This window comes from Sphaeramia orbicularis, chromosome 18 (assembly GCF_902148855.1).
Source record: "Sphaeramia orbicularis chromosome 18, fSphaOr1.1, whole genome shotgun sequence".
Lineage (NCBI taxonomy): Eukaryota > Metazoa > Chordata > Actinopteri > Kurtiformes > Apogonidae > Sphaeramia > Sphaeramia orbicularis.
Window position 1 is genome coordinate 8,150,686 of NC_043974.1, and position 66,585 is coordinate 8,217,270.

General features: G+C 37.8%; 3 protein-coding genes and 2 non-coding genes across 6 annotated transcripts in view; all 5 read right to left on the reverse strand.

Annotated features, from left to right (window-relative positions):
- nhsl2 (NHS-like 2) overlaps positions 1–9,818 on the reverse strand; it is a 231,429-nt gene extending 221,611 nt beyond the window's left edge. For both annotated transcript variants that reach the window (XM_030162051.1, XM_030162050.1), the window contains exon 1: positions 9,459–9,818. In XM_030162051.1, the coding sequence (XP_030017911.1) occupies positions 9,459–9,747 (289 nt within the window). In that variant the 5' untranslated portion in view covers positions 9,748–9,818. The remainder of the gene's footprint in view (positions 1–9,458) is intronic.
- An 18,228-nt stretch (positions 9,819–28,046) lies between these two features.
- On the reverse strand, positions 28,047–36,100 carry rps4x (ribosomal protein S4 X-linked). Its single transcript, XM_030162537.1, has 7 exons — positions 36,037–36,100; positions 35,379–35,456; positions 33,542–33,722; positions 31,006–31,103; positions 30,745–30,916; positions 30,174–30,331; positions 28,047–28,199 (listed from the first exon to the last, which is right to left on the reverse strand). The coding sequence occupies exons 1-7, from the start codon at positions 36,037–36,039 to the stop codon at positions 28,098–28,100; spliced, it is 792 nt and encodes a 263-aa protein (XP_030018397.1). The 5' UTR covers positions 36,040–36,100; the 3' UTR covers positions 28,047–28,097.
- Positions 29,908–29,978, reverse strand: LOC115439114 (small nucleolar RNA SNORD61). Its single transcript, XR_003938207.1, has one exon. It is a non-coding gene; the product is annotated as a small nucleolar RNA SNORD61 (small nucleolar RNA).
- On the reverse strand, positions 33,290–33,365 carry LOC115439113 (small nucleolar RNA SNORD61). Its single transcript, XR_003938206.1, has one exon. It is a non-coding gene; the product is annotated as a small nucleolar RNA SNORD61 (small nucleolar RNA).
- A 9,213-nt stretch (positions 36,101–45,313) lies between the features above and the next one.
- Positions 45,314–59,112, reverse strand: cited1 (Cbp/p300-interacting transactivator, with Glu/Asp-rich carboxy-terminal domain, 1). The gene is made up of 2 exons (XM_030162719.1): positions 58,835–59,112; positions 45,314–48,757 (listed from the first exon to the last, which is right to left on the reverse strand). The coding sequence occupies exon 2, from the start codon at positions 48,736–48,738 to the stop codon at positions 48,169–48,171; it is 570 nt and encodes a 189-aa protein (XP_030018579.1). The 5' UTR covers positions 48,739–48,757; positions 58,835–59,112; the 3' UTR covers positions 45,314–48,168.
- Between the last annotated feature and the right edge of the window lie 7,473 nt (positions 59,113–66,585).

Here is a 66,585-nt window from a genome sequence, read left to right on the forward strand (position 1 = left end):
ATATCTCTGAAAACCAGCTCCAAAATAGCATTTATAGGAAGTTTTTTTTTTTTCTTTTTGGCCTTCCGCATGTCACTGTCTGTCAAACGTATGCTGGAGGATGAAGAAGAAAGAAAATAAAGTAAAAAAGAGGGAGAAGGGGAATTTCAGAGGGGCCAACAGGGAGGGACACTGAGTCATGAGGTTGACGTCTACTCGTGGGAACGAAAGAGGTCAGAGGGAATTAGGAGGAGAAGGAGAGGGGAGTCTAAGCCTTGTTAAACCATCTGATTTCATAACAGGCTCTGGAATGACATCCATAGTTAACACAGAAAGATCAACAGGACATCACTGTGCTGTGGATTATCCTGCATTTTTACTGGCCTTTGGCAGCCCATACAGGTGTAGAACATGGCACTGATGGACATTTACTTCAGGATTGATGTAAAAGAGCAACTTTTGAAAAGTTAGACAGATGTCCCTTCAACCCTTAAAGTTCTAAATCTATTTTTGTGGTGATTTTCTAGTGAATGTTTCTTTACCTTACCTAAGTTATTTATCACCATTTATTATAATACCATTCACTGTGATTTACATTCACTGTGATTTACGTTTTTTAATGTAGATGTCCATAAAAGGTCAGAGTATATTCAAAGTTTATTATATCAGGCTATATGGGTTTTACTGGTGAATCAATGTTGCAGATGATGACAGTATTTCCATGTTCATGAAGTCTCTGAACATCCAAATGGGTCATATCTGATGCTGCTGAAAAGGTGAGAAACTGCAATGTACCAGAATTATTTACATGTATTGATAGGATTAGTGATTTTTAGTTCAATAAATTTAAATAATAATAATAAATTTAGTAGATGCTTTTGATCACCAGCGGCTGTTTGGGTCTTTTCTGAGGTAATTCTGAGGTAAATCATAATGTGAAATTGATGTAGGCCTACATATGTTAAAGTTGTTCTTAAAAACAGCCAACCTTGTATAGAAATGTTTTTGAAATGATAGTTATGATGCTCCTACTCCAAACTTCCTGTCTAATATGGAAAGCAAAGGCACTATATTTAACTTTTTCTGCACAAGAAAATCGCCTTGTTTCTCAGATTTGACATGAAAGTCTAAAATACTCCCAAAATACAATTTCAAATAAAGCCGTATTTTCTGCTGAAATCATTCCAGTTTTAGGAGCATCTTTTGGACATAAATCCAGAGTGCATCTCAGTTTTGTGTTCTGTTGTTGTTGTTGTTGTTTTCTTGCCTGGTTTGGCTAGAAACACGCTTTTGGGTAAATATCACAAATCTGACCTTTTCAAGACAGTGTTTGAAAGAATGAAAGTGGTAAAACATTCTGCTACAGGTGGAGAACTTATTTTAACAAAGAAGTAAAACGGCATGAGTATATCACAGTATGAGCTGCTGTATGTAAACAGGAATATTAATAGAATATTTTCACACATTTTCAATAGTCATATAAAAATCTTGATAGTAGGACTGGGTGATGTGATCAAACCAAATCACAACCTTTCTTACCTTCCTATAAAATGGCAGCCACAGGTTTCCCCCTTGTTTCCTCTAGTTTCTGGAGGCTGAAATGTGTGAGTTACGTATTTTTACTGTTGATATCTGACAAGAACAACAGATACTTTTTCTTAAATGTGCATAAATCTGTGATGGCTGCAGTCTTTCCATTAATTACCTAGACCATGCAGGCATCATTTGTTTTTCCGAAGTTTTATAATGAACCAAAAATGGTCAGGCCTCTGTGTAAATCAGACTGGGTATCTGTAGCTGTACCAGCTGCTCATATATTTACAGTAATGTTTTATTGTCTGAAGTCATTATTTCACCAGTTATATTTTTGAGCAGCAGTAAAGAAAAAAAAAAAACCCAAAAAACACAACCTATGGGAGTTAAATTACACTAAACAAGCAGCTAGACCCTCACAAATCACTATAAATTAACTTAGCAATGCTAAACAACTGAAAATGTAGCACTCTTTGCAAAATACACTGATAAAACTTTTTCTAATGGGTATAAAAATTTAGAAGTTACAAAATTCAGCAAAAACTGTAGTATGGTGTACATGTTAACATAGTCAGTGATGCAAGTCCTCTACAAAGACGTATGGATCAAGTACCTTTTTCAAGCCCTTGATGTACATCAGAAACAGAACCAACAGCTAAACCTACAAGTATGGTCTCTACATACTCAATATTTGATGCAAATATAAACTTTTTAGAGTGCATGCAGTTATGTTTACTCCTGTTTATCCTCTCTTCTGTTTATTATTGAATGCTGCTCAGAATGTCTGACAAAGTGTGACCTGCAGAGGGATAAATACCTGTTTAGAGCTGTTGAATATTAGCAAAAAGTGTCCATATGTGCATGTCTGCATAAATGTTTGTGTGAATGTTCTTCATTGTGTGAATGAAGTCACATGTGTATGACCAAACAAAGCCATGCTGGGATTCTCCACAGTTCTGTTAAAATAATACAACTCTACTGTGATTTGGATAATTGCATGTTTGTGAGGCTGACACTCCTCTCTGGGGCCTCGACCTTTAGCATGTTCGGCTCAAGGCCACACCCTACAATGTGATGTCACAGCAGGTGTATTGGCTTTGACAGCGAAGGGAAAACACCTGCTGTGAGATCACTCATTGGGATGTGGCCATAAGTTAAATGTTGTTCAAAATGAGCACAGAGAGCATAGAAAAGGCTGATATTTCTTTCCGTTTGTTTCTCTATGGATTACAGTCAAACTCTCCTGCTCCCACTTAAAGCGAACTGTTCAGCTCCAGTCTTCATCCCGTCAGATTGACTAAAGACTACTTTGTTACAATAAACTGCAGCGAAATCAGCCCATAAAATCACACTCGAGCCAAAGGAGGAATGTAGTTTCCCAGAGTTAAGTTGGAAAAAGGCACAAAAAGAAAACACAAAACCCTGGTTCCCATTCACATACTTGGGATACTCCTGCCCCATTTTGGGTCAACAGCAGCCAGCTGAAAATGGCAGGAAATGAACCCCGTGTGAGAATGAGAAACAGAAATGTGTAGAGGAGGTGTTGCAGAGGGCAAACTCCTTCAGTTCAGGACCTTCTGAGTGACGACTTCCAGTGGAAAGAGCTCACACACAGGCGTGTTATCGAGCAGGGGGACGACGGATGTGCTCTTCCTGCATCAGGGTGACCCACAGGACGCTGGTGCCAAAGCCTCTGATGCTCTGGACGAAGTCCTGGGAGCCACAACTCGGACTCCTGAACAAACTTAACAACGGGTGGAAAAACTCTTCTCATCCAAGGCTGGAACATGTTCACTGAGGTCTTATGCAACTCTGACCAAGTAACTAAACTATAATAGGATGTTTTTTATACATATACATATATATATATATATATATATATATATGTGTGTGTGTGTGTGTGTGTGTGTGTGTGTGTATGTATGTATATATATATACACACACACACACATACATATATTTATTTATGTGTATGTGTGTTTTTTTTCACCCTTCTGAGGGGTGTATTTTTTTTTCAGCAATTGCTACAAAGATTATATTATTATTAATAATTGTCCATGAATCCTGCATATTCTCACTTTTATTGAAAGACATATGATCAATGGAAAATTTGTTGACACTATATGAACGTAATTAATGAGACAAATGAGACCCTTTATACCTACAGCTTGTAGGACTTTGCATATCTTGATCTGAAATATTATTATAATAAAAATGCATTGTCAGTAATTAAAAATTATAACTATAAACCCGAAATTTCAGTTTTTTCTTCCTGAGTGAGAGTTGAAGAAACCACACTGTTACATGTGGCTTAAAATGATTATTTATGGTCAAAACATGACAAATATTTCTGAAAATTAGAGATAGAACATTTAATACAATGATAATGATAAAAAAAAATCAATATTGTATTAAATTAAGTAAAATTTTAAAGGACGTTTTAAGTGCTTTACATGACAAAGTAAACAATATTTACCCTAACGATGAAATTCATTCATTCATTTTCCAAATCATTTAAATCTCTAGAGGGTTGCAAGGGTGCTGGAGCATATCCCAGCTACAAACGGGTGGAGGCTGGGTTCACCCTGGACATGTCACCAGTTCCTCACAGGGCTGACATATACAGACACACAACTATGATATTTACTGCAATATCATATTATATCATGACATTTGTCAGTATGGGTTTGTAGTCCAGGCCCCTGTTAGAAAGAACACTGAACTCAATATGTCTCAATGCTTTTGTCCATATAGTATAGTTTAATGTAAATGCATGGAATGTAAATCACAGAACCATGATAGTAAATAATGAATATCCAAAGTTCAGATGCATTTCCAAACACTGCCTCCTTGGGTCCTGAACAGATAATCACATCCTTCAATACTGAGATGTACTACAAATGACACACAACCTGCCATGTAACAGGTGTGTTGTACCATCAACATATGACCGACTGAATAGAGCTGTGCAATAAAATGTAAAAATGTACAAATTTTAATATGATGTTCTTTGTCTTATCGTCTGTTGCTAATCACACTATTTTTACAACTATATTTTTATGCCGTTTTTTATCTAAATGATATCAGTAGATGGTCAAGTGATTTATTTGCATATGTTTTTCATTTTTGTGTTAAGATTAAAATATTTGAGAGTTTTGATAGATAACAAAATTAAAGTAAGGTGGTGAAATTCAGAATAAATTGATGATATTCCACCTTTTCCCGTGGATCTTTTAGGGTTGCACTGATCTGATATAAGGATTAGATATCAGCTCCGATATCAACATTTTAGCTGGATCGGGAATCGGTAAAAGCAATCAATCCTTAAGACCAATCCTTGGGGGGAATAAATTGGGGGGGGCAGTCTGTTACATACCTCACAACAAGTACATGCAGACCATACGACAGTAGAAAGTGAAACTTTATTCCTCCTAGCCTCCTGCTGTTGTGCTGCTCATTTTCCTTTTCCATACCTTCGTAAACTTTAATTTGAGGGGGCAGGACATTTGTTTAGGGGGGTATTGCCCGCCCCTAGAACCAGGCCCGCTTACCACAACAGCAACGTTTCCACTGGAAAGGTTTTGCCGTGGCACACTATTGGCACCTGTAACCTTGTGTGTACCTCATGAAATTAGAGAGAGAGAGAGAGAGGTGTAAGGGACAGACATTTATGGACACTTAATGGCCAACGTCAGCACTGTAGATCATATTGTGAGATATGCACGGGGTACTTATTGAATATGTATGGATAAGTATGAATAAGTAGGACAGAAACTGGCTGACCTGTGCACGCACCAAGTGATCAGTTCCACAGGAAACACTGCACCAGGTAAGGTTTGTAGCTTCTTAAATCAACAATGATATTGGATCAGTATTGGGTATCGACCAATGCGCAAGGTCCCAGCATCTGTATCAGCATCGGAACTGAAAAAGTTGTATCGGTGCATCCCTATGACCTTTATTAATGGAGGTCAACACTTACCTTCACGAATGAAATATCATATATTCAGGTTTTTCTGCAGAAAAATCTAACTGAATCCAACATCACATGTTAGTATTTTGAGAAATTCACAAATTCTCTTCTGGAGGACCTTTTGTCTCAAAAGACAAAAACACAGAAAACCTGTTACATTTTGTTTGTTTCAATAAAAAGACAGCGAATGCCCTGAAAGAAATGACAGGAAATCAATCAGCGTGGTCTGAAATGAAGATAAAGACAGGTTCTAAAGCTACTGTAACTTTGGTTGACAAGGAATTGGGTCAAGAATACTAAATAAATCCTGACATTACATTGTTTATGCCTTATTATTCTCTCTTTTCTGTAGATCAACATCTTTCATGTTTGTTGTGACAGTAGGAGGCAAAAAGGGAGAACGAGCGAGGATGATGATGAGAGATGAAGGCCCAGGCCGCCTCTATTGATTATTTAGCCGTGTGCTTCTGCCCACATACCAGTGATACTGTACATGCAACTGCCTAGAGCCCACACAGAATTTAGAAAAGACAGAAATGAGTGGGGATCTGTGCATCTTGCATATAGGAACACAGATAAATACATGATCACACACACACACACACACACATACAATCCAACAAGTTAGTTCCTTTCTGTAAAGTAAACTAAAGGACGACGGGCTACATTTTATCTGTCTTCCTCTCCTCTCTCCAGCGCTACATCTGGTCTGTGTTTAGAGGGACTTTCTCTCTTATCATATTGTACGTGCTCACACACACACACACACACACACACACACACAGAGCTGACAGCCTCATAAACTCGTGTTCAGTTCGCCTTATTCATTTGCTCACTCTTGGGCTGTAATGCAAACAAAGAAGGAGCAAACGGGCTGCAGGGAGTCTGTGCAAAGCTCGCATAGAAAACCTGGCTGCAAATCTCCCATCATGCATCTCCAAACCTAACTATGCATGTGTCCTGATTGCACTAATGTTAGAATGAGTATATGCACTCAGGATTTGGGACAAAAGCATCCATGCAAATATCATGCACAACCACAAATCTGCTCTGAAACTTCAAACAAGGCAGATGGCTGCAAAGAAGTGACATCGACAACACCTCAGTCTGATGATTCAGTCTTTCTTTCTTTTTATTTTTTTTGAGCTGATTAAAAAAGTGAATCTCCCCTTGGGGATCAGTGCAGTTCATCTGTGTCTGTGTCTGTCTACTGTAGTAGTGCACATATGATAAGATTCACCATGGAGTTCTTCATTTTGTAAAATTTGTAATCAATTTGCTGACACTCAAGGGTCACCTGCCATCCTGGAAAATCCATGAAAACATACAAAACTGCTGAAGTTACAGGTCTGTGAGCATCTCCTAAAACAGCCTCTCACACTAGAGGATCTGACTGATGGAGAGTGCCTCCAAAAGAGTGTGGACTGTAGTTAGAATAACTGTCAAACTGCTGCCAAACCCTACACCACTTGGGAGCAGGTCTTTTTGGACCCTGGACCTTTGGAGCATGAGATGGCTCACACCCGGCATGGACGTTTCGAACCCCGGGATAAAGACGTTTCGAGTTTTCTTATACATATATAGAATATCTTCTTTTAAACTAATTAATGTAAACATCATCTTATTAAAAATTATAGAAGTGCATGTTAGGTTTCTAACCAACTCCTTATTCAACCTTAATAAAATTATTAATATTTTATTTTCCCATGACAAATTTGACACTGTATCATGATTGAAATCCAACCTCAATTTGTTGAAAAGATGAATAGTTTCATTAGTTTGCCCCCCAGTAACTTTGAAAATAGCATTTCACATATCATTTGTAGTGTAGATCTTGTGATCTTGAAATGAATATAATTTATCTTACACATACAGTATTTCGAATATCTTCTTCTAAACTAATTAATGTAAACATTAATATACTGGGGGAGGAGTTTCAAATGTGCTATGCAATGAAGCATCAAAATCAATGTAATATTGTATAGCTGAGTGACAGAGTTTTGGGGGGAGGGCTTCGAGAGATTACCCCTTGCCACCCTCACCAGATGATTAGAAACCATGCTAATTATACCCAGTGGGTTTGTGAAGTGACACATCTTGACGGGGAGGCGAAACGTCCAGACTTCAGGTGCGAACGGGAGGAGGTGAACTGCCTGGGTGCGAAACGTCTGGCAACCCGCTCCTTCACCTCCTCACTCAAGATTCGACTCCTGTACAAAATGTAAAACTGTTAAAGAAAACATCACCTACATTGGGCAATTTTTTTTTTTTTAATTAACTCTCTCAGAGATTAAATGTTCCATCACCTGGAAAACAAATGACAAAAGTGCTGATTAGTTGATGTTTTCAATGTATGTGATGAGGTGTTATTACACATATATATTGGTTTATGTACGTTTATATAATAGATTTATTAATCTTTCACTAGAAAGAACCTGAAAAGTGAATGTATTGTAATGTATAGGCAGTGTTTTGAAGTAGTTCTGGTAGATCTTGAGACAAACATTCCTTTTGAGTAAAACCCATTCTCTCATTAATTCTAAGACTTTCACAATTTGAGCTCAGACTGTATCTTTGGAAACTACAGTCAACCAACGTTTTGTCTTAATTTTCCCTTATTAATAACTCAAACTTGGTAAAGTTTCACTACTTTTATTCTGGGGGCATTTTACTTGTAGATCAGTGTATCGGCTGATACCCAGGGGGTCACCTGCCACCTTTGAAAACATACAAAAACTTCTCAATTTACAGGTCAGCAACCCAACCTACACATCTACTGAAACCATCTTTCATACAAGAGTGATGGAGAGTGGACAATTAGAATAAAAGTAAAACTAGCTCCAAACCCTGTGCAGCTTCTGATTTGACTCCTGTACAGACGTCACCTATAGGTGCCCTTTTCTTGTAAAGTGGCAGCAGATGCTTAGCTGGCTGTTTGAGTTTCTGATCCTCACTCTGACCTTGAGTAGGACTCATCAATGTCTGATAGTGTCTGCAGAAAATGACAATAACAACACTAAAGCAACTTCTTTGAAAGTACATCAGCATTAAGACCAACTGCAGGCAAGCTCACAGGATAACTGCACTTTTTAAGCACTTCACCAGGATGTCATCCTTTGGAAGTTTTCTTTCTACTTCTGTTCTTTACTGTAACCTGTAAGTTTTCAAACTGCACGGAGGTGGCAGAGTGAGAGCATCATCTTCAGTCTAAACTTAGATGTCTTCACCCACAAAAACCTGACTTTAATTCCAAATCTGAAACACCCAGGCGCAGATATAAATACAAAAGCAGGAGCAGTAAAAGGAGGAGGTGGAGGGCATAATGACAGGTAGAAAGACAGTACTCCAAAAAACACGCATGACATCTCTGCAGTTACACCACGCTCACATTCCACTCTCCACACCCACAGTATGACGCCTTCAGGAGCGTCATGTAAACTTAGACATGCAGCTTTCCAAAGTCCCAGCTAAACTTTGAAACCTAAAACACACAACTCATTTATCATCTTACACTAGTCTTACATCAGTTATTGGCATGTTTGTGTGCTCTACACCCTCTTGAATGTCACACTCTGCTATGCACTCAAGTTTCACATTGACTTTCACACTTTTATCAGCAAATCTTCACAGTTTTCATGTGTTAAACCAGTAGATTTCCTGCAGGTCACCTCTATGCCAGCTGACAACAAGGACCCCTCCAGTAATAAACCTCTCACTTACTCACAAGCACAGTGCAGTGATGACAACAACTACTTGCAGTCACAGTGAGTCATGAACATTAATCTTTAACCATCACAAGGCAGAAAAAAAACACATCATTCTGGAAAAAGCAGCTTATTGGCCAAAGTTTGACACCACTGACTTCACTCACACCAGATTAAGGAAGATGCTCTCACTCTGGAGCTGAAATCTGGCTTCAGGTGTGTTTTTATTTATAATCTGAGCTGGGGGGTTTTAAGTGCATGGATCTTACTTCTTGGTGGAGGTCTGCTGACCATCACGGCGACGTGCCTCTGCAGCCGGACCACTCTGCCTTCCAGCGCTCCGGACCGGTGGCAGATGGACACCAGCTCTCCTTCCAGCTCCTCCAGGATGCTCACCGAGTGCCGGGACAGATCCGAGAGCTGCCTGAGCACCGAGCACAGGGTGAAGCCGCACACGTCCGCCAAGTCACCGAAAATCTCCGCCGCCTGTGGACGCAGCCTCCTGCCGTCAGGTTTGCACACATCTTTCGGAAGTATCGTCCGTTTGCAAAAAGGCATGATTCCTTCCCAAAAAATAAAAAAATAAAAAAATCACAAACTCCGCAGATAGTCAAGTTATATCCCTATAATCCGTCTCCCTTCGTCTGGCGCACAAACGCATGCTATGGATCCTCCTGGAGGAAAAACTCCGCTGCTGTTGGAGAGGCTTGGAGCGAGTTGCGCGTCGTGCGCCCTCATTGTTTTTGACTGTGAGGTTTTCTTTTTTTTTCTGGGTGAAGAGAGGAGTCTCAGCTGCTCCGAGGACTGGTATCAAATTTGACTGTACATAACACACAAAACATCCGGTTCACACTTTCAAAATCAAAAGCCAAATAACGACATTAAAGTGTAATAGAGAAATTATAGTTTAACGTTTATGCTTATTATTGCGCAAGAGCCAGATTAGGTTGGAAATGCATATTCATGTCCATTAACTCAAATTGCTTTAAATTCTTCTTGAAATATTCTTTTCATCCGTAGATTAACTACACACTTTAAATCTGAACACTTCAGGATCATCCCGCCTCTCTCTGTAAATGACGGAAGATCTATGTCTATCTGTTATTTACAGCTTTTAAGTCATCACCACACTCCTTATTTAGCACATCATGCAGAATTCAGCTCATTTTGAAGTAATCCACTGTCTCTGATATGGGCTTTTACTTTGAAGCGACATCTCCAAACGTCAGGTTTTATTCTGGTTTACTTGACGCCGCGGCGCAGAGCGCAACAGTCTGGTGTTTCCCAGAGAGACAGAAGGAAACCTGGCTGACAGGAGGAGGAAGAGGAGGAAGAAGAAGGAGAGGAGGGAAGGTAAGAGCAAGAAGAGGAAGACTGGGAAATGAGGTCCAGAAGAAAAGGAGAGGCAGGCAAAGTGATGGTGGCACTATCTGGGAAAGTTTTATGGTTTGTACCGTGACCCTTGGATCCAGTCTTAATGCTATTTAAATATTGCAAATATAATTCTTATACTGTACATATGTGCATCCAGCCCTGTAAGATAAGTCTAACATAAAGTCTTGTCTAAGCAGAAATGATTTAATGCCTTTATTACTTATGTACGTACTGTGGAATGGGATCTTCAACAATCACATTATGTGTGAGGTTGGTATTTTTTGCCCTGGTGTTCATGGAGAAACTGCAGCAAAGGTAAACATATTCATATATTTTAGGGTTTGTGGGTCTGTACAGTTAATGGCCAATGTTTAGGTTAATAATGAGGACATATTTTGATGTCTGTCTATGGATAAACTTTGCAACAAATGTACAATAACATAAAACTCTTATGTTATTTTACAAAAAATAACATGACTAAAATTGATTGCAAAAATGACATTTTTTTTTTTTTTTTTTTAATGAATTAGCAAAAGAGGAAAGAAAAAGAAATTGTTTAGAGCATGTTAGTAAAAGAATAGCTCATCACATTAAGAGGAAAGAAAGAAAGAAAGAAAGAAAGATGTCAGCTGGCTTATTTGGTGCAAAAACGAGGCTGCCTCGAACAAGTGGGTTTAGAAAGAAAGAAGAAAAAGTAGGAGACACAAATTCCTGAGTCACATAAGAAATTAACCAAGACAACACGGAGCTTGAGTCTTTCTTCGTAAACTCTAGCAAAGGAAGACAGGTCCAGGCCTTCCTTCAGTCCACAAACAGATTTCCAGATTGGGACAGCAGCACTTGAATACATATTACACAACTGAAATCATACAATGTGACTGTTTCTGTGTGGGACATTTTAGTTTTGCAACAGGGAAACCTCCAACCTCCAAACCTCAGAATATGTACCTGTAATAAATGTGATTATAACTGTTAAGGTTAAACTGTTAACTGTTAAACTAAAATACCAAATATTGTTTTCTGTTTGATATTGTATCTTTCAGTTTATGACTTTATGTAATTAATTCCATTTGATAATATGACTTTGGGCTCTGCTGGTGACCTTATCACTTATTCCAGGATTTTATAGATAAATGGGTTAATAGGGTGCATCATTCCTCCCAGGACAGTAACTGAGCCTAAAAAAAACCCCACTAAACCCAAGCAATTTGTATCTGTTTTATCCTAAATTTAAGATGCCCTATAACACAGGTCTGCAGTATCATTCATCATGCACAGTAATATGTTACATAATTTTACTTTTAATGCAGGTTGAATTAGTCCAGAGGTGAGTGTTGTTGAGTGTCAAGATCTTAAACAGTGGATAAGTAGATAACAAACCAGACACTTAGCTAATTTATGATCTTAATTCAAGAGGCATTCAGGTTTACTTTTACTCACACTTACTTCCTGCAAAATCCTACTCACTCACACTGACTGCAGACAAAACTTTATCTAGTCTATAGCAACATTATCAAATAACTCTTAGCCTACATCCCATGTTCAATCAGAATCATTTTTAGAGCTTACCTGAAGTCTTAAAGGTCCATTTGTGTCTCCTTCCATTACCCTGCAGCATCTGTGCTTGATGTCTCTGTTTCCTAAGAAAAATGTGGGAAAAATAAAGCACAGATGAATGAGATTCACAAAATCATACAGTTAATATGGTCCCATTTATGTTTGAGAGCAATGTTAAATAATGAATGGATGCAGTCTCATGAGACAAACTTGTTATGATGTGTACTAAATAAACTGAAGACCAAATCAAGCAGCAACCTCTGAAGCTTAAAAGTGTGGACAATACAGAGTATCAAACCCTGCAGTTCCTTGAATGGCCACTAGACGTTACATCCAAAGGTAGATCAATATCCTTAAATATGTTTAAAGCCTGACACACAAAAACAACTGTAGCTTGCATCGCCAATTTCCATATCCATGACAAAATACAATGGGTGAATCTTTATATAACTCACCTGTTTGTGTCATATTACGACTTAATGTTATGCATAATTTATAGTTTGGCTGGCATGGTATGTTTGTTTGACTGGATTGATTTATTGATTGATTTAATTGTTGAATTAAGTATATTTTCCCTTCACCGGCAGCTCTACTGCATCATGCTTAAGAAGTTACTCTTATAAGAGGTTTACCAATAGTTTGTGACACTCAGCTTGTTAGTCTAATGTAGCTACATTAGCTGACGTTAGCATTTATTCATTTATTTATTTATTTATTTATTTATTTATTTATTTATTTATTTTTATTGCACAATGAACAATTGAACAGTATGTATACATAATAATATTGCATTAAAATATCAACATCAAATATTTCACATTTCACAAAATATTTTACATTTTCAATATATAGATACAAATGTAAGTAAAAATAAAAAATAACAGTAAATCAAAATAAAAAAGCTTGAGGTATAAAAATAGAAATTATATAAATGAAATAAGATTATATGTTTGACAGTCTTTTTTATTTTACTTGCTTTAGAGTTTATAATTGTTCAGATTATCTAAATAATTGGGGGGGGGGGGAGTGCTTTAAAAACAATAATATTTGGATGCTGGTGTGCAAATTTAGTGCAATGAATGTGAAATTTGGCAAATATTACTAAAAGGTTAATGATATATCTTTTGTCTGGATTTATTTTATCAATTTGTTTTGAGTTACCCAACACACAAGGACCTCATAGTATTTTAAAGTTGTAATACCACTGACAGCCACTAGATGGGTCTTTCTATGATGAGTTTACCTGTTATATCCATGCAGCACAGGTTTCCCCCACCATTAAAAACTGGTACATACAGGTTAATTCTCCTGTCGGGGCCCCCAATCTTGGTGCTGATGTAGATCTCGAGTTTCGTCCTAAAGTGCCTTCAGTGGCAGCTCACTGCTCCTCATGTGTGCTATGTGCTAAAGCTAATGCTAATGCTAGGTGCTATGTATGTACTAGAACTGGTAAAATGCAGATTCCAAATTTCCCTACAGGGATAATAAAGCAAGTTAACTTTTTAACCTTTAAACTTTAGATGCTTTCGCTCCCTCAGACTTAAACTCAACTTCCCTCAAAAAACACCAAGTTAATCATTTTTTTCTAGGACACATTCATGTCTCATTGGTTATATTTGGACCTTCTAATAAGTGATCTGATACATATAAAGTTTGCCTCCATTAATGAGGGGCAGCTCCTTTGCAGTTGTTGTTAAAAGGTTAAACTAACAGCTAATGGCTTAAAATAAATATTTGGGACTTTTCATAACTTATAATCAACTTCCATTAGAACCTTATGATGAAAATTTTATTTATTTTTTAATCCAAATACTCTGCAAGTAATTCATACACAAGGCTAAATCATTTTTAAAACAGTGGACCACTAATGTTTCTTACCTATTTCAATATTCCTTATAATTACCATTTTTTTAGTCCATGAGTCAATATACAGAAAAACAGACTGTAAAAACGTACACAAATTTGTCATTTTATCCCCAGTAAGTTTAAAGCCAAACTTTTCACTAACATTATACTGTATTTTATTGTTGTTGCTTTATCTTGTTGATTAGACTACAAGTCAGCTTTCCCATGTGGGACACTACAATGAACAGGACAGGGTGTGTGTTGTGTGTTAATTTGTAATTGTCTTACTATCTGTCCCTACCATCCATGTAAATCTATTTCTTACCTGCACTAAATAACATTGTTGCTATTTGTAATTTACTTGATGTTTTTTTGTATGTTGTGTAACTTTGTACTACTCCTGTACTACAAATAATCCTACTTCATGTTGCACTGCATTTATCTGACGGCTTTTCTTCAGTCGAGCTGCCCAAGGAGCGTTTTGTTTTCCTCCTTTTTAGGAGAGTCCCTAAACACACCCTTGATCTGAGCCAAATCTCTCTGGTAAACCACCATCACCGACATCTCACAGTCGATTCTTTTTCCTTCCCACAATGTGACAACAAGTGCACACGGCAGAAAAGTAACAAAAGAAAAGCAGTCGGAGTGTTTATTTAACAAAAGTAACCTCTCATGCACATAACGTGGCATCCCACCATGCATCTCTTTCAGTTTTCACCCACCTCTGGTTTTGTTTGTTGTCATGTTTATCCTCATCTCTTTGCTTTCAGATTTCAGTCAGAAATATTTCAAAAATCACCTCAGCTCAAAGAGTTCAGTTTGGAGTCCCATTCATAATTTAACGTGAAAACGTACGGTATATGTACATGAATGTACACAGATTAATGTTACACACATTGACCCATGAATTGTCTCACATTGACACATGAAGACTGATGGGCTGCCAGGTGGAACAATGTGTTTATTTTTGCTTCTTTGGCTCTTTGGATCAACTTGCATAAGATATTGATCAGAAATTGAGCCCCCTGCTGCAAACAATATCAACTCGATAGGCTTTCTCTTTTGTTTTTACGGATTTCACACAATCAGGGTAGCTCTGACCTTTGACCCTAGTACTATCTACCTACTAACCTAAACACTTGCTTCTTAATGTGTGTTAGAGTTCATCTTATCAGTCTGGGCCAACATTTTTGGGAAGAAACCCAGCTCAACAAGTTATACAGCTGCTTTATAATGATTAAATGACTCAATCAATTACAAAAAAATGCTTATTGTGACATACAGCTCAGAAGAGATGAGGACAAAAAGGCAGAAAATGTCTATATGCTCACTTTTCTGCACTGGAACCATTACTTACTCCTTTAAGCTTTAAAGCTTTCACAAAAACATGTAAAATATTTGCCTTTATTTTGTTCAGCTGTATGTTAGTTTCATCTTAAATTTTAAGTAAGTTAGTAACTTGGATACAAATGTGTTGAAAACTGCAGTGCACATATTGTTTGTAGATGTTATTTGACTTTTTGTTGGTGTTTATATATTACTTTATATGTATTTTTATACTTATTATTATTATTATTATTATTATTATTATTATTATTATTATTATTATACTTATTATTTCTATAAAGACATTTTTATATATCCTTTTACTTTTATACTTTTTGTGGTTGTTGTTTCAGCTGGCTCTGGGATAAAGTTTTTTTATTGTCATTTTCAGACATGTCTTTTTCAACTTTTTACTATTTGTTTTTTTTTTCACTTATTCAAACAATCATATTGAAGGATGAAGAAAATAATGGCTAATAGCTTAATAATGGCTAATAACTTAATTGATTCCAAAAATAATCGATAGTTGCAGCTTTATTATAATGAAATAACAGAGGCAGAACATAAAGGCCTGGAAAATTCAACATTGTGCTGCATAAATACTGGTATTTCTTCAAACAAATATTAATCAATCAAATTTTATTTATATAGCACCAAATCATAACAAAAGTTATCTCATGACACTTGAAGCAAACTAACAGAATTCTCTGGGAGCAAACATTTTTGACTGGTGACAGTGGTGAGGAAAAAGTTCCTTTTAACAGGCAGAAACCTCAAGCAGACCCTGACTTCTGGAGGATGGCCGGTTGAGGTTAAAGAGAGAGGGTAGAGGAGGAGAAAAAGAGAGAGAGAGAGAGGGAGACTGGGGAGAGGGGGAGAGGGGGAGAAGAGAGGATATGATTTGTGCTTCTTACAGATCAGAAAAAAAGTACTCTATTTCTAATGTCATCCTCTCAGCAAAAAGTTGCTTTTCTTTCCCAAAACCAGGGCAGACCTAAATCTTTTACAGTGACCCCCTCCAGCTGCACAGATCTGATCCTGCAGCTCCAGCTCAATTTATTGCAGAATGACGTTTTCAACATACGCCTCTACAACACTTTCCAGGGCTCTCCACTTTCTCTGGAGCCCTGTGAAAACTCCCCGTTTCTCTTCTCCAGGCTTGCGGTCCCTCCTCCACCCCCACTCCCCCCACACACACACTCACTTCCCCAAAAAGAAAAAACACACATCTGGTCCTCAGAGCGCGCCCCGGGCCCCTTTTGTAACCCCTCACAGACGTGAACTTGGCCTACCTAAATGTTTTTGTTCATGCAGTCTGTGTCTGTCTTATAGAGAGGGGGGTCAGGGAGGGAGAAAGCAAAGGAATTTCAACATAAACTGCCCTTTTATTGACACAATTGAAAACATCAACATGAACAACTTGCAAGAGCGAGGGAGCGTTCATGTGTGTGCAGGAATGTGAATATAAACCGTACAGCGAGGAAGAAGAGGAAGGGAGAGGCCACATTACATCATCTCACCGTAGGGTCACGCTAATCATATCAGCAGTTGCTAATTAGTTGCCATGTCAACCAATATGTAAACCAATCAATTAACAGTCAGCCAGTTTTAACCGGTTGCTAAAAGCCCGCCTTCAGCCTGTGACCTTTAATGTCAACCATCCAGTCAGCCAATCAGCCGCCAGTCAGTCAGCCAGTCAATCACATGGAAGCAATTGATTAGAAACAGCTGTCCTCGCCCAGCCTGCCTCCCTCCTCTTCCTCCTCCTCCTCCTCCTCCTCAGATGACTGAGTTCATTGTTTCGGCAGCTCGGCCCATTTTCTGTACTCGCTCAAGGAGCACACTGCAAATTTACCTCCATTACTCTGTCCGCCTCACTCCACCTTGTCGTCTGTGTCTCATTTTTCTGTCAGGATGCGGTTCATCACTCTGATCAGCATGGCAGCGTGGGCTTTGGATGAGTTAGGAAGCATATACTGACCCAAACAGGTGATGTTCAACAGGAATTTACTCATGGATGGATGGATGGATAAATGGATGGCTCTAGAGCAGTAAAATACAGCATACACATGACTGCATCAATAAAATAAACCCAAAAGTGGGATCAATTAAAGTTAAACAGTGATAGGAATCATTTTACTGCACTTTTTATACTTCAGGTATATTTTACTAATAACCCTTACATACTTTTATTTAAGTTAACAACCTCTTTAGCCCTATCGGCCCACCTGCGGGCAGAAAAAATTATATTAATATTCATCTACTATAAAAATATAATACATCAGGACAATGGATGTGTTTTTTCAACTTTTGCTCAAAGTTTAGACCCTAATGTTAATAAAAGTACATCAAAAGTGTATTTTAGTGCAAACTTTAATGTTCAAACATGATTTTTAATCTTTGCGGGGTGAAATATACGCTGTTAAAAATCTCTGACACGATCAATTAATTTATGCATATCATCGTCAATCCAGCCGAAAAAAAACAGGATAAAAAATTCTAATTTCTCTTTTAGTTTGTTACAGTTTACTCATAGGTCATAGGTTACTAGGCATAGTAATAGATACAATATTTTAGACAATGGGAATAGATTCTGTGAGGTCTCTAAATGTCCATAGACACCAAGAACATCCATATATCCATATGAACCTTATTATTGTGAAGTAATTCTTCATTTTCTTTGGGTATGTCTTTTTAGGCGTTTTTCCCCTGAAAATATGGTCAGGGTTAAACAGGTTAAGTAAAGTTTTGAGAGCAGACCCTGTAGTGTTTTCAAAATGTGCAAGTTTTGGCCTCTACTGAAGACTTCTTCCATGAATACAGGAAGTATCTACTGGGCATGTCTGGGCATGGGTAATAATAATAATAATAATAATAATAATAATAATAATAAAAAAATAAAAATAATAATAACACATCTGTTTTTATAGATTATATATAGATGTATATATTTTTTTAAAGTCACACACATGTTTTTATTTTATTTTATTTTATTTTTTTTTTTGGGGGGGGGGGTTGTGTCCATAATTGTAGATGTAGTCATTCTTCATTTTTTGCCAAGATCTTGTATTGATGATGGACCACTGTGTAAGGTCTCTTCCATCACATGCTAAAAGTTCTCAATGGGGTCCAGGTCTGGACTCTGGTGAACAGTCCATGTATGAAAATTATGTCTCATGGTCCCCGAACCACTCTGTCACAATCTGATCCTGATGAATCCTGGTATTGTCATCTTGGAATACATCCTTATCATCAGCAAAGAAAAAAAATCCACTAAAGTTCAGACCTATTCATTCAGTATATTCAGGTTCTGCTCACCTCATTTTATGACCTCGTGATCCTGGACCAGACCAACTGAAGCAACCCTAGATCATAACACTGCCCCCACGGGCTTGTACTGCAGGCACTAGGCATGATGGGTAATCACTCTGGAACAGGGTTAGTCTGGACTCATCAGATCATATGCCCTATTTCCATTGAAACACAGTCCAATCTTTATGCTCTCCTTTAAACAGAAAAAAAAAACTTTTTTTCCATCCATCATCAGCTTGTACCTTTTTGCTTCATTGCACTTGTCATCTGCAGAACCAGATCCTCAATGAAAGCTGGACTATGGGGCAACCCTAAGATGGTTTGAGATCACTTCTATACATAAACAAACCTATTTTCCTTCACTGGGATTTTCAGTTTCACCATGTACAGGGGTTGGACAAAATAATGGAAACACCTTCACCTCAAGATGATAATGCCCCAATCCATACAGCTAGAATTGTTAAAGAATGGCATGAGGAACATTCTAATGAAGTTGAGCATCTCGTATGGCCGGCACAGTCCCCAGACCTCAACATTATTGAGCATTTATGGTCAGTTTTAGAGATTCAAGTAAGACGTCGATTTCCACCGCCATCGTCTCTAAAAGAGTTGGAGGGTATTCTAACTGAAGAATGGCTTAAAATTCCTTTGGAAACAATTCACAAGTTGTATGAATCAATACCTCGGAGAATTGAGGCTGTAATTGCCGCAAAAGGCGGACCTACACCAAAATAAATTATATTTTGTTGATTTTTTAAGGTGTTTCCATTATTTTGTCCAACCCCTGTAGAAAGATGCCTGTGGAGAGACTGACGATGTCAAGATGTTTTCAAATTCATCTGCTAAAAGGGGAAAATCAGAGTTTGGAAACACAAATAGACAAACACCGCTTTTTACCTAAATGTACAATGTATTTGCTAATTATACTTCTATATGTCTGTTGTGTGTTATGTTTTGAAAGTTGGTTATTGATTGGCTTTAATTTTAGCAATAAGTTTTCTAAGTAGGAATTCCGGTTTATGTTCTTTGTTAAACTGAGTCGAACCTGTTAAATAAATACATTGAAATTCACAGATCTTGGAGCAACTTGTGATCTAGTATGGAACTTTTACAAGTGCCATGTGGAAACCTACAGCCATTACTTCACTGCAAATGGACTAACAGCATCTGGTTTGGTGCAGTTCTACTTTTGAAGTGAACAATATTTGCATATTGATGGATTCTGGATTTTCACCGAGTAAGGAAGATGAGAAGATGTCAGTTTCAAAACTTTTTGCTTTTGGAAAAAAAAACAAAAGTAGGAACACCACAGCGTATATTTTGATGCCTTCATGATATGATGATGATCTTCAATAATTAGAATTAATCTTATGGCAGATTTAAGCTGTTATGAAGCTATACTCTCAAGAAAGGTGGATAAAATGAGGGCAAAAAACGTGACACTTATTACATTAAAAAGCCAAACTAATGTGCAGGATAAAGCATCATTAGATAATTTACTGTGACTGAATCCCTGTTGCTCCTCTGTTGTGACATCCGTCTATAAATCCTTCCTGCTCCATGTTTAATCTTCTCTAAGATCATTTGAAATATTCGTTCTCAGTTCTCTGAGCGCATGTTTTTTTTCTCCATATTTGTCTCTGCAGCTCATATTTCCTTTGCTTTTCTCACCATCCAGCCGAACACACTTCAAAGCCTCTGCATGGGCGCCGTGCATGTGTGTGTGTATCCAATGCGATTGTTGCTCTGCTCACAAGGGGATGCAGAACAGGGTTGGAGCAAAGCATGCGCCTGGCCAGCTTCACATTTCACATGTTTAAAGACTCTGTTTGCACAAATGTGTTCATGTATGCGTGTATGTGTAGTGGAGTTATTTGATTAAGAACTGGTCCAAGGCCTGTAAAAATGGGGACAACGCTTCCACTTCATATTTGCTGCTGAGCTACAAACATAAACACTGCTGTGTCAATTCAGATCCATTCGTGTTGCAGGCCCAACTTGAGGCGTCAAGGTCAAAGTTCATCCTCATACCAGGCCGGGTCAGATGATTTCTGTAATATTTGTCACAAAAATGGGAGAAGTTTGCACAGCATTACAATCCAGTTGGATAATCTCTCTTTTTCAACGTTCACTGTGTGATATTTAGTGACATCTACTGGTCAAGTTGCAGATTGCAACTGAGTGAATACCCCTCTCACCTTCCCCTAAAGTGGCCACATGAAAAACAACAGGCCCTCGCTTCGAGCCAGTGGTTTTTTTAGTACAATCTGGACTTAAATCTCAATTCTCAGGTTGAAGGTTGTTTACTCCTCCCTTCTCCGACCACAGATGTGAGGAAAGGGGGCAAGGAAAGGAGACAGGAACCAAGGAAACAAGCATCACTCCTCACCAAGTCATCATTTTCCATTGACACTGGTTAGAGATACCATGTGAAACAACTGTCTGTTACTTTGTTAAACTGTACCACTGTGTTTTATGATCTCGGTACGATAAGTGTTCATGTAAACTTTTAACCCTTACCTACTGATCTAAAATGTCTAACAACATTTGAACCTCTAATCCTATTGATAAAAGAATAAAAGAATTCAGGGAAAATGCAGTTTGTCAGCAGAATCAGATGCATCTTATTTGGATGTTCTGGTGCTCTGTAATGAATATGGAATCACCAGTAAAACCCATGTAGTTTGACAAGTAACAGTGGTTTTTATGTTCAGCTAATGATATATTTTGCTTTTACCTCAATTTTCTCTGATCTGATATACTAACCTTTGCATTTACTCTGAGCTTTTATAAACATCTACATCAGTATTTTTCAACCTTGGGGTCGGGACCTCACGTGGAGTTGCCTGGAATTCAAGTGGGGTCGCCGGAAATTTATAGTAACTGATAAAAATGAAAAAAAAACAAAAACAAAAAAAACCAACTTACTAATAAAAAACTAGAAGCACTCGGAGAGCGCAGACCTCCGCCAAGGCTGATCAGTGGCCCCCCCCGTGGGCCCCCCCCCACGCCAAGGAGGTTATGTTTTTGCCAGGGTTTGTTTGTTTGTTTGTTTGTCTGTTTGTCTGTCCGTTAGCGTGCAACATAACTCAAAAAGTTATGGACAGATTTTGATGAAATTTTCAGGGTTTGTTGGAAATGGGCCCCCCCACCCCCGATCACCACCAAAATTTAATAATTTCTTCCTTATCCCATTTCCAACAAACCCTGAAAATTTCATCAAAATCTGTCCATAACTTTTTGAGTAATGTTGCACACTAACGGACAGACAAACAGACAGACAAACCCTGGCAAAAACATAACCACCTTGGCGGAGGTAAAAATATATGGTGAGTTGAGAGAGTTAATCACAATACATAAAAGACATGACAAACTCTGAAGCTGAAACTGAAGCACTGTGGTACTGTTTATCTTTCAAATGTTCATTGTGGCTGGTTTAAGATGCTGCAGCTCTTTCATAATTCATAATTAGAGTTATTGTTTGTTCAGTATTAATTGTCAGCCTTGTAAATACAAACTGGACTGCAGTAATCTTAACCTGGCTTTTCAGCCTTCATCCATAATAATATACATTATATAGCCTAAATGTCATCTAAAATTAACATTTATTTGCAACATAGTATAGCAAACTATTACATGATCAAAAACAAATTAATTTTAGCAAAAAAAAAAAAAGTCTTCATTTTGAATGTCTGGGGTTACTAGAAATTTGGGATGTTAAAATGGGATCACGAGCCAAAAAAACGTTAGGAACCACTGATCTACATGATCAGTATATCAAATAAAGGAAAATAACTGATTTTTAATAAACTATGCAAAATACAGAAGGATATATCATAATAAATGTAGAGAAAAATGTATTTGGAAGTCACCACAAAAATACTGTAGTTTGAGGTTTAGGTTAATTCAATTCACAGCATGTTATAATATGTCACTACATAATGTAAAGGGGTCAGATTTACTTTTTAATACACAAGTATGATCAGGCAGGAATCCACAGAATGTATCATATGATCATGTTAAATTTCCACTCCTTCTTCAAGGAACTATATGTAGTATTTCTACTTTTAAATATTGAACGATGTCCTAAAATTGTCACTAGAGTGTTTAGAAGTCAGAGCACTGAAGTTATTGAAAAAGATGTCAATTTATTGTTTTTTAAAGATAACTATTGAATCTATTCATAGCTGGTCCAGAGGATTTATGTGACCACTAGAGGGTGTAGTGTGTCATTCTGCTGGTTCCCATGACGAGGAAAATTAACACCACAGGACCTTTGACCAAAGCATCAGAAAGTGACCAGATGGGATGAGAACCACAAAGAAACAGCTTTTAGAGTCAAAGAAAGTGACTATCACTGTTGTTTTCTCCACTGGACGCAGCTCTAAATGAAAAGAATGGAGTTAGATCTTGTTTCTTCAACATGGGTGGATTTGATTGATGGCTTATGACGGTATACAGTCGTTATGTGATGTTATTATCTTTTCTAAGTTAGCCTTTTGATGATCCACGGTTCAGACTAAACTGTGACAGGTCTGACCTTATTTCAGTGATTAAAAACAGATCTTTTGTGCTGTGATTGACAACACACACCATACAGAAAATGGAGGTGATCTGTGGTTTTACTGTGGCTGTTTTCTGTCTAAAAACAGAACTAAAAGCTAACAGCTATAATGTAAACTATCAGTTGAAACACAGTATTATTTTGAACGTTTGTCCAAATAACGTCTACGAAATTTAATTTGATACAGAAAACTTGATGATACCATAATACAGATGAGTGTAAACAATTAGCTTTATACTTTATTCAGTGAGTGATACAGTCTGTGGGTACATAGCATTGGTTTGTTGGTGGTTTTGGTACCCAACTAATATTATTATTATTATTATTATTATTATTATTATTATTATTATTATTGTGATAATTATTATTATTATTTATATTATTACTACTACTACTACTATTACATACTTATATTACTTATTGTTACAACTACTATTACAATTAGCACTTTATTATAATTATTATTAGTACTGTTATAATAACACCATATAAACATATTTACATATACAGTGCACATTATATTATGACATATTTATTAGTATTTATTATTATTTTATTATTTATTTCCACTAGTACTTTCTGATGTGTTATTGTCTATTTTTCAGTACGATTTATAGTTTATTACTATTTTCTTTCCTTTTGTCTTGTAATATATATTTCTTATACGTGTACTTTCGGTGTTATGCTGTTACTGGAACCTTAACTTCCTGAGGGCTCTGGGATCAATAAGTTTCTATCTAATCCAACTTCCCCCTGTCGCTGAGGGTTTGGAATATCAGTACTATATATAACTTTTATCTAAGTACACTCCTATAAAACTCTCTGGGATTGTTTGGAAATTCAAGGTTCTCACATGGAACAGTGATGCTACTACTGTGATGATCTATGATGCTGTACTCTACCTGTCCCATTAAGATGAACAAGCTGATAGTTTCATCAGCTTCCAGACCTGTATGCGTTTGTTCTTCGCTAAAATACAGCAGATTCACTGTCCTCACATCGTGTCCTGGCTCCTCTCTGCCAAAGATGATGGATTACAGTCCTGTCCAGAGTGTCAAGGAGCAGACGGTCATTGGAGCGAGCCGTGCCCCTCTGAACACACACTGTCACATGCTTTCCTACTGTGTGTGCTATTAAGGTATGTGTCATGTGTTTGGTAGTTCCGGGAAGCGAGGCAGCACACACACATAGGTGAATATCAAGGCCACTAATAAGCACACACACACACTGAGGTGGTGAGTGCCACGCCAGGTTTCTGCAGTGCTGAGCAGGCGGCTTCCCAGCAGTCACCATATGGACTGGTACTGAAGTCAAAACAGAAACAGGCAGCGATAGAGAGACAGAGAGAGGGATATCCAGAGAGATGAAATGAAAGATGGAGGCAGAGGAAAGAGGGATTAGGGAGGAATCAGTGGAGGAAAAGTAAGAAGGAGAGACTTGGGGGGAAAGAGATGTTAGTGATCAAGGGATGTGAGGATGGAGAGGAGAAATATTTACACAACGAGGAAGGATGAAAGAGAGGAAGGCAGTGGGTGGATTAGATGGATGAAAAGAGAGAGAGATTGAGGAGTTATTTTGGGAAAGAGAGGAGAGGAGAGGAGAGGAGAGGAGAGGAGAGGAGAGGAGAGGAGAGGAGAGGAGAGGAGAGGAGAGGAGAGGAGAGGAGAGGAGAGGAGAGGAGAGGAGGATGTAAGGGGGTTCCAGTCTTCAGATTTCGGGATTCTCACCCAGTCATAACAGGGTCCGATCAAGTAGTAACACTTGGACGCATTTTGTGTTCAACAGTCTCTGTCATGTAAGCAGAGTAACTTATATGCATGTATTATACATATTTGAGTACATATTTATAAGCACTTTAACATTATGTATAACAAAATTTGAGTAGATACATTTTTTAGGTGAAAAATATCAAAGTACTGCTTGGTAACAGGTGGACTTGAAATGGACATCAATTCTTTAAGCTTTACACAAACATTCAAAACATGTGGTTCTCAACAGAAATTGATATCAAGTAGGACAAAACCTTTGAGATATTTCGTTCAACTATGCTGAAAATAAATTTTGGATTAAAATATTGAAAATCCTCTATTTTACTGACATGAGAATATGGTACCACATGGACAGGCTGCCATTGTAACATGTGGACGACTCTTTATCATTGTATGCATCACCCAAACTGTATCAAAAAATCATTACATTCTGAAAGTTTCACTCAAGTATCTGAATTATAAGTAACTTGAAAATTTAAAATTGGTATTTTTGTGGTAACATGTGGACAGGGCCTTTTCAGCAACTCACAAATGTTCAAACTTATAAATATCAATAATATTCACAAAATAATGAAAATCTAATATTTGAAACTTAATCATCTATATCAGGGGTCAGCAACCCTGGTCCTAGAGAGCCACTATCCTGCATGTTTTAGATGTATCTCTCTTCCAACACACCTGGTTCAAATGATAAGCCTATCATCAAGCTCTGTAGAAGCCTGGTAACGACCATCAGGTGTGCTGGAAGAAGGAAACATCTAAAACATGCAGGATGGTGGCTCTCTAGGCCCAGGGTTGCTGACCCCTGATCTATATAATCAACAGATTGAACACATTTTCAAATTTTTTAGATCAAATCATGCTATGGTGTAAAAAATACAATCAATAACATTGGTTGTAACTTTTTTTTTTTCTACAAGTGGTATTTTAAAAAGGATAACAGTGTCATAAAATAGAGATCTTTAGCTAAAAAATGAGCCCACTTGATAAATGATGTGTGCAAATGTACTTTTTCATGTTGATGTTGACTTTTGCTTGATCGGACCCAACAGCAGTTGATTTGGTTCAAACAGTGGAGGCTTTCATTCATTTAGAATTGCTCTAGTTGCTGTATCAGGGGTTTGTTTGCATTGAAATGACCTACCTGTGTATGTTTATTGGTTTGATCAGTTCCATGGTGACTCATTTGATCACGTTTGTTAATTGTGTTTTCTTGACCCATTTGAACCCATAAAGACTTTTGTGGCAGTTCCCAAATGATTTTTTCTTACTATTTAAGTTTCCTTAAGCAATTTATCACCATTTATTGTATCATCATCTGTATTTTGCATTTTTCACTGTAAACCATGTATTATCTTAGATTTAATTTAGCTTTTCATTAAAACTCAAATGTAAATTCAAAGGTTATTACATCAAAACAGAGAAAACTGAAGAAAAATATATCAGTAACTGAATATAAACCAAGTGTCTGCATCCACTGTCATTTTACTGGTGAACCAATGTTGAAGAAGCTGACAGTCTTTCCACATTCACTACGGAGTCTCTGAATGTCCAAATGGGTCAAATCTGATGACCATGAAAAGATGAGGAACTGCATTTTACACCAATTATTTCGATAGATTTGATAGGGTTAGTGGATCAACAGTTATTATACATCTTAGATCAGTAGATGCTTTTGGTCACCAGAAGATGTTTGGGTCTTTATGGGTTAAAGGGTCCAGTATTATCAAATATCTTTAGTAATTTGACTGACTTTTATTGAGGAAAACAAACACTTTAGTTAATAGTGAAAAAATAATATTAACTGTCTTTTTCCAGCTTAGTCTGCAACAGCATATGTACATGAAACATTAAAGGTTAACTCACTTAGTATATCAATAGGGAAATTTGGTCTCTGCATTTTATCCACCCTAATACTGTGCTTTGCAGTCACTACCTAGCATTAGCATTGGCACATAGTAAACACATTAGGAGCAGTGAGCTGCCATTGAAGGGACTGATGGACCAGCTCCAGATCATCAGTACTGTGGTCAGGGACAAAGACAGAAGAATGAACCTATCTATAGTTGTTTTTAATTTTTACACAGGTTGAATTCATAACAAATTGGGTTTATACATTGCCAGTGACCCAGAATAGATGTGATTATATTTTGGGAAAAGTGGGTCAAAGTTCAAATTTTGAATGTATTTTTAAAATCCCCCCCCCCATTTATTTATAATGGCAGAAATGTTTCTTCGCTGTCTATGCTGACATCAGCACAAGCATAGACATGATGACATTGGCTGGATCATGCCACAATGACCTACAATATGTGCGAGGAGTGGGGTTTGTTGTGTCTGGCACCACTTGTATTATTACTTTAACATTAGTACACCTGATTTTATGGCTAAATTGCATCTCCTACGAGAGGCAAAAACTATAATCATAAATTATTACCAGACAATTTAATGCTTGATTGGAGGTTAGATAAAGCTTAGGTTTCTGCTCCATGGGATCATTAAGATATCTGGGTTAGGCATTCGTCCCCTAATAACTCTCAGCAATACCGTCAATGTTTAATTCTTCAAGTCTAAGTGGAGGTGTAAATTATGTTGTTCCAAAACACAACCCCTCATTTTGCATTTCAATGAGACCCACTCCCATGGGTGTTAGATTGACACCAGGTGACAAAGGACAATCCATTTTCTGACAAACCTACTGAAATAGACCAATCCAACCAGGCTGCACATCATCTGTGCATATTAACTTTAAGTCTCTCATTGTGCCATAAATTAAAAGAAATTTGCAGCATTCAAATTCTGAAGAATTAAAACATGTAAAAGTAAAAGATTCATTTCAATAAGGTGGCACTTCATATTTTTAAAATTCCACTTTTCTTAAATTTCAGGTTATTCACTTTTGTGAAAGGAGTTTATGAATGTAAAGTTTTATAATTTAATATGACTCTTTTGCACTTATAGACAAAAATCTACAGTTCTCATTTATAGCTTAGATTATTTTACTGGTCTGGGCCACAGAGTCAAACTTAGCTGAATGTGGAACCTGAACTAAAATGAGTTTGACACCCCTGCACTAATGAGCAGTGAAATAAGTCAGAGGACAAGCTGAATGTTTTGTAAATAACAGTTTATTTGAAAACCAGGGCTCGGGCTGTCTGAGTTTAGCTGCTGCCCTGCTTGGCGGCCAGCCTCTTGTCTCTCTCCTCGGCGATGGTCAGGCGGATTCCCTTTCCTCTGGGCAGGGACACCCATGGCTTGTTGCCCTGCAGACAGAGGGAAGAGTAAGGGTTAACGTGGATCCAAAGAGTTCATCACATGTACAGTGGCATCAGGTCAAGTCTGGCAAGAGGTCTGCAAGTCAACCTTTAACAACAAGGTAGTCCCCATTTTGTTCTTCAGTTAATCCAATTATGTTGAACGATCAGATCAAATCTCAACAGTACTGTTAAACTGCAGTACTTCTAACATTTACACATCTATCTATGGAATACTTCATTTAAAATTCCAGTAAAATCCTGAACCAATTTAGACATTTTCCTTCTTCAAAGCAAAAAGTTTTTCTATTTGGTGTTTAAATGATCACAAATGTCATCAAGCAGATACTAAAAACGATGCATTTTCCAGACAAATTTGCAAAATACTTTATTTCAGGTTTCCAAGTCAGGTTTTGACAATTTGTCTGACTTCCTCTTTTTCACTTTTAATGATCAACAGGAGCTGCAGCTTTAATCGTGTACAAGTTTTTGGCGCACTGGGACTAACACTATGATTAAAACAATTTTGCAGTTACACTATCAAGTTTGGGGCTCCAACTAATGATTAATTATCTATTAATAACCCGATCATTTTCTTAATGCCTCAGTTGTTTGGTTCAGTCTATAAAATGCTGAAAAGGTAAAAATGCTAATCGTTTCCTAAATACCAGCATGACTGTCAGGTCTTAGATGAAGTGAATTTGAAATATTTTACATCCGTAAGGACGAAGAAACCAGAAGCATTTTGTTTTTTATTACTTAAACCAACTAATCAAATGTCAAAGCAGGCAATTCACAAATATTCAATAATCATTGCATCTGTTGCCTTTTTCCATTTATTTATAAAATAACTGCAGACTAATCTGTAATTGCTGACCTAAATAAACGAAAGCTGAACTACATTAACCTGTATTTCAGTATATATTCCTACATATCCAGAGTCTTAAGTACTCAAAGGTCACTCACTGCCTAGTTTGTTTCTCTAAGAATTAGGGATCCAGATATGCGTTAATGAATGTTCCAAAAGATAAATGCTAATAGACTCTGCACAAGAATAATTCCATTTAGCAAAGAGAAAGGATGCATTTCAATGTGCAGCGAGTTCAGGTCTAAAGTATTAAAAAGGAGAGCGGTTCAACACTTCACTGTGCTAACATTTATCTAACCAACATGAACCGTCATCAAGGTGCTGAAAAGTACCGGGCTGAGCCTGTCGAATAAATGCCACGCAGCGTAGAGACAACTACACTGCCGACAGCTTGGGCCACTAAGCAGCCAAAGAAATGTCAGGCAGCAGAAGTGTTTAACTGCACAAAGAGTCAACTGGCCAGCACTCCATAGTCATTACTGTGTTTGATTTGATGGGCCAAAGCACAATTCAAAGACTTTTACAGTGTGTCACTGTATGTCTGGAGCTTTCTGAGAGTGTTCAGTCTTTGCAAAGATCAGCAGAAAAATTACTTGGGATGATATGCACTATATTTAAGTAGTGAAACTTAAAGAATAAGTTTGGTCTTTTAAGAGAAACTCCAAACTTTCCATGCATTTATCAAGTGTGGGCATCTGATGTTTCTGTCAAATGATGGATTGTAGTTTTGGACCACTGGTTAAATGATTCAATTTAGTGTCTGTAGATTAATAACTGACAGTAATCATTATATGCTGCCAGAGATATCTGGAAAGACTAATGCGTGAGCATAAGATTTCATAAGAGATGGAGCTCAGAACTTCTTAGAGGAATTGGTAGTGTGGTTTCATTACTGTTCAAAACCAGATTGTCATCATTGCTCCAACAATGCCCCGTGAGATTATTCCAATGATCAACAGAAAACTGAAGAAAATACACCATTTATGCAACCACATTGCTTCTAATGAATGCTCTGTGGATGTGACTTAATAGGTTCTTTCAGATGTACTTTCTGTGCTCCTAAAACTACCCTGTTCTTGACTAAAAGTATGCACAGATATTGCTCTACTCCTCACCTTGCCAATGACGAAGATGTTGGAGAGCCTGGTAGCGAAGCTGTTGCCTGTGCTATCCTTGACGTGCACGACGTCAAAGGAGCCTGGGTGACGCTCCCTATTGGTGATCACACCGATACGCCCCAAGTTAGCACCACCAGTCACCATGCACAGGTTACCTGCAGAGGAGGGAGAAGTTCAGCAGGCTCTTTAAATGCCACAACATTAAAATTCATAGTTTCAACTTCAATTTCAACACTGACCCAATATAAAGCAAATTGAGACCTATTTCACAACTATATTGGTTGATAAATGAAGTCTGAATGAACAGGAGAAAATTAAAGTCTCCTGTAATAGAGCACTAGCAAATACCTGCCTTCATTTTCACATACAACTTCGCACCTTGATCCATACATAATTTTCCACGGACATTTAAAAGTAAATGCAACTTTATAATACACAATGTTCCAATCAGTTTCTAAGGCATTTAAAAGGAGTATTCAAAATATTTTCTAAGAATAAAATACAGATAATTGAGATGTAAAACGGTACAATCACATCATATTGACAACATGTGGTGAGACGATCTTACCAGTATCGAACTTGATGAAGTCTGTGATCTTGCCGGTGTCCAGGTCGATGCGGATTGTGTCATTGACCTTGATGAGGGGGTCTGGGTAGCGGATGGTGCGAGCGTCATGGGTCACCAAGTGGGGGATCCCCTTGGTGCCGATAATGATCTTCTTGACCTTGCACAGCTTATACTGTAGCAGACACATCAAAAAGTGCACCAGTTACAGACCGCTGAATGCATGCACTGTGGACCAAGTTTAAAATGCAAACCTGATCTTACCTTGGCCTCCTCGGCAGTGATGCGGTGGACAGTGAAACGTCCCTTCACATCATAGATCAGACGGAAGTGCTCACCGGTCTTCTCAATGCTGATCACATCTAAGTAAACAAAGTGCAGAGTTACTTAAACTGACAAGAATCTTTGTTGATACAAACATGTATTAAAACACAACCAGGACAAAAACACTTCACCAGCCACAAAACAGGATTAGTTTATAGTTCTACTGCATCATTTTCACCCTTTTAACCCTACACTAACAAGTCAGCATATTTTGCAAACAGAAGCAAACCAAGTGCTCCAGCCTACAACGTACCAAAAAGCTGATCTTAAAACAGGCACACTGATGTACAGGTAAATGGTGGCCATCTCAGTGTAATTTAACTTTGATGTTAATTAAAATGCCTGCACAACATTCAGTGGTTCCGTCAGCATGTAGGTTGCCTTCCAAATGCAGTTTCTACTTCTTCATGGCAAGTACTTGCAGAAGTTGTTGAAATCCTGCCAAGCTCCTGGCCTTAACATGAAGGTATATAAATAGGTTGTGATCACACTGACAGCTCCCCTTGGATATGGATATTAAAATGCTACACCTCTATGTGAGGCTGATGGTCAGCACTGAGGTGGAAAGTAAACTGACCGAGTGACAAGACCGTAGGTGGCATGGGAGGGAGCATCTGGACCAAAACTAGGTACTATGTGTAAGGATGTAATGTCAGCTCACAACACAGTCGTTACTAGTAAAATCAAAAATGCTCCCTGACCCAATACAGAGGTTCTTTTCAATTCAGGACATTCCATATAATCTCAGAGGTGTTTGCAAATGTACTGTACAAAAAGCTAAAAATGGTATGAAAAGGAGATGTGTGTCCATTATTGGAGTTAAATTTTGGAATGATGCCAACATAAATTTAAAAACATGTAATTCTTTTTTAGTTTTTAAGAAAATGGTTTGTAAAGCTATTTTTGAAGCTTATAAATGCGATTAATTATCTGTTGTTGTTGTTTCTTTGGAGGTTGGTAGCCTAAAAAGTTGTACTATAGGATAGGCTTTGATAAGCAGCCTGCTTCTGCCTATACCTTTTCAGTCATTATTCAACACATTATTCAACACATGATTCTTGATTTTGTGATTCTGTGTTTTTGTTTTGTTTTTTTTTCCTTCTTTCTTTTGCGTGAAATGTCAATACTGTGTACAATATTTGGTGTTGTCATGACTGAATAAACTACTACTACTACTACTACTACTACACTGGCTTTACTACATAAAGAGTATCAGATCAGAAAAGACAACCAGAAAATTGCAATGGGCACGCCAAGAATTGGAAAGTACAGCAAAACATCCCAAAACATTGTACTTTTTTTTTTTTTTTTTGGGGGGGGGGGCTCAAATACAACTTCCATTTTACCTAAATAAAAGTGACCACTGATGGCTGACGTGCCTTGACAAAGTACTTGTCTGATTCTCACATTCCTTTTCAGAGTCCTGTCAGATCACCAGGTAGTTTATCATCTGTTATGTGCTGTGTCAGTGTTAAGGTACTGAATATGTTGATGCCCTGTATGTCATGACTAAGCGGATTAATCCAATAACCCACAAAATAGCTCTGGGTTAATTTATCCGAGTGTCACTATGCAGTCAAGTGAACAGGCAAAGTCATCAGAACATGCAAGGGAGCCAATCTTTGGGTGTCAAGATGTACTTAGTGGTGACGACAAACCACTGAACTGTTACCACACTACAGTTAGTACTAAACCAGCAGCACCTTCTGTTGCCAGAGATGTAAATTTATCAGGGGTGAAAAAAGGAAGACTACGTGAGCTCCTTAATATAGTCCAGGTGCATGAGAAGCTTGCCTGAGACTTAATGATTTTACTGCAACAAAATGACTTAAAAGAATTCAGAACCAAGTCCAAAATATGTACTACAGAACAACATATGAACAAAAACACCGTGCAAATTGATGGACAAATCACATGGAACAAAAAGTTTTTTTTCTTGGGGAGGGGGCATGATGATAGGATTGCCCCCCTCTTAGGTTGTACTAGATTTAGAAGTATGCTCCAAGTTTGGCAAAGTTTGACTATGGCCCTGCTCCTCCTCAGCTGTAGTTGTCCTGAGCATCACCTAAATAATACCAGACACTCAAAGTGCCATATGACTCCTCTAAAATATCATTTTGTCATATAAATCAATTAAGGTAATAACACTAATGATATCATCATCTTAAAGTAAGTAAGGAGTAAAACACATTGCACCACATTTTACTCTTCAGTGTTATAGCTGGAGCTCAGAACTTCTTAGAGGAATTGGTTGTGTAATTTCAGCTCATTACTGATCAAATCCTTACAGTCATCATTGCTCCTTTTGCAGATAGAAGTGCCGATACACAGCCTCAGCATTAAATTCTCATAATACTGGAAGGTAGCTCAACAAGTACACAGAATAAAACCTACAATTAAGTTCTAAGTTTCACATCATACCTGAACTGTACCAACATTTTATAATATAAAGTTTGTTTCTTCCTTTCCTACTCACCCATGAATCCGGCAGGGTAGGTGACATCGGTGCGGACTTTGCCGTCAATCTTGATAAACCTCTGCATGCAGATCTTCTTCACCTCATCCCCTGTCAGGGCATACTTGAGGCGATTCCTCAGGAAGATGATGAGGGGCAGGCACTCCCTCAGCTTGTGGGGACCGGTGGAAGGACGAGGAGCCTGAGAGCAAGAAAATTATGTTGAAGAAGGTAAAATGAGAAGTGCAGAAAGGCGTCACAATTTTTCAAAAAATAGGTTTCTGGTGGACCACAGAGTGTTTGAGTGCATCAGCATTCATTCCAGTGAGTGTTTAACCCATCATGTAACAAGTCATCCTCAACCATGTGTCACACATTAATGATTATAATTAAGACAACACAGTAAACAACTTAGTTATCAGTTGACACTTCAAATATTTTACGTCAAAGCAAAACATTAATCAGTTTATCCTTTCAAAAAATGCTTGAATTCGAAAATGATCAAGACAGATAGGACTTTATTTATCCCACCATGGGGAAAATTCAGTTAACATTTATACATCAGAAACACAGTCCTTGGCAATGCAGAGAATCCAAATCTACTGAAATACATTTCCCTTAGTATTCATTTAAAGGATACCCCCAGAGTCCCCGAGACAAACTATTTAGACAAGACAACTCCCAGTCCCACAACCACAAAGACATGACTCCATTTTCTTAAAAGACTATCCCCAATAGCAGCAAAAATTTCACACTTAAAACACTTTTCTACTTCTTAAAACCTGGGTTTAACAAGCCAGGAAAACCTAATGCACAAACTAAGGATACTGAAATGTGCCAAAGCGTTGTAAAAGATTAATATGTATATCTGCTGCACACCATTACACCAGAGGTATATCAGTGTATGTCAATTCAAGCCACTTTAGAGTCACAAAAAGGTCCACAGCAATAACTAATTCTGTCATTTTAAAAACCTGCCTCATCCCATTTTCCTGAGCCTTGATGATTACAGAAAACAGCTTTTCCTGAGGTGGGTGAAAGGTTCTGTGATGTTGGTTTGACTGACCATCACATATCAATATCATATCATACCACACCTGTACACAAAGAACATAAACAGCTGACTGGCAGTTTGCCATCTGGTGACTTGAAGAGGTATCTTAAGCATCACTTTAAGACACTCAGCTTATTCACACAACTTGATGGGACCAATGAGCTGTGGGTATAAAGAACTAACATTTTACTTTTATAGAACATATACTAAACTCGGAAAACAACACAGAAGCCTAAGCATGTATTTAAATGCCATCTCTACTATTCTCATCGGAAAATGGCCAACAGATATGATGTCTTCATGACATAATATAGCAAGCGGGAAATAATTTCTGTTTCTCTCTGCCATACACTAAATTTAATGCCATAATCTGTGCCCTACTCTAGGCAAACCGCGACCCTATGTGGACGATCCATTACCAGTCAAGATGAACAAGAGGTAATTGTACTAGTCAATAAGAAGTGATGCTGAAGCAAAGCAACCCCATCCCTTCTTAAATAAAAACATTCTGAAACATTGACAGGCTAGAGTGTGATCTGTACTTAAATCAGGTTCAGTCAACAAGCTTTATACATGATACTTTCATAACTGCAAGCACTTAATGTTCAGACCTCACCTTTAAAGCACAGATACGAGCCAAAGCTCAATATCACTGCTCAAAGCACCAGTTGTATGCAAGTAACGGAAGAAACGAGATGATTTATCATATACTTAACATACCTCCACAGCTACTAACTTTAGCACAGGTAAAATTATGAAACTGTACAAGTATTATTTAAGTGAACGACCAGACACGTTACTTACGAATACTCCGGTGAGCTTGTCAAGCATCCAGTGCTTTGGCGCTGCGACGCGCTTGAGGTGCTTCTTCGGTCCTCTTGCCTAATGGAAATAAGACAGGTCAAAAACTGAAACAAGTAGAGTATTTTTACATTAAGTATTACATTAAGAAGTGCGACGAGTACATTACAAGAGCAGTGAAACACCCGCTACAGATAAGATGTGCGCAGCCATTAACGTTAGCATGGTACGCTAACGTGCCGGAGGAATGAATGTTAAACCGGCTGCGGCCTAGCTACTATCCTATTATATTACAATTAGCACATTTACGGAAAGCGCCATAATTCCCTCTACATTAATGTAAAATATACACGATGCGAAGGCAGTCACAGAAAACGACATTAGCACTGCTTTAGAGAGGGCTTTGTCGTTTCATTATCTAGCTAGCAGCGTTAGCCATAGCGGTGCTAAGAAGCCTTGAGTGGCAAACCTAGGTCGGGCTAGATCTTTTAATATCTTCAATAAATACCAACCATCACTGCTTTTGCTCTCAATTTAGACTTGATCTACCTCATAAACTGTTGAATTTCAACGCAAGGTATATTTGTGTGTACTAATATAAATGCAAAAAGTGATGTTTTGAGATTATTTCAATGAAGAATCATGAGAAAAAACAACTCACCATGTTGGAGTCTGCGGGGAAAAGGACCTCCCGTTTTCCGGTATTGAACGATAAGGCCGACTACGGCAGAGCGGAAGGGACATGAGTTACCAAAATCGCAACTGAACAGCAGACAGCCCGCCAGAGAAATGAAAGTCACAATAGTAATGTAATTATGTCTGTATCAATCGAAAGTTTGTGTTATGCATATATGTATAGAGTAAGTGCAAAGTTCCTACTCCAACATTAGGTCTGTTTAGTTAAGTTCTAATGACCACACATACAATCTGGATATATGATGTAGCTATGCATTTCTGTCCCGTTTGTGCAAAGAACATTCCATAAAAAATTATCTGAAAAAAAAAGAGAAAAAACTGTAAAACAAACAAACAAACAAACAAAAATGCATTGCAATCACATTGGTTTTCGGATGTTTTATGCCAGGTTTTATTCTACACCTGTCATAAGTTTCTAAATGCTTGTGCTGTTGCAGGGGTCACACTGAATTGTCACTTCACCCTTACAACTCATTTAGTTCAGTTTTTTTTATGTGTCTTTTAAGGCTGTGTCATAGAGCACGACAACACAATAAAACCAACAATAGTGAATATTAAGTGATATAAGAAGTAGATTATTTTAATATCACTGATAAGGAAGCTGGGTCTAATAAATTCAGGCATTTGGAAATTATTGATGATAGTTATGTATGCATATAAACCTTGTGTATTTAAACCACTTTGGGGGTTTTCCATGCATTAAAATACATATTTTGACCAAAGCAATTGTGAACAATAAGAAAATGAGTGAACATTTTTTAAGCAGCAGGTCCAGAGATGATGCAGGGAAAAACTGTGAGGCGATAAAGCACAGAGACTCCGGGGAAGAAGTCAAGTCAGTAACAGGTACAGGGGTTGGACAAAATAATGGAGACACCTTAAAAAATCAACAAAATATAATTTAATATGGTGTAGGTCCGCCTTTTGCGGCAATTACAGCCTCAATTCTCCGAGGTATTGATTCATACAACTTGTGAATTGTTTCCAAAGGAATTTTAAGCCATTCTTCAGTTAGAATACCCTCCAACTCTTTTAGAGACGATGGCGGTGGAAATCGACGTCTTACTTGAATCTCTAAAACTGACCATAAATGCTCAATAATGTTGAGGTCTGGGGACTGTGCCGGCCATACGAGATGCTCAACTTCATTAGAATGTTCCTCATGCCATTCTTTAACAATTCTAGCTGTATGGATTGGGGCATTATCATCTTGAGGTGAAGGTGTTTCCATTATTTTGTCCAACCCCTGTATTTGCTGGAGTGTAAATAGAGGAGAAGATTAGGAGATGAGAAGATTCTGAGAAGAGGAGGAGCAGAGAAGAGCTCAGTGTATCACGATGAGTCTCCCAGCAGTCTAAGCCTATAGCAGCAGAACAAAGAACAGCCTGAGCCGCCCTAACTATAGGATTCATCAAGAAAAAAGTTTTTAAACATAGAGAGAGTGTCTGCCTCCCAGACACAAGGCAGGCAGGTGGTTCCACAATAGTGGAGCTTGATAGCTGAAGGTTCTAGGTCCCATCCTGCTTTATAAGTGCTTGTATCCTGCTGGAGGTGCACGTTTTATAATTTAATATACAATCATGTTATCATGTCATGTTCTTTCTATCTTTTAATTTAATCATGCTTTTAGATGTAAAGCACTTCAGGCTTCTCTATGTTATTGTAAAGTGCTATATAAATAAACTTTGATTTGATTTTGATTTGATGTTATGTCAGAGTAAATAAAATTAGAATCATTATCTTTGCATGAAGGTGATAAAGCTCACACATATTTAGTACACCATACCCACAGAATTACCCACTCATTTGACTTCTCTGTACATTTCAGTCTGCCCTGGTCAGGAAATACCAGTGTCGCAGACAGAGACCAGTCCTGTTTACACTTGTGGAGATAAAACTCCTCCTGGGTGACTGTCTTCCTCTGCCAAATCCTTCCAGTGATATACACGTCTCATCTCTCTGAAGGCAGCTCTGCCCCCCTCAGGCCACAGGAATAATCCCAAAGCCTTGGACAAACATGCACTCTATTTATACCTAATAAAAATACTCCTGTTTGTATTTTGGCGCATTTATCTCTGCTGTGACCCATTTTATTTTCTTTCTGTGCAGCATAAACCTTCAGAGCATGTAGAAGTCAGTTCTTTTCACAGCAGTGAGTGCTGTGGTGTTTCTGGCAGAACCAACCCACTAACCTACATTTCAGTCACAACATTTTACATTTTGCAAAGGCTTGGTGGCCTGAAGCCAGCGGAAACACAGGAGCCTGTATGCTTCCTCTCAACTTTAATTTCCTGACCCATTTCTTTAAAAAATACTGTTGTTCTGGTTACCCAATCCAGGAAGTTTTATAGGGGGGTTTAACACAGATTTCTGAAGTCAGATTCCAAAAAGGTTGAGGGTTAAGTATAGGTGACAGTCGTTTAAACTGGTTGTCTAAAAGCTGCGGTGTTGTTTAATGCAGATGTAGAGCGTAATAGAGTCCAGCTGATGGTGGTAATGAAATAAATCTGCATGGATTAAGTTCAGATGATAAAGATTCCACCATTTATGAGCTTTCTTGTACTATAGCTTGATATTGTTTTCTTCTTTTTTGGCGTCTTGTGAAGACAAAGATGCCACAGTCGTCTTCGATTATTTGCATATTTTTCTGCTTCAGTATCTGTTATTGAGTGCGAGTATTCAGCCTTTCACATCTTACATAAATTAATTCAGGCCCACTTTAGTTGCACTACAAAAATACTGCAGAACAGTCAGTCAGTCAGTCAGTCAGTCAGTCAGTCTGTCTGTCTGTCTGTCTGTCTGTCTGTCTATCTATCTATCTATCTATCTATCTATCTATCTATCTATCTATCTATCTATCTATCTATCTATCTATCTATCTATCTATCTATCTATCTATCTATCTTATAAAAGGGAAGTGGACTCTGTGTGTGCGTGTGTGTGTATGTGTTGGGCATCACACAAAATCTGGGAAGAGCTGACTGCTGTAGTTTGGCATACTTATGTATGTATGTATGCAGTGGCAAGTTGATTGGACCAATATTTTGGGAGATAGTAATTTTGGAATACAATAGCCTTACAATCACAGAATCACAGAATCATGTGAATGCTTTGGCGGTGACTGCTGGACAAATGCGATACAGTATGCGTAATTATACAACAAATATCTGTATTGGGGGACCAGGATGTTGCCCTTCAGGGTCAGGATGTGGTCACCAGGATACTGTCCTTCAGGGTCAGGATGTGGATTTTAAAAACACCTCCCCTTTTCGCATCCTACCCTCAGTATTGACAATGATGAAGTCCAGGATCTAGAACCCGTGGTTCCCCACGGGTCAATGCACTAAGAGTAATTAATAACAGATGCAGACTGTGATTGTATAAAATGTGACAAACTAACCAAAAAGTCTGAAATTAAACTATATTAGAAAAAGAAATACTTACATGTTTTAAATGTATCCATCAGTGTGTTTTATTGATCTTAAATCCTGTTTAATTCAGATCATTTCTAAAGCCTGGTTAAAAACTCTGCTGATAATATGTTCTAGACTAAACAGTCATCTCAATTTTAACAGCAATAAAGAGGTTGACATTGGTTCATTAAGTTTAGAGTAAAATAAAAATGTACAACTTTTTTTGTAATTACATTGCAGGTACTGCTTTTTAATTTAACTTCTTGATGTATTTTTCAGCCTTAGGGATTGATTAAAATACTATTTTTAATCTAATCTGGCCAAAGGCACTCTATTTCCTCTATTGGTTGATGCAGTAATATACACAGAATAATGTCAAGTCCTCCTAAACTGAGACCAAATCATTGACAAGGCCAGAATCTACTGAGACAGAGACAAGAACAAGACTATGAGAGGTCAAGACCAGGATGAGTCCACAGCAAGGTAAGACTGAGTCAAGACCGTGACAGGACTAAACTCACAACAAGAGCATATATGCTTTGTATGTAAAATATTACATTACGTGTGGTGAGATGATAACGCTGCCTGTGAAGAAACTAAATGAAGCGGCAAAAAGTTTTCCACCTAAAAAAAGTTTGGTGATAATGATGTTAACAAATAGGCTGTTGCTCAAAAAGGTTTTATTCCTATTTATACACATTAGTAATCACCTTTGAGCAGGTGTAATGATTCCATACTGAACTGCAGTTACACTGTATCTATGGAGAATAAATCACATTGTCACAATCATTTCATGAGAAGAGGTAAATATTTCATTCCAACCTTATGTGCAACTGTGTAGATCAGAAAATACACAAGAAATGTAGTGATTTCTTGACATATGTGGCTTTAACTGGTCTTGGTAAAAAATAAGTCCTCTTTTTCTGAAACCAGACCAGATCAAGCTCAAGTACAACAACACAGCGTAATACTACAAACAAAATATATAAAGAGGAGCTGCTTCATGTCTGTCTGTGCTTTGTAAGAGCTGATGCTATGATGTAAGATCACCACAAGATAGCAGCGTTTGACAGATTGTTTTTAACTTTTCTGAACATACAATCCTGTGGAGAAAACTTACATAAACTTGCATAATCTTATAAAATCATATACATAGTGGTTAATATTAAGTGCTATGGAGACTTAAAAATGGGTGAATATATAAAAAATATTACTCTCTATAGTTTTAATGCCAAACTGCTATATAATGTAAGTGGCACAATATTTTGTAAGTAAACCACCACCTCAGACTGGGAAAAAAGATGAAACTACAACCCTGTAATCTCAAATACAGAGAAAAGAAAAGATGCAAGAGACATAGGACACTTACTTATATTACCCATTCTGTGCACATACCAACACACTCCAGCAGGGGGAGACCTTGTACAAAAATATAGACTGATGTGTGAAAGGTTCATGACAGTGGAATCAGTTTGTAACTAGTGTGTCCATTTTCTGATGTTTTTGTGACAATAACCTGAGTATCATTACCTAATAATCATGAAATTAATGATCTGTTCTTTGTTCTACTGAATTATTGGTGTTTGGTACTCGTTGAGAGCATTTATCATTGTCTCTGGTCAAAATTCACAGCCTGGTTACAGTAGGAGTGTAGTTTATATTACATAAAGTAAAATTTGTACTTCTCCTCAGAACTTATAGTCAGTGAGCTTCATTTACAGGAAATTACATCGCCTGTTTTTAAGTAAAAATTAATAGAAATGTGATTATCCACCCTCAAAGATTCATCTGATCTTAAGTATCGTCAGTAACATAACTGACTGTCTTCTGCACTTTATTACAAACATTGCACAATTGCCAAATCTGCTGCTGTTTGGTTCCATTATGCACCTCATAACCATTACTGTATTTCACTTCTGCTGCTACTGTAAATAAATTGACATGTACACTTTATCTTCTGCTATTGTTTATTCTTTATACCACTTATTTCTTCTTCTTATTAAATTATTTTTTAACTCTTTATTAAAATGCATGGTATTTAACAAGTTGACAGAGAAACGGTATCTCACATCTTTGTATGTCTTGTGGATCTAGTGAATTGACAATAAAAAATCTTGTAACTGAATCTTTAATCGTTTTTTTAGTCAAAAATCAAGGACTACCATTGGGAGACCATATGAAGGTTACAATCATTGCCCACTTCCCTTATGCACCGAGGGCATATTTGTTTTTGTTTTTAGCTTACAACTATGATAACTGATGCATAAATGCACACTTTATAGTACTATTTGATGTATTATTTGCAACTGTTCTATGGACTTTGCACTAACTCATTTTTAGTTAGTTCTATGTTTTGTCAGTAGTTCAGGACATTCATTTCATTAAACCTCAGCGTGATAAGAGGTGGATACCAAACAATATGCCACTTAAAACACAAAAAGACAGTCTAGTGGATGAATCAACCATGCAGATACTTTTTTATATAAATGCTCAAACGTTACAAAACACCCAGAGTTTGGTAAACCATTTGGTATCCCTTCAAAACTCAGCTGTTAAAATGATAAATACTGACTCCACCTTACTTTTCGCAATCTTTATTTCTCCCAAACTCAGAGCTGTAACAAAAATACAAGCATTTTTTCAATATGATCTCAGACATTTACATATTCATATAGATGTACAAGTGAGAGCTGGCGAGCAAAAGTGCTTAAAATCATCTTTGAATAATATTCATTTCATCATTAGAAAAAAGAAGCAGATATAACAACAAAATTAAAGACAAAATAACACTTTTTTTATTTACAGGTCCAAAGGTAAATATAACGGAAAAGCAATAAATCAGTGCGATCTACTTCCTGTAAAGTGGTGTTTCTCAAGCAGATCTGCCACAGAACGCTTTCATTATTGTTAAGGGGAAACCTTGTAAGGGGAAACTTTAAACAGATATATCACCTATGTCATATTCTTTGATATGTTGGGATATTTTTCATGACCCTGCAGCCCGGAGGGAGTAACCCAGCATGGAATAAATCACAGCTGTCACATGGAAACTGTAAATCTTCTCAATTAGTTGTAGGATAGAAACCCATTGGCATATCTTTAACCGTAAAAATTAGCTTCTGAGTACAATGTTTTGTTAAAATATCTTTTGAAGGTACAATATGTGACGTTTGATGTTTGTGTTGGAGTCTGAGTTGTGCTAAGAACTCGTTATTTGTGCATGTTGGCTAAATATGTTTTTACGCTAACAAGTGTCTAATGCTAGAATAACAGCCTGTCTCCTGTGAATGAAGTTATCTATAGCTTGAAAAAAAAAATGCAGAATCTAACTGCACAATAGCTGCTAGCACAGTCAGCAAAGACTGAATCAACTGTAATTTGGTGCTTGTGTTGAATAAAAAGCTGGTAGGCAAGGCTCATGTCTTGTTTTCTTATGGGATTAAGTCATGTCATGGTGGCAAGATGAATCATGAAAGGATACGTGGTTCCAAAACGGCAGAAAACTTCTGTTCCATTGTTTCCTCAAGTCTCAGTTTCTGTCTGTTCATATTACAACGCAACTCTAGACTTTACAAATTGAAACAGGGTCAGGAACGTTGCCAAAAAGTCTCAATTTATGTAAGCTAAAACATCAGAGAAGTGTGAACACTAGGTATAAACATACTGAAAGTAGTTCATCTAAGTGTGGACAGAAAAAAGTCTTATAATTGCTCTCTAGTTTTCACAGTGTCTTTCTTCTGGTCCTCTACAATGTTAATTTAGAATTAGCGGTATCTAACATCAACAACCAGCTGGCTCCCACCACAACACAGACTTCAACATAAACTTCATGTAAGAACACAAGTATGTATGAATACTATGTACTGTGACTTGATGAGTCCATTGCTAAATAGACAGCATTGCACTCACAAGCAATAAAGCTAGTTTTATAGGCTAAATGAATGTTATACATTGAACTCTTAGTTGTTAGATTTTTGAGCTTGGGGCTGCAAACATTTTAGATCAGTCCATTAATTTTTTTAGTCTGTAAAGTTCCAAAAATGTTAATTTTACTTGAAAAAACAAACAAAAATTTTTTAGGTATAATTTGCTGTTAAGAGTAGAAAAAGTAAAGCAACAAATTTTACCCATATATACCAAGCAAATTAAGAAATGAAAGCTCTTGTCATTAGAAACCAAATAGCTGCATGGCATATTTTAGTTCATGACCGGGGTTAATCTGCAATATAGGAGCTCACAAAAAAGAGGAAATGAAAGCCCCCCAGATGACTGAAACATCTCACCATGGCCACTTCTCAGGGGGAGGCGAGGAGACATCCCTCTGGTTCACACAGCAAAAAAATAACATTCGCTCAGCTGGGTTTAACGCTGGACCACAAAACAACCCACTCAGAAAAGGACTTTGAAACAACGTCGAGCAGATGGAAACAAACACACGGCTGTCTTCTATCCGACGGAGATTGTAGAGGAATGTTATTTTGACCCACTTAGATGACGAGACAGAGGAAGAGAAGAATCAAAGTGCCTGTCTTTTGGATTTAGATGTGATGAGAAGCCTCTTTCTTTCTTAAGAGATGGGGAAAAAAATTAGACTTTGCTTCTGCCCGCCTGGTTAAGTGGCTCTCCTGACTGAAATAAAAAGGATTCTTTCAAATTACTCCATCGTCAGGTTTTCATTAATCAGTGATCACCGCTTCTCGCATTTCAAGAAAAGAAAAGAATTCAGAGTCCATCAAAAGTGAAAAGACAGAGTGTGTGTGTGTGTAAGCTGACCTGTCTCTATCTAAATAAATTAACAAGGCTTTGTGTATGTGTTTTTTCCTTTTAGTGCTCATCATTTGGAAGGATTACCTGCTGGTCATAGTTTCCTCGAACACACACACACACACAACTGTATTTTCAGACTTGCATACATTCACTTTCACTCATGCACACACACACACATGCACACACACACACACCAACAACAACCTCAATACCCTCTGAAGTCTGTGTGTAACTGAACAAGTGCCTGTTTCATTGCTGCTACTCCCATTTCCCTGCTGTAATACCATCCCCGTCCTCCTGTGTGTGTGTGTATGTGTGTGTGTATGCGTGTTTGCTTCATTTCTGTCTCGCTGTACAGCTTGAAGTCCCCATGCAGGTGTTATACGTATGCAGGTGTGTTATTTTGTTTGTGTGTGGTCCAGAAAACCCCACAATACCCACAATGACAGACAAGCAGGGTTCAGGTGGAAAGCCTTTGTTCCTGCTGCCCAGTTCAAGCCCCTTCCGTCTCTTCTTACCACAGCACATATAGGTCAGAGCCCCCACCCTAACTGCAGCCATGTAGAGCAGGACGCAGAGCGGTAAAGCTCCTATAGGTAGACCGGGTCAGGTGTCAACATTAGAGAGAAGGACTGCACTATCAATCGCGTGAGTAGATGTAAGGTGTAGAGGGCTGGGGGATTGGAGAAGTCCAAGTCCCAACCTGTCCACTTCATTTTGGTAAAGTAAGAATGGCGATCAGCGTCACGAGATGAATAATCATTTGATTTATCTATAATTCACACTTTACAAGTCAAGTCTAGAGTCTGGTTTCAACCAACTCAATATGTAAAGCATCATGAGATAACTTTTGTTATGATTTGGTGCTATATAAATAAAATTTGATTGATTGATTGAAGAAAGCCGCAGTTTGTTGTAAAGCTGTTGAAGTACCATAGTGTGAAAATACGTAAATTGAAAGACTGCACACCTGAAAAGTCCATGCCCTCCACAATCTGTCCAGAGTCCCTGAAGTTGTCTGTGCAGCTTCATCCTGATCAGATCTGTAGAGATTTCCACCTCTTTCTCTACTTTTTCACCTCAAGTTAAAGGCTGGTGTGATTTAGGTGATATTAATCATGTGTGACATCCAGTCCACTGAGCTGCTTCCACACAAAACGAGATTCTACTTCACTAACTTTACCACAAACTGCAACATTTTGTGTGGCGTGTGTGTGTGGTGAGCGGTAAACCTCAAACAGAATCAAAAAAGGATTTGTCTTTCACCTTTGACTGCTAGTCATTCAGGTCCCATAGGGCTGGACTTTGGCTCTTTATACTTTTGCAGGTTTTAAATAAAGTGTTGTCATTTTTTATTTTCTGCAAAACATTGATACATATAGTATAAAAATACATTGTCATTTTTACCTTCCTCACTAGGTAGGAGATGATACAAAACCCGCATTTGGAAACCAGAGTGGAATTTACATCTTAACTCTTGCAATTTTTTTTCGCATATAGGTGCATTTTGGGTGTAAAGAGTGTAAGTCTTAATAAACACATTGAATAATTTTTCTGTCACATCTTTGCAGAATTTTTCTGTATTGAACCAAGCTCCTGTATCCTTTCCTGACCCTAACCAAATTGCATCAGTGGTTAAACATCTCCATAAACAATATTTAATTTGTCACTATACATTTGCAACAAGCACATACGTAATTTCAAAGATGCTGGATGATATCCTTTTTCTATTCCCTAAAAAGACCATATTTTTGGTTCAGAAACATTGAAATTATATGCATCTATGGTATGCAGAAATATACAATGACAACATTACAGTAAATCTCCTACAGGTAGGAGGTCAGGCGTCATTCACAGCACTGTCAATCTCTATTTTCTGATGCTGTCATTATGAAACACTACAAAAAAATAATGCTATTGAGTAAAAGGTTGAATGATCAATGTTTTTCTCAGTGGAAAATGAAATGCAAAAATTACATTTCCTACTAAAACCATGACTCATATCACAATCACAATATCTGTCACAATATGATTTTGTTTTTTTCCCAATTGTTCAGCTCTATTATGCATTTCTGCAAACCACAGATATGCATTATCTCAATGTTTCTGGATCAAATATCTGTTTCATATCAGTGTTTCTAGATATATGTACATACAGCTTGTAATGATTTAACCACTGATGGTGTTTTTGGCATTCTCATGGAATTAGAATGATGTTACAATAACAATCACGTGTCTAAGAAACAACACCGTTATCAGACTTTTTGTGGTAGGTTTCGGCACTGAAAGCACCCTTTTAGCATGAGGGACAGACGCCAGGGCTTGGCTTAATACAGGAAAAGTCTGCAAAGATGTGATAAACAATGCCCATTCTCAATGACTACCATAATCTTTTCTTAACTGCAACCCAAGTGCTTTTATTGCTGAAACTGAAACTTACAGGATGTGAATTCTGCTTTCTTGTGTAAATCCACCATCCATACCAATCACCTCCTGCCTATTCAAGAAATGCCAAAAAAAGAAGCAGATCCTTCAATGATAAATGATGCTGAGATAATATGTATCCACGGCTTGCAGAAACACATAATGACATTTTACATGGGAAATCGGTGGGGTAGAACCATTATTTGGACATGTTGAAAGCCAGCTACACTAGTGTCTTTAAGTCAAAGGTGTGCAAACAGTACCTACAAACCTTCAGATAACAAAACAGACAAAGCTTCCTCATGAGCAACATGGAAATGCGGTGAAAATGAGTTTGCCAGAGGCTGAAAGATGTGTTTGGAAACAAGCATCAAAGTGGGAGAACATGGAAAAGCATGTCCACAAATGTTAACAAAGCAATGAATCCTTGTTAGAAGTATGACCTTCATCAAAGATCTGCTGATCCAGGATGCTACCACAGGTCTGTGTTTTTTCCATTGCTCACAAAACAAAACATGATCATGTAGTGTTGACTCACATGGCCTGGATCATTTTAATGAGGCCGAACTCCAGAACAAGACACAATTTACTCCATTCATCTCTGAGATTCCACGTCTCTTGATCTAATTCATTATGTTCAGAAAAGTAGAACTGATTATAGATGCACGACAGAAGCGCCCCTTGTCCAAGAGTCCTGATGGATATCACCCACTGTCTTAAATAACATGTCCTATGAATACGACTAGTTGAACTTAATTCAAACAAAAAAAGAAAGAAAGACAAGTACATTGAGATAAGTTCCCAGACAATCAGTTTCTTTGTGAGGCCAAGAGACAGGAGTCTCTTTCCCGTGAGACCGAGAGTCTAATATTGTCCATTAAGAAAACAGGAAACTTAAGGTTTGTCATCCTTTGCAAATCTCCCATAAAGTCACGTATTCCATGCTCATTTTTCTTAGGCATCAACAGAACAGAACTGTGAAGAAAGAGGGGCTGAGGAAAACAGGTGTGTCAGTGTCGTTTTGTTTCCAAGAGGCTGGCTCAAACGTCTCTCGTGTCAATCACCTTGTTTTCATTAAACCTGTGCGGCAGTGATAAGAATGAGCTCATGTTTCTGTTCTGCTCATGTCTCTTTTTCCTTCATTAAATGAAAGCAAAACATTTTAAGTGGTGAAGCAAGAGGCAACACAAAAAGACTTCTTAAAAACACCATTCAAGAAAAGAAAAATGTGCTGACTGAATCAAATAGAAGAAGTTCAATCTGTTTCTACGTCTCCAAAAGCAAAAGTTATTTTTTTCCTTCATGTGTCTCTCTTCCCGAAGAGAGCAAAAAAGCAAAGGTGAAGTCTCCTTTCTCCTGATCACCAAGTGTCTCTTCTGTTTCCTCATTTTATCAACCAAGAAAGGGAGAAAAGAGAAAAACAAAACAGAGAAGAGAAGTCTTCTCTCTCTTTGTCAACCAATTCTTGCATCTGGACATTTTGGTTTTGGAGGTCAGCATCCGGCAGGCACGTCTGACATGAAGTCGAACTCGTTCTGGCCCAGCCACAGTTCTGGAAGCTCATTGGCCCGGTCCAAACCCAGTTCCACCACCAGAGACATGAGAACCTCCTCGTCCACAGGGTCAAAGTCGATAATTCCTCCTGCCCCTGAGCCCTGGTTGCCCACAGTGATGCCGACACCCATCCCACCTCCTCCAAGACCCGCAGAGGGTCCCAGGATCTGGCTGCCTGTGCCCAGCGGCGAGGTGGTGTACCCTCTTTGAGTTCCACCGGCTGTCTGATGTCCGGCAGATGCTCCCGCAAGGTTCTGGTAGTGGGAGTTGAGCTTCTGTAGCTGCATGCTGGCGATGAGATGCGGCCCTGTCTGGAGGCAGAAGGGCTGTGTTTTGGAGACAGACGTCAGCGATGATCCGGGCGAGGCGACGTGGCCCGGGGACGGGGAGAAGGGCACAGTGGCGGCTTTGGAGGATGGGTAGTGGAGCAGGGAGGTAAGAGGAGATGAAGAAGAGGAGAGGTCCTTCATTGCAGCGTGGGCGTTGCCAGGGAACAGCAGTGAGGTCATCACCAGGAAAACCCAGAGCCTGCAAGAGGAACGAGGAAGAGAGGGGAGAAGTTATGTAATGTCATTGAACGGGGACATGAAGAGGAAGAGATAAGCTCACAAGCTAAACAGGGTCTGCTCATATGTCATTAAACATTTGACTACCACAGATACGGAGATACAAATCTGAAATGGTTCAGTGTAAACCGACAGCTGCTGAAGCCACACCTGCAAAACATCTGGGGAAGACAAATGTTCTGTTTTGTTGAAGCATGTTGTAACTTCACTTGGACTTGCAACAACCACAAATTAGTCAATCAAACCCATTTTAGGTTTCATAGTTTTGTGTATTTAAACCAGATGCTATCAGGAAAGCAAGAATGCTTGTTTTAATACGCAGATGGATGACAAATTAAAGCTGCAGGAGGCAGAAAAAAGGGGGAACAGCATAATCTTCCTTCTGTGATTCTCTCTTTTCTGTCCAAATCAAAGTAATCAATATAAAGACAGATGACATGACGACATTTCATGCTGCAATGGAAAAGTGAGCTGTTGTTGGAACTGCTCATAACAAAGTCTGAGTCTTGTGGTTTTGAAGTGAGTGATACAACAGCTCTTATGCACTTCATACAACCACACTTCAAAAACTCTGAACCAAGCCGTTGTGTATGTCAGTCTGTGCTGAATGCTCCATTATAATAAAGATGGTTTGGCTGATGTAACCATGCAGCCAAATGCAGGCCAGCATGAAAGTCCGGGCAACCAGACAACAGAAATATTAAGCAAACATTATGCTTCAGTAAACCATAACTACTCTTCAGTATCTCCTGCATCACTGTTGTTGCCATAACAACAGACTGCTTTTACACAACATCCATGCAGAGTAGAAACACTCACTTGTGCAAACAGGTGTGAAAAACAAAGGTTCATGAATTGATTCGCACCTACACTACGTGTTATTTTAGCTGGGGATACTCAACACATAAAACGGACAGTTAAGCTGATAAAGAGCTTCAAGAAAATGAGAAAGGAGCTACATGAGATGTCAAAACTGCAGTTATTAAGCTATTGAATCTAGTCTGTTTCTGGATTTTAATAAGAATACAGAATTCAAAAAAATATCAAAATTGAATTGCAAAGCATATTTCTATTATGTGGTAAAATAGAGATGAGTGATATTGAATTTCATTTTCTATGTTGTAGAACAAACAATAAAGACAGCTGACACCACATTTCCACCCCTCAACACTTAAGGTTCAATATGTAACATTAGTGTGTGCCATCTGTACTGTGCTGACTTTAGCAAACTCCATTTCTATACTCCTAGAATGGAGTACTAAAGAACTTACAGAGACAAGAAATGAAAGCTATAATCTAGTATCACAAAACAACAGAGGAACTTCCCTGCCATTTTGGTTTTAAAGTTGTTCTCAAAAGCAACTCAATTTTAGTTTACAGTATGTGTAGAATCTTTGCTAATATCAAAAAACTTACTTTGACGGTGATGAAAACTGAAAGCTATTTTTTTGTTCAGCAGCAACATTAGTGTGTAGCAGCGATAGAATACATAGAATTGGTGGGTGAAGGAACCTCGTTGGCATCAATTGCTGTTTTGAAGCCACTACTTTGGGATTTGGCTAGGACTACGTTGATCATTTAGACCCAAAACACAGGCAGTAAGAGGTGAGTTAACGCTATAGACTAGTTCACTGAATCAGAGTTCTTACTGAGAATTGCTAAACAAAGTTGTTTTACAATCTTAACCACAGTGGAGGTGTCTGTCAGCAAAAATGTACTTTATTAAATAAAATGAAACTATAAAAGTCCAACTTGGCAGGTTCGTGAGCTGTCATGCAGACATATCAATCAAAGCCCAACATAGCTGACGTAAAAATCTTGTAATTGAACTTAGATCTGACTAATGGAGAAAAAAATAATCATCCTTATTGAAGGGTCCAAATAAAATGGATGAGACCAGAATAAGTATTGTAAAAAATTATTATTATTATTATTATTATTTAGAGAGTCTATCGCCACATTTCCACTACGTGGTGCCGTCTCAGCTCAACTCACCTACCAGGTACTATTCCTGGAGACCGTTTCCATTACAGAATACTACCGACTTTAGAGTACCTGGACATCATGGCGACGCTGTGTGTAACTTCCGTGACGTCTGCTCAGAGAGTTACTGATAAATTCGCTCATTGTGTGTTGGCCCGTAAAGCTCACATTGAATCTTTTTATTGGCCACCAAGGACAGAAATGTCTGACCCTCCCCAACTGACCACAACATCATTTTGCAGGCTATCATCATGGATTAGCCTACCGGTATATTTACTGTAAACTTCCGAATGTTTTTTTTTTTTTTTTAAATGACATGTCGCACATTGATGAAGCAATGATGTATGACAACTCTCTGACCAATCAGTGGTCTACAGTGTTTACACATCACATTTTAGTATCTCTTCACCCATTTTGGAACCTCAGCCAAGCAAATACTAAAAAAGTAGTGCCGGGTACCAGATTGCAGGTTCTTTTACGTAATGGAAATGCAAAAAGGCCGAGTCGAGATAAGCATGTAGTGGAAACGCGGCATATAGAAGCGTGGGCTTTTTGGAGCTACCCCCAGTGGCCATCAGTGGTGTTACAATTTAACTTCTGTTGCCTTATTTTATCAACTAAGAAAGGGAGAGAAGATGCATAGGCTTCATTTTAGAGTAATGGTCCTTGGCCCTTGATAGACACAGAGCTACACAGCTGCCATGTTGGACTGTTTCAAGTCTTTGCTTTAACACTCTTTGTTGCTGCTGTAGGTAAGTAGAAGGGAGCATATGAGGAACTCATGAACCACTATAAGGAGTTTTATGGAAACTTTCTGCACAGACAGTATTATACAGGCCGTTATCATGGGTGAAAACAACCGACCGAGGCAGCTGTTTGTACATAAATGTAGCTAGCTAATGTCATACAACTAAATTCATATCTCTTGTGCCTATTGTCTGGTATTTGATTTTTGGTTTGTATTTTTGGTGTCTTATAAGCCCATGTAAGGGCTGGACATGTCCTTTATGCAAGAAACAATAATAAAAACATTCATTCATTCATAACCACTCACATATGGGTAAATCTTTAATATGGAATCTTAAATATGAAAAATACCTTGTAAAATAGTAGGTGAAAGATATCCTGTTGAATAGAGAGAACCAGGCTGCCTGTTTCCCTTGCTTGCTAAGTTAATTGTGCCATGGTCGACATTTAAAGTGAAATCAATCTTCTTAAGTATGAAAAAAAATTAAAAATGGAACAATGTATTTGACTTTTTGGCATTACTTGAGACAGGAGACACTAGAGGTAAAATTACTGGTGGCTTGCAGGCAGCATTTGTTAGCTTAGTGAAGGATGACAAATAACTTAAGTGGTCATTTAATAGCGTTTCCTGACAAATGCTCAGCTGCCTCAGACCGCAACAACAAAGGCGTTGTTGACTTAAGAGCAGCTTTGCTCATGTTCTTATGACCTGATAAATCACTACGGTCACATCTGTCTGGGAAACACACAACGGGCCAACCCTGGTGCCTGAACGGCCACATGACTCCTTGTGCGTCTGCGAGTGTGTATTCACTTCGTGTCTGCTTTCTCTCTTGACCTATTGAGCAGCAAATTAACCATGAAAAAGCCGTGGGGAGAAGGCCCATGGGTACCAATGAGGCTAGGGAGTGTTTATAAGTCTATACATGTGTGTAGACTGAATGGACTTTTCAATACAACGGAGCCTTTGATTATCCTAAGTTTGACTGGGTCACATGGCAGGATAAATACATACAGGCCATGAGAACTGAGCATATGTCTGCTGTTTGAAGTACACAGGCTTTTCTTGAGTATTTCAGATTTCCACTTACTATAGGTGAGGTTTGACTCTAATGCCATTTACTAATAATTAATATTTTAACTTACTCAAGGCCAGTGGGGTTAAGTACTGTACTCATGCACAAATCTGAGTTACTTTACTTGAGTATTTCCTTTTTCTGCAACTTTATACTTTTTACTCTACTACATTTGTCTTCCATCTTAACATACTATACTGCAATATTTTAAAATACGACACTTGTAAGATTAAAATGGTGGTTTGAAGTATGTACTCAGGTACACAATTCAAAGGTATGAGCTCCACCAAAGAGTGATTTTTAACAAGTAACTATCTCGGTGTCCACCTTATTGTCAGAAGGCCCTTTAGTCAGAAAATTTGCTTAGATTTAATTGATAAATCTAACCCTAACTCTAACACCCAACCTTTTTCTGACTAATGGGCCTTCTGATTTTCTGACTAACAGGCCTTCTGACAATAGGGCGCCTCCCAACTATCTCATGTTTTATTTTATTAAATGCTCAAATCATCAAATTTGTCACAGAAAATCAAAGGTTAGAAAAAAAAAACAGATGTGCATTATTGCTTTGTTTTGCCTTCTTTTCTGTCTCATTAGTTATATGTTTAGACCTCAGATTTACATGTGTCCTTGTACATAAAACTGGGTACAGAGAAGTAAAGTTCTGCCGCTTCTGCTGTGCCTCATGGGATCCGACATGTTTTTTGTTTTTTTTGTTGTTGTTTTTTACAAAATAGCTAAGTGGACTGCATCTCTTGTTGCACATGATACCAAAAAGACTGTAACATCATAACATCATTGGAAAAAGTATTTAAAAATGTGAAAATCACTACAGGTCTGGTCATGCTGAAGCAGCAGAAGCATCTTCAGTGACTCTGAACAGATTGTAGAGGCAGTTACGATAATGTAATTTCTGCAACTTTTGGGTGTGCAGTCTTTCTTTTTACATGTTTACATCTTATAATTTTGTATTTTTACACCAAACCACAACTTTCTTGAAAAAATCTTTTTTTTTTTTTTCTTTAATTTGGGAAACACCAGATGTCTAAATAATGGAATAATTCAGTCGGGATGAAAAAAAAAAAAATCTTTTCTCATTAGATTTTTTTTTCTAAAATAAGACCAGAAGGTGTGTGACATCAGCTTCTATACAGTAATTCACACTAGGTACCTCCAGCAGCTACAGCAGGAACATGCTGCAACAACACTGATGCTTCACAATAAATAATCCAATGACGTCAGACATAACGATCAGTTAAAGCATGAATCCAGTGCTTAGACTAAATATACCTTTGCTGTGAATATCTGCTTTACTTAAATATAGATTTTAATGCAAAATATATAAGTGTAATCAAGTATTTTTACATTTCGGTTGCGGTACTCTTACTTAAGAATCTGAATACTTTTTCTGCCACTGGTGTGACTCTTGCAAATACACTCCTTGAGGCTCACATTGAAGTCCCAGAGCTGGTTTATGTTACACGCAGTTCAAAAGCACACACACACATGCGCGCACACACACACACACACACACACACACACACACACCATGTGGCTATCCTTTGGGTAAGTTAATCGCTTAACGTGCTGATTCTCAGTCCCTTCGCTCTTGCACTGTCACAGTCATATTTCCATCATCTTTAAAGGAACAAGTCACTAAATACTACTGAAAACATGACTTCTCTTTTTTTTCACAAGCAAAAAAAACCAAAATCATATTTAAAATGTAAACTGCAGCAGGCTCAGGATAAAAAAACTTGAGCTAAAGAAAAGAATGAGTGTAGTTTGATCAGACAACAGAAAGCTAACATATGCCATTGACTTACATTCATTTACTTGAGACTTAACCACATCATGCCTAAACCAAACCCTGACTTCAACCAATAAGTCAGTTTTAACCCTTAAATGTATTGATTTAGAAGACCTGCAGAGTCTGCACATACAGCCCCTCCTCCCAGCGCCAGCTCTTATTTAGCGAGAACATAATTGCTACAGGCAGGCATGCAGCTGCACTCGACTGATAGAGTTAACACACACAAAGATACCAAACAGCTGTCAATGGCAGCTCTCTCTCTCTCTCTCTCTCTCTCTCTGTATGTGTGTGTGTTCATTATTCATTGACTGATTACTGTCAGGGCCAAGCTGCACATGGTGTCTCAACAGCTTTCCACCACACTGAGTCCAAGAGAAAAAACACACATCTCATCAAATGGCAAACTCTTTGGAGTGTATTTTCTTTAGGGTACAAATGCAGTTTTTCATACTCGATAACAACACTGAAACACACATTTGACAAACCATTGCAAAATTTTTGAGTGAAAATCACAATAATAGGAAGGAATGTAGCTGATCAATACAATTTTACAATTCTGGTGTAGATCTATGGTGGCAGACAACAACTACACAGAAAAAAATACTAGAGTATGTTTCTCTTATGCTTTTGTTGTAAGGTTTTTATGTTCCTTTAAATACAACATTATCCGTTTCCTGAGAAGTAAAAATGGAAAGCTGCATGATGGAAAATGGATCTTAAATCTTTGTCATTTTTGTTCGTTTTGTTTAAAACAGCAGATATTTAGTGATAACACAGTGTCTTTTGGAAGTGCAACAGTTACCAGAGGGATGGTCCATGATGATCACATATTTTAAAGTGAGCTCTCAGTGAATCAGATTTTTGCTGCCGAAAATGACAAATACCAGCATATTTTACGCTTAAAATTTTAGATAACATTTTGGAGTCCAATTAGGAGAAATTATCGAGGAGTAACAGCACTCTTTGGATTAAATTACTTTTTTTTCCTTTTTAGTGAAAAAAAAAACAAGACGTATTTCCCAGAAACAAGTATTTTCTCAGCAGAATCATGAAGATGAATCTTTCATTTTTCTTCTTTGCCTCATTTGCTTCAGTAGGCAAAGGTATATAGTGGTATCACACATCTGGAATTGTGGGTATTGGAGCTGAAATGTTTTTAACATTTTTACATGGCTGGCTTTTGGAGGCACCAATGTGCAAATGTTGCTCTATGCAGTTTTACAGGAGATCATACTTTGGTCAGAGTGATTAGAGGTGATTCAGATTTGATTCAGATAAGAACACTAACCAATGCAATTTAGATTTTATTTTGCATTTTATTCTCTGATAATGTGCTTTTAGTTATTTTCCAGTGTGTGAACCTGACTTCTTTGAGAACACAGAAGGAGATATTTAAAGTTTACTACAGGAGAGAAGTGAGAAAGGCTTTTTACTTCCTCACATAACAGCTTGTTTGTGTGAAGACAATGGGATTGGCTGTAAACCACAATAACACAAACCTGCAGCCCACAGTTTGACTCTAAAATGAAGATGGACTGGATTCAAAAATACCCAGACTGTTTGCCTCCCCACCCAGAGCAGGAGGCTGATGCGATGGAGTTAAAGGAAGGATGCTGTGTGAAGCAGCTGGAGCAGCGCCAGTGTTTTTTCCTGTTCACAGCTGACCTGACTCATTGTGCTCTTCCACCAGTTTTATGAGATTGTGAAATTGGGCTCTACTTAGCTTGGCTGCGAATTATTTTATTAGCAGTCTGGGCTGCTGTCTTGGCCAGGGAATGGTCCACATTTATTTTAATTATCTGCTATGAAAGTCTGCCTTCTCTGCCTCTTTATAAGAGTTTTATTATTTTTGTCATATCCAGCTGGATGTTTAGTCAAACAACCCCAAACACTGTAGGCACTGGGGATGTATTATGATATAAACACAACAAACAATGGGTTGACAGTAAAAATAATCTGTAGATGTAGCCTATTTATAATAAACTTCAGCCATATAGTATGTTGATAAACCAAGTGATGAAAACCTCACCATGAAGCCCATTTAGGAGAAATGGGCAAGCTTTGAGCTCTATCATCTGATCTTCAATATTTTTTTCCTTTTGCTAATTATAGTAGTAATAAAAACCACTGCTGATGTAACTCATACGACCAAAAGCTACAGAACAACCATAAAACACAATTTTTGACAGGCATTTAGATTTGAAGGCCACCACAGAAGATTATTACTTCAGTATAAGGGTAAAAAAAAATACTCCACTCAAAGCTCTACATTCAAGTCCAAGTATTATCAGCAAAATGAACTTTTAGTAAGAAAAATCCAAAGGGTCAATGTGCAGTAAAATAGTCAGCTTAAGTCTTTTACTATTATAGATGACTTTTTACATTTATTTTACTGCTGCGCATGTTAAAGATGAGCTTATTTTTAACTACTTTACACATTGCCTGTAGTTCCATCGACAGCAAGGCATCATGTTCTATAGCAGTGATTTTGCAAAACCTTTTTCAGTGTAAGACCCAAAACAGAAATCTGGTGTCTACTTGGGAACCAAACTAACAAATACACAGCCTAGGATTTCCAACAATGTAAATTTTTATTGACTTTTCTACTATCAAAAGTATCTCTGAAAGGCGCTCTTTTAAAATATTTTGTCATTTTGGCTGGTTACATCATTTTTGTCTTAAGGCACATTTGAATCTTTTTAGCTCTTTGCCTTTATACTTCTTTTATATCACATCCTTCTTGCTTCATAACTTTCGTCTTGTTCGGTTTTTAACAACTGCTGCCTGTTTGGTGCATTTCACTTTACTTTACATGTCATATTACTGCTGTATATTTTACTTGTGGTTTGATAAAAACAGCTTTGCCACCGATTTTGCATCCCTGCCCTACGTTTGGGAATCATAGTCCTGTAAGGTCATCATGTGTTTGTTGCATTGTTTCCCTAAGAGAACCCCATATGTCAACAAAGTCATGTTTGCACACGCTCAGAAAAACAGGCCTGTTTTTAACTTTGTAAGCAAATCCAACACATTTGTAGAGTTTACTGAACTGAACTCGACCCATAAATAAAAACTTGAAACATGCAAACACTTGATGCATGCAATATCAACACATCTGGAGATCTGTCTAATCTGAAAAAGCAAAATGCACAATAATCACATCTGAAATGATATAAACCTGAAAAGTATAAACCTGCATGAGGTGCAGGCCAAGGCTGTTCGCAGAAAAGCACCTGAATGTTGATTATTGCAAAACACAAGATCCATAAATCTAATTTGTATTTAATACAGAAATATGATGGGGAGAGTGAAATGAATGCAGATCATATCACTTATACGAATTTACATAGGAATTGTCGGTTGGTCTATAGCTGGCATGAAACACACAAACTCACACACAAACGCACCCCAATGACGACGAGGTTTTCAATTACACTATTAAAGCGTGACGAGCAAATTGAAACGTCAGTCTGTCTCAGTCCCTTTCACAGACACGAACACACACACATATAGACTGCACACCATATGCTGCCCCAGCGTGACGCATTCATTCATTCACCACTCGTTTTAATTGGCTCCAACTCCATATTGAAGGCGGTTAATGAGAAGCCAATTAAGGTTTAAAAAAAAAAGAAAAAAAAAAAAAAAAAAGAAAGAAAAAAAAAAGAAGCTCCGACTTACTGTGGCTTCAACAAAGTTTCTGTCTGCTGCGTCCGAAATTCAACTACTTCGGGCAAAAAAACACATAGACTTGATAAAAATGAAAGCTAAGTCCGTGTAGTATTTATTTGATTAGACTAGACAGGAAGAAGAAGAAATATAAGAAACAGAAGAAGAAATAAAACGTAGAAGAAGAAACAAACAGCAGAGCAAGAAACCGAACAATATAAAAAGGAGTAGAAGAAGAAGAAGAAGAAGAGTGTTCAAAGACATAAAATACACAGAACCTGCATGTACTTTCAGAAGTAACTCAACTTTACACCAGTTTCATGGCTTTTGCGGCAATTTCTGCATTATCTATGTTAAAAACAATCCTAGCTAAACATATAAACCTATTAAATTGAGATTAATCATAAGATGAATCACGATACGCACTGGTAAGGTTTGCCACATATAAAGGCAAACCTTGGGGAGACTGTTAATTTCACGCACCGTTTTACAGTTAAAAAAAAAAAAAAAAAACATCCAGCTTGAGGCAAAAACTCCTTGACCTCATTTAAAATGTTATGTAAACACTTCTACAGCAGAAGAGCCGTGCAGAGACGAAGAGAGGAGCCCGTTACTGACTGACTAAAGAACTTGGCTGAGCAGATTTACAGCACAAACATAAAGTGGCAAGTCCTGTTAATGATGAGATCATAAGTTTTAATAATAATATTAATAATAAATCACGCAGAGATGACAGGAGTGTTTAACAAACCTTTAGGAAAAGCCCGGGGAAGTCTGACAGCGATGACCAGGAGAAGACCAGATAAGTGCAGGTTTAACAGGCAAATCCAGAAAGTCCAAAGTGCCAAAGACAGATGCACTTATTTAGATGTGTCTTTACGTGGATATTAAGAGTCAGAAGTAGCAGTCCGCAGAAATAAACTGTGCGCACAGAGCCACACACTGACTGAGAGTGAGTGACTGCAGAGGCTCTGGAGGGTTTGTCAGCTCCTCAATGAGCTTGTTACTGAATAAAAAGCATTTTGTGCCTCTCACTCTCTCTCTTTCCTCTCACTGACCAGCCCGGTGCGTGTATGTGTGCCTCTGTGGGTAGCCTCAAAAACAGGAACAGGATCGAACGGGATTTGGAGAGAAGGGGCTATGGCACTGTTTATCAACCTTGGAATCGGACCCCATGTGGGGTCGCCTGGAATTCAAGTGGGGTCGCCGGAAGTTTACAGTAACTGATAAAAATAGAAAAAACAAAAAACGTATTAATTAAAAAATATATGGTGAGTTGAGAGAGACAATCACAATACATAAAACACATGACAAACTCTGAAGCCGAAACTGAATCACTGTGGTACTGTTTATCTTTCAAATGTTCATTGTGGCAGGTTTAAGATGCTGCAGCTCTTTCATAATTCATAGTTTCAGTTATTGTTTGTTCAGTATTAATTGTCAGCCTTGTAAATACAAACTGGACTGACTGTACATATCCCGACCAAAGAAAATAAAATTCTCACTTTGTGAAGTAATCTAAACCTAGCTTTTCTGCCTTCATCCATAATAACATACATTATATAGCCTAAATGTCATCTAAAATTAGCATTTATTTGCAACATAGTATAGCAAACTATTACATGATCAAAAACAAATACATTTTAGCAGAAAAAAAAAAAAGTCTCCATTTTTAATGTTTGAGGTTGCCAGAAATTTGTGATGTTAAAATTGGGTAACGAGCCAAAAAAGGTTGGGAACAACTGGTCTATGGGTAAGTCTTATTGGTTGAGACCGATCAGTGGGCGGAGTCAAATTTTCAGAGGAGTTTTAATATTATGTACTTTTTATTTGTCGTAATTCTTGTGAAATTATTTAGTTTCATGACAGTTATAGTTTGACCAAACAAGTCTCCACCTGGGTTTAACTAGAAATAGTTCTATGGATAGATCCTTCCACTGGATAATTACAGCAGTGATTAATACATTCTCATTCTTTAACTGTAACTGATGCAGTGAGTAGCTTTTTAGTTCCATAACAACCATCAGTTTGAGAGAGAGCATAAAGCCTGGACTATACGTCAATGGAAACAGGCCATGTGGTTTGATGAGTCCAGATTAACCCTTTTTCAGGGTAATGTGCCACATTAAGTGATTACCCATCATGCCGAGTGCCTACAGTATTAGCCTGTGGGGGCAGTGTTATTGTAACAGTTGGTCAGGTCTAGTGTCAGCAATGTTATGTGTTCATAAAATTAGGTCAGATGACGACCTGAATATACTGAACAGTGGATCCGATCAGTGTATTTATTTTTCCCTGAAAACAGACATATTCCAAAATGACAATACCAGGATTCATCCAGATCAGACTGTGAAAGTGTGGTTTAGGGACCATGAAACATAATTTTCACACATGGATTGACCACAACAGACATACAGACTTGAACCCCACTGAGAATCTTTGGGATGTGATGGAGAAGGCTTTACACTGTGGTCCAACTCTCCCATTATCAATACAATATGTGCAGTGTTTGACTGTAAATGTGCCCTGTAATCAAAATTGAAGACAGTCTAAGGAAATATTGTGTTTGGGTTTATGATGTAGTTAAAAAAAAGAACAAACTGTTTTCAGTGGAATTAAGTCCTTTAGTCATGGGTCTGAATACGTTATTGTACAGAGTATTGTACTTTATGCTCCACTACATTTGTCTGACAGCTTTACTTTCCAGATTCAGTTTTTCATCCCCTTCCTGTCCAGTAAAAATAATGAATCTCCAAATGTGTTGAATTTTCTTTTGAGTCATCATTGAATCATCATTTGACTGACACAGATGTTCCTCATTAGAGCAAATGTTTGTTTTGTCCATTCTGGGCTTCTAAGTTAAGGATGTATTAACTCTTGGCCAAGTCTAATTTGGACTGGTAGGTTATGTTAATGCAGGATCCAATATAAAAATGGACAAAAGCAGAAGAGGATATCTTCTCTAAGCCACTGTAGAAACATGGCAGGCACTGTCAAAATCAGCTTGTTCTCTCTGTATAAACAACTCATTCTAAGGGAATAAAAGCACTATTATAATTTTCATGTGGATGTACACTACTGAAGACATATTTATGAATATTGTCTTCCATGACTGTGATTTGATTAGATTAAAATGCCCCAAATCTTGTACATTGGACTTTTAAAACACCAATCTCAAAATGAAAAGAGGCCTGTTTTTTTCTTCAGCTCATGAAACGTTGACTTTTCAGAGATAAATGGCTTTCACATGATAGCAATGTTGCAAACATATGACATATATGATACAACATTGCAGACTAAACTGTCAACACTATACAAAATAAGTCAAATGACCTCACCTTTAAACATGTACAGCAGCAAAATGCAACATACAAATGAACACAAACATTATCTATACATGTAAACACACTGACAGGAACAATTTTAACTGGACAATGACTACTTTTGCTTACTTACTACTCATACTTTGCTGCTGCTCATGTACTGACTAGAACCAGTATGAGATGCCATATTTTTCCTGTGTTGGCTCCTCGGCACTGGCTCCCTGTAAAAGCCAGGATAGACTTGAAAATACTCCTCCTCACTTACAAAACCCTTCATGGCCAGGCACCTACTTATCTGAAAGAGCTTTTACAATCCATCTAGAGCACTACACTCTCAACATGCAGACTTACACTTGGTTCCTAGAATCTCCAAAAGTAGGATGGGAGCTAGAGCCTTCAGCTGTCAAGCTCTACTATTGTGGAACCACCTCCCTGCCTCTGTCCGGGAGGCAGACCTCCTCTTTATGTTAAGTGTAGGCTAAAAACTTTCTTTTTTGATGAATCTTATTATTAGGGTGGCTCAGGCTGCTCTTAGTTATATCGCTATAGGCTTAGACTGCTGGGAGACTCATCATGATACAATGAGCTCTTCTCTGCTCCTCCTCCTCTCTGACCTCCCCTCTGTTCATTCTGTTCTATTCATGCCCCAGCAAATACATGTTCTTGATTTGACTTCTTCCCCGGAATCTCTGTGCTTTATGTCCTCACAGGTTTTCCCTGGATCATCTCTGGACCTGCTGCTGTGGTCCTTCTTCTCTCCTGCCTTCATCATCATCACTCATTTATCCATATAGTTATGATAATATTTATTATATATTTATATAGATGGTTGAGATTTCTATCATTTGTACTAGCACTTGCAGTAGTAGTACATCCACTGTTAATACTTGTATTTGTAGTAGTAGTATTAATGGTTATAGACATTTGTTCTAGTTATTGGTAATTATACTAGCACCAGCTGTTGTAGGTTCTAACAGTTCTAGTTCAGTTTGCTGTGCATCCATGTGTCCCCCCCCCATCTCCCCTGGTTTCTTTCTCTCTCCTTTTCTCTTCCTTTACCCTCTCTCTTTAACCCCAACTGGTCAAGGCAAATGACCATCCTCCAGGAGTCTGCTCCAGGTTTCTGCCTGTTAAAAGGAAGTTTTTCCTCACCACTGTCACCAAGTGTTTGCTCCTGGAGGATTCTGTTGGGTTTTATAAATTGGCTTGAGAGTCTGGTTTCGACCTGCTCTACATGTAAAGTGTCATGAGATAACTTTTGTTATGATTTGGCGCTACGGTATATAAAGAAAATTTGATTGATGGATTGATACTTGAGGTACACTTTGTTAATTGTACTTCTAGTGTTTTGAATGGACTTGAATAAACTTTTAGTTATGAAGTATTTTCAGTTTAGTACTTTTACTTAAAGGATTAAAGTATTTCTTTCACCACCATCTGGCACTACTTTATCATTTCTAGAAAATCTTAAAAAAAAAAAAAAAAAGACTAATGTGATTTTCATATAATAATATGAAAAGCACATAAATAACAAATTGTAGATTGTTTGGTTTTACTCCTTCGTTTCCATGTATGATAAATGTCTTCTTAAGCATAGTGATAATGTTTTGCTAATTACACCTGGTTGCCTTATATTATCTATGCTGTATCTCTTCTTTGTAGGTAATATATGCATGATTAAATCTAAAAAAAAATAAAGCATGCATTCATACATTCATATTGACTTCTAGTGTTTTTTTTGTTTTTTTTTTTGCAGAATCCTTAGTGTGGAGTGGGTTCACAGCTTCAGAGCAAACTCCATCACCTGATCTGTAAAATCCAGCTTCCAGAGTTTATGAGCGGCCACTGTACAGGGCAGATGTTGCTCATTCTGAAGGAAACACCATGAGGGATCAAATGGACCATTTCAGACCACTCTGTTTTAGTCTATGTCTCTCATCCAGAGAGAGAGCAAGAGAGAGCTCAGTGGTCTGTGAGTGATTTGCATGACTACACACACTCACTTTTGGAGACGGTGCCTACGTGTGATTAAAAACACTGACCAGAGTGTGCAGAAAGACTGATCATGTCAGGCTGCTCGGTGGTTGGAACATGAATGCTTGTTGGCTTTTGCAAATAAAGAGACAGTTTTGTATCTTGTAAAGTGTCGCTTTGCCACATTGTAATAAGAAGTGACATCTCAATTAAAGCTAACAATACAAGCCACACAGATTAGAATAAGGTTCAATGGTTCAACTAGTGTGCTGAGTTGTTTTTTTTTTTTAGCTTTTTTTTTTTTTTTTTTTTGCATAATTGGTGCTACGGCCAAATGTTGTGGTTTAGTTTCATAAAATTAAATATAACCACAAAAACGAATACCACACAAAGAACACAGTCAGCAGAGAAAAATTTATGCATAGATGAAGACAAAATAAAAACAATACAAGGCAAACATCAGCAAACACAGTCAGGACATCATGAATAAAACTCGCTTTTACTGTAACAAATCAATTTCAGTGTTAGCAATCAAACAATCCAAATATCAGTATAATATTTCTGACATTACACAGCATTGTTGTAGTATAACTAGAGACAAAAGTTAAAATGGAGAGTGTTTGGTGCTCAATAAATGTCCTCTGTGGACTGTTTGAATGTTTATAAGTCTGGCTTCTGTCACCTGGAACGGCTCAAACTCTGAAATAAATCTGCTGAAAACAAGACTCTGTTCTCCTTTGAGTCAGTTTTGGTCATGAAAGACAAACAAAAGCTGTTTGGGGAAAGAAAAATCACCAAAAGTGTCATGGTGGAACCTCTACCAATTCATCCCAGAAAAAAACAAAACAAAAAAACCTTCCATCCCTACCCCCACGTCTCTTGGAAAAAGTCTTTTTCTCCTTCTCTATTCATCTCCATAGTCTGTGGAAGGGAACGTCATTACGGGCCAACAACATGCGTCCATGTGGTCAAGTGCCACGCGCTCAGCCTCTCTTCCGTTAAGCAGATAAAAGGTGGCATCTGTCTTTATTGTGCGAGTAAATCCCCTCCACCATTGACCGCAGACACTTCACATGTTGATGAGGAGGACCTATAGACGGAGGCCCCCACCGCTGCTTTGTTCCCTTGGGAGAGACGTTATGCAAATCAAACAAACCGTTTGTGATTTCCATCTTTGCAGACAAATAATTATAGCATGTTGGTCAAACTGCCAGCAGGCTCAGTCACAGACAATAAAGGTGATTTAAAGAAGAAAAACAGGGATAAAGCAACATTTAGAGGCTGGAAAAGAGGATCCTATTTCATACAGTAAAACAACTGCAATGTTTTGGAAATTTCCCCAAATTTTTTTGCAGGCTTCACGATGCAGATGTGTAGGGCAAGTGGGCAAAGATAGAAAAAGTACATACAGCCTTTACTCTAGTCATAGTAGGAAATAAGTAAAAGTACTGATTCAACTTGTTTGCTGAAGTAAAAGTTTGTATAGTGTTTGAAATGTCCTGAAAGTGTAAAAGTAAAAAGTAATGCTATAAAGGATGTTTGTACTGGGTGTTGATGTGAAAAGTTAACTAAACCTGACATCATATTAAAGTACTTTGTGAATATAAAAACTACACTCATATGTACACTCATTCGTCTTCTGTTTGTTGTGTATTATGATAGAGTGTGTGTGTATAAATGACAGCTCCTCAAAAGTGAAGCCTAGTTTAGTGTACAAATCAGTTTTCAGTGTCGGTGACATAACATACAATATTACGCAGCATCTTCTCCAGTCTCCTTTTCCTGTACGCTTAAAACTGTTACATCTTTTAAATTGTTTTATGTCTACTCCCTTTTACTTTATTTTCATCTTGTGTTTTTTTTCTTATGTTTGTCTAGTATGATACTAGTCTGTGTAAAGATGGACCTATGCCACGTTTCCACTGCATGGAACCAGCTTGACTCGACTCAACTTGACTTGAGTACAGGTACTATTCCTGGAGACCGTTTCCATTAAAGGATACCACCGACTTTAGAGTACCTGGATGCCATAGTGATGCGGTACATAACTTCCTTGATGTCTGCTCAGAAAGTTGCTGATAAACTTACTCGTTGCGTGTTGCCTCGTCAAGCTCACACTGAATTTTTTCATCGGCCACCAAGGACAGAAACATCTGAACCTCCTCTTTGACCAACCACAGTGTAGTTTTGTGGCTGCCATCATGTGGATTAACCTACCGGTATATTTACTGTAAACTTCCAAATCTGATTTTTAAACATGGCTGGTTGCTCAATGATGACGCAATGATGCGGAGACAACTCTCTGACCAATCAGTGGTCTGCAGTGTTTACACGTCATGTTTTATTTCTCTTCCCCCATTTTGGAACTTTGGAGGAGCAGATACCAAAAAACTAGTACCGGGTATGAGATTCTAGGTTTTTTTTATGTAATGGAAATGCAAAAAGGTCAAGTTGAGTTGAGCCGGTACCAAGTAGTGGAAACACGGCATTAGTAGTATATTCAGTTTTGAGTTTCATGAGATTGGTTTATGCTTAAATCATCATTTTTCTTATTAAGTTATCTGAAGTTATAAAAATAAGGTGATTGATGTAATGATTACACGGCAGTAGAAAAATCATACCTTTGAAAGGCATTTCTATCAGCTGTATCTATGCAAAATAAAGTGAGCCTCATATCACATTCAAAGTAATGTGAAGACTATTAAATCATTCTCATTTTAAACAGAATAAAAACTTCTCTCGTATGTACAAATCATGCCTTTTTTGTCTCATGTTTTTGTGTATGATAATAAAGTGTCTATACACAAGGGACACAGTGACTGCTCCTCAAAAGTGAAGCCCAAATGTTCCATTCTTCAACTTCATTCTTCAATCGGACTCATCCTACAACTAGTGATTTTGGACTTTTAAACAGATTTCCTGAGGAGAGACAAAAATTCACTCACATTTTTTTGTAATGTTGCAGTGTTAATGTGATATGCACTGATGAAAACACTGAAGGATCATCATTTTCTGTTATTCCATCCAGTCACGTTGAAATCAGTCACTAACCTGTTCTGAAAATGTAAGGAGTAGAAAGCACATGGATTAATGTTAAAATGCAGGGAATAAAAGCTATCAGTCAAATGAACACTTGAGTAAAGTATGACCTAAAAACTATAGTGAAGTTCACCATTAAAGTCCATGTACTTTGCTTCCCACCTCT

Bases quoted from the DNA above. Each gene is read 5' to 3' on its own strand.
- rps4x (XM_030162537.1), bottom strand. The intron at 31,104-33,541 runs GTGAGTAGGAAA...TTGTTTACTTAG, and splicing joins CTACCCTGCCGGATTCATGG to ATGTGATCAGCATTGAGAAG. The intron at 30,917-31,005 runs GTAAGATCAGGT...TGTCTGCTACAG, and splicing joins TCACTGCCGAGGAGGCCAAG to TATAAGCTGTGCAAGGTCAA.
- cited1 (XM_030162719.1), bottom strand. From the start codon at position 48,738: ATGACCTCACTGCTGTTCCCTGGCAACGCCCACGCTGCAATGAAGGAC.